General features: G+C 47.4%; 1 long non-coding RNA gene across 1 annotated transcript; it reads right to left on the minus strand.

The window, feature by feature from the left end:
• Positions 1-17,202: 17,202 nt before the first annotated feature.
• Positions 17,203-41,092, minus strand: LOC147672124 (uncharacterized). Its single transcript, XR_015303566.1, has 3 exons — positions 40,989-41,092; positions 28,958-29,053; positions 17,203-17,447 (listed from the first exon to the last, which is right to left on the minus strand). It is a non-coding gene; the product is annotated as an uncharacterized LOC147672124 (long non-coding RNA).
• Positions 41,093-72,089: the final 30,997 nt, after the last annotated feature.

Raw genomic sequence — 72,089 nt, forward strand, 5'->3', positions numbered from 1 at the left:
ACTACATTCTCTGTTATAGACTTGAAGAATGCTTTCTTTTCGATCCTTATTCATCCTGATAGCCGATATCTGTTCAGTTTCACTTTGAATAATCGATCGTATAGATTTTGTAGAATTCCTCAAGGCTATACTGAGAGTCCTAGTATTTACAGCCAAGCTTTGAAAACACAACTTGATTCTTTTGTTCTACCCGAAGATGTGGTGCTCATACAATATGTTGATGACATCTTGTTGGCAGCTGATAGCCCTGAACAATGTGAGAAGTGTACTGTGTCTTTGCTTTCTTTTCTTGCTTTACATCACCACAAGGTATCGTGAAAGAAACTGCAGTATTGTAGAAAAAAGGTAACCTATTTAGGTCACTTTTTGTCTAAGGAGGGACGTGCACTCACATCAGATCGTATTCAGGCAAGTTTAGACACAACAGTACCTTCCACACAGAAAGAGGTTCGAGCATTTTTAGGTCTTACTTCTTTTTGTAGGCAATGGATATTGGGATTTTCATACATTGTTAAACCTTTGTTAGCACTTTTGACAAAAGACACTCCAATACCCCTTCCATGGACAGATGAATGTGAGAATGCTTTTCGACAGTTACAACAAGCCCTTTGTTCAGCACCAGTGTTAGGTACTCCAGATTACACGAAGCTCTTTACATTGTACGTTCACGAGAGGGATGGATGTGCATTGTCAGTTTTAGTACAGACACATGGTGATAAGCAACGCCCTTGTGCATATTTTTTAGCAGTACTTGATCCTATTGCTCGAGCGTAGCCTGGTTGTTTTCGCTCGGTTGCAGCAACAGCTGTGTCAATACGCCAGAGTGAAGGGATAGTCTTATCACTTAAGCTGTTTCTACTGGTACCCCATGCTGTTGATGCCCTTTTGAATCAAACAAAGACGCAGCACTTAACTAGCGCTCGTCTGACAGGATACGAGTTGACGCTGTTAGCTCCTCACATTACACTGAAGAGATGTGCAACACTAAACCCAGCCACGTTGTTGCCATTTCCGGTGACTCAGCCTGAGGCGCAGGAAACACATGACTGTATATTCTTGACTGAGGAACGTACAAAGGGTCGTATTGATTTGCAAGATACGCCCCTTCCAGATGTGGATGGAGAATTGTGGGTTGATGGGTCTTGTCTGAAGTTACTGGATGGTACAACTTCAGCCGCATATGCAATTACTACTTTTCACACAATAGTGGAGACAGCTCTCATACCACAGAAGTCAGCTCAAGCAGCGGAACTAATAGCTTTGACACGAGCGTGTGAGCTTAGTACAGGATTGTGTGTGAACATTTATACAGATAGCCGCTATCCTTTTGAAGTGGCGCATGATTTTGGCCTGCTCTGGAAGGAAAGAGGCTTTCTGACATCACACGGTATGCAGATAATGCACGGAGAACTAGTGCATAATCTTCTGACTGCATAAACATATCCAAAGAAAATAGCTATAGTGAAATGTAGTGCGCATAAGAAAGTGACTGATAAGGTGGGACAAGGAAATGCTTTTGTAGACCGAGTGGCATGTGAGACTGCGATGCAGCCTGACACTACTCCTATTCCCTAGAGGGAATGGTGATCATAAGAGTGCCGCGTGCAGGGCTGCCTTTGCACATGTTAAAAAAAATTGTTCTAACCTCTGACTCACTCAATCCAATGCATAATTTATAAATGCAATTTCATTAATATCCAGGCTCAGCATTTTCAACTCACATCAGTCAGTCTGATCAGATTGTGTGTGCGTCGGATTTTGTGGCACGTAACAACTAACTATTGTAGTGTGGGAATGTATGTTAATTGTGTGATAGGACCTGTTTTTCTGACCATATTTTAAAAAAAGAGCACCTATTTTTACTGCGTCACACCACTCACACAAGTTACAAAATGGCGGCACAGTCAGCTAGGCCAGCTGGGTGAACTGAAAGCTGGGAATGCAGTCCTAGCAGATTGAGTTTAAACAGCTCGGGGTAACACGTAAAACAGCTGAAGAGAAAGAAATCCTTTGATGAGCCGCTGCCATTCATCCTAACATTACGTTCAGTCTGTCTGAACCCTCCCTACCCATCCATTTAGTCATGAACTATAAGCCAGGCATTTTAAGAAGCTGCATGACCCCTTGACTGCCACTGTCTGCAACTTGATGGGTCCCCTGCTGAATGCGATGAGGCATCCCTTAGGCTCCCAGTCCCATATCTCACATATAATAGCTGAGTGGAATTTGGACCACTGAAGTGTTAGGGGCAACCATATTTGTCAGGACATAAAAACGGGCCTCGTATCAGACAGCAGGACATATGACCTCAGGCTGTAGTCTGCTCTGCTGTAGTGTAAACAATATGGCATGAAGATTATCAGCTTTCCGAACCACAGGCAATGCAGAGACAACCCTGTGTGCAGGTAAGATAATTGAAACCCTTGCTTTTTTTTATTTTTTTTTTAAATATTTTTATTGAAAGTTCATGACAGTAGCATATCAAATACATAAGAGAAAACACGCGTTGACATAACAATACCATATAAATATACATACAGGAATATAAATATGCATAATAAAGTTTCAACTTATAATAAGGATGTTCAAACAAATTAGGACCATTAATATAAGAGAAGATACAAGAAATATGTTAAGAACGAGAGGGAAATATCTATATGGATGTTAAAAAGCTATAAGCCCAGGGTTTTTGACCGCCTCCATGAAGCCACAGGCGACCAGAGCCTTAGTCCCATATCCCTGGATTTCGCTTCTTCAGTGCATACAGCTCCGACTCTATGTTATGGATCCCAAGTAACCTACAGATCCACATCTGAAAGGTTGGAGCCTCGGTGTCCTTCCATGCAGCAGCGATTAATATTCTAAAGACTGCTGTTGCTATAAAAACAAGTGCCTCCGACTCTATGCTCAAACCCAATTTGGCGTCAAACCCAATTATTAAAAGTGTAGGGGATAGGTCAATCCTGACATCTAGCAGCCCCTCTAAAAACTTTACAATTTCGTTTTTAATTGGCCCTAGTTTCTCGCAGCCACAAAACATGTGAAGCAGATCAGCAGGGCCCTTACCACATCTAGGGCAGTTGTTATCCGCTCTCTTTCCCCAATCAAACAGTTTTGCCGGTGTGTGATATAAGTTAAATAGAGTTTTAAAATGCTGCGCTCTTAGGTTTGAAGATCGTAGGAACCTTTTATCCATAAGAATGGCTCTGTCTAGATCGATATCGGGGTCACTCAGTTTCCCAACCCAGGTAGCCTCTGTCTTAAGCATATCATCTGGCAGTGTCCCCAAGAATAATGCATATATTTTCCTTATGCGACGGCCGCCTCCCTTCATATAATCCAAGAGTGTGCATTCTTTTGATACATCTATGGTGGGTCTCTTGGATTTAATTGTGTTGGTCAATTGTATGTGTTTAAACTCTTGGGAGCCTTGAAGTGCATACCGTGACTTCAGGAGATCGAGGGGCCTCAGGGCATCCTTTACCATCACTTGGCCCAGTGTGGTGATTCCCTGTCTTTCCCAATGTCTCCAGGAACCATCTCTACTTAAGTGAGGGAATAGCCCTGAATTCCAAAGTGGAGTATGCTTGTTAAACTTCGGAATGCTCTGGTTCTTCTGTATTGCCAACCATACCGCCCGGGTATCTTCCAATATTTTATACCCTGGGGACTTGAAGAAACGTTTATCATAGTTCCTTAGCAATACCCCATAAACTATATGGATGGAATACCGCATTGGCAATGTATCATATCAGCAGGGAAGAAAAGTATAGCCATATCTGTAAGGAGACAAGACCAGTGGTAAAATTTTAGATTAGGTATACCCAATCCGCCCTGTTCCTGGGGTAGAGACATACATTTAATTGATCTCCTCACCTTACCATATTGCCAGACAAAGTTCATAAAAATTGCCTCCATTTCCCTAATCAAAATATCATCTATTTTAAATGGGATAGACCTAAATTTATATAAGATTTTTGGAAACATTGTCATTTTGATGACATTGGCCCTGCCTATAATTGATAAATGAAGAGTATCGATATGCTTTAGATCCTGTTTCATTTTCATCAGTAATGGTGAGAAATTATCTTTAATAATTTCCTGTGTCTGGGCATTAATTGTGATTCCCAAATAGACAACTGAGTCCACATATCTATCGTCCAGTTTGACTATTTTACTTGAACATAATACCTGTGTTTTTGCCACATTTAGTCTATATCCAGAAGCACTCCCAAAATCAGAGGTGATTTTAATTAATTCCCTCATGGCACTGGCAGGATCCACCGTGGTGATAGCTATATCATCCGCGTATGAAAGGATTTTGGTTTCAAGTCCGTTGGTGATAATTGGTTTTATATTGATATTGCCCATAATGTGGCAAATCAGGGGGTCGATATACAGTGCAAATAGGATAGGCGAGCACGGGCACCCTTGTCTTGTCCCTCTTGAAATATGGATCGGGTTGGAGCCCTCGCCCATTAACTGGATGCTAGCTATTGGATTGTAGTACATGGCCTTAATTGCCTGCCGAAATCGGGGGCCGAATCCTTTGCCCACCATCACTTTCCAAAGAATGCTCCACCTAACCCGGTCAAACGCCTTCTCGGCATCAAGGAGGATCATCGCGACCCCCCCCCCCCCCCTCCCCAGCATGCATATCGAACAGAGTTATGGCTCTTTTTATATGGTCGGTGGTACCCCTTCCGGGAATAAAACCATGCTGCCAGGGAGAGACGAGGCCCGCGATAATCCTCCCCATCCGTGAGGCCAGTATTTTAGCGTAGAGTTTGTTATCGCTATTTATTAGTGATATAGGCCGATAAGAACCTGGGCTCTCCTTGGGTTTGCCTTTTTTGTGAAAGACCACAATATTGGTTTTGGTCCAGGATTCTGGTATAGTGCCTGTATTAATAACCCCGTTAAATAAATCTAGTAGGAGAGGGGCCGTTTCTTCCCTCAGGCATTTATAGACTTCCAGGGGTATAAGATCAGGCCCTGCTGCCTTTCCTGCTGACAGATCTTTCAGTGCCTGCAGGAGCTCCTCCATAGTGATATCCTGTTCTAAGGATTCCCTCTCATTGGGTGTCAAATTAATACCTGTATCCTGCCAATTCGTACCCGGGTAGGTTGTATCTGCCTCCTCCTTCTAGAGAACCTGATAGAATCGCCTAAAAACCTCTAAAATTTCTGTTGGCTTTTTATAGGTCTGCTCACCATCTTTGATTTCAGTAATGATATTTTTTGAGGTGGCTTGTCTTATCCGAAGCGCTAGGGCCCTGCCTGCATTCTCACCTGTTTCATACATACCCAGTCTGCGGGTCTGATATTCTGCAGCAGCTTTCTTTGCTAATTGCTGCTGGATATCTGCTTTTATAGTATTTAAGCTATCTAGGCTCTGAGACCCCTGGATCCCGCTGCATACATCTCTCCTATGTTGTTCCTCCGCCTTCGCCAGCCTAGCCAAAAGACGCTCCCTATCTTCCTTCATATTTTTCCACAACCGTGCAGAAAAGCTAATTGTCTCCCCTCTTAAACCAGCCTTGAAGCTATCCCAAACCATGCCACGGGAAGCACTATATCTATTAGCGTCAAAGAAAGATTGGGACCACCCCTTTATGTGTGCTATATAATTACTATCCACTAGAAGTTTTCTATCAAAAGACCACGGTCTCATTTTTTCCCTTGGTTTAGTGATAGACATATTCAAAACAAGTGGATTGTGATCCGAAATAAGCTTTGGGAGCATTGAAATTTCGACATTGCTAAGTTGTGTGGCTGATACTAAAAAATAGTCCAATTTTGTATATTTATTAAATGGATGTGAAAAGTATGTAAACCCAGGTTCATCTTCCTTTAGGTTACCCCAGACATCCTTCAGGCCATAAGAATGAATTATAGAGGAGACCGCCCTGAATACCCGGGGCTTTCGACCATTATATAGGGTGTTACCTGTAAAATCTGCTGAAATATTGAGGTCACCGCAAAATACCAAAGGTGATGGCCAGTTAGTAAGCTCCCTTTCGATGTAATCCATCACCCCTGGATCGTCCAGATTGGAACCATACACTGAACAGAAAGTGATACCTAATTTCAATTCACATATAGCCCATCTTACCAACGGGTCAGCTTTTGATTTTTTAACCCCCCCCCAGTCCAACCCGGCCTATGATGGCCTATGATGGCTACCCCCCTTACAGTTGAGGTCTGTGAGGAACAAGACAATATTTCGTACCCCCTTATGTTTAACCAATGTTTCTTTTTCGAACTTTTCCCTCTTTTTCCAATCGCTCAGTCCTCCTATATTGAGGCTGATTATCTTAATCCTTGACATAGCCCTGGAGAGAAACCAGCCAACAAACTAACCAGTCACATTTTATCCTGTATCTAGCAATGACAAGTGTAACCACTTTTGACATCTCCGCTCTATCAAAAAACATATTTATTGCATGAACTTTCTTTTTGCTTCTTTTTCCCCCTTCCCCCCCTCCCACAAGAGACCCCCCCCTCCCCACCCCCCTGACCCCAACTCACTCCCCGGTGAGGCGCGCAGACTAAGTCTGTGCGTGTGATGGGTGCGGCAATGGACACAGTGCAATCAATAAATCCAACTTCAACCTCGACTTTATGTGTACCCACAATTTTCCCACGAATCTCCCACAAATCTCCCCACAAATCTCCCTAACGTGACATGCTTTCCTATGTGAGATTCAAACTTAACCTTAAGCTAAGCTAACCCTAAGACTTCATCCAGTAACAAGAATTGGGACCTTTGCCTTTGTTGGGTTATATGAATAATGAACATGTTATAGGGAGTCTAGAAACTCCTGAGCCTTGATTTCCGAGGAGAAGTATATGGTCTTGCCTAGGTGAATAATCTTTAACTGGGCAGGATTGATGAGGTAGACCTGTACTCTTTTGTCCTGGAAAGGTTTAATTAATTGCCTTAATCTCCATCTTCGTTCCACGGTGGAATGACAGAAATCCGGCCTAACAAAGAAGGACCCTCCTTCAAAGGTTCTTTTAGAGTCAGGCCGGGCTTTCTCTGAAATGGACTGACGAAGAAGAAAATTGCCTATATAGATTAAAATTGCTCTAGGCTTATCACCTTCTCTGGCATTTTTTCTCAATCTGAAGGGTGTCCTATGTGCTCTCTGTATTTCAGTGGCCCAGTTCCAACCGGCGATGTCTGGGAAGGCTTTCTCAAATGTTTTGACGATAAGCATTTTAGCATCCTGACCCTCAGCCCCTTCCGGAATGCCCAGGACCCTGAGGTTGTTCCTTCTTTGCCTGTTCTCAAGGTCCTCCAGCTTCCACTGGACGTCAATTGCTTGGGCTCCCAGAGTTTCCACTTTATTTGTGGCTGCAGCCGCCTCAGCTTCGGTGGCGACTACCCTCTCTTCTAGATTTGAGACCCTATCTCCCACACTTGCCCAGGCTTTAGAGAGCTTCCTGACCACTGCTTTCATCTTTCTTATCGCAGCCTGGGATTTGAGACTGTCTGCCCGGGTTTCTTCTCTGTGAGCAGTTATTCCTTGGTGGATTGATTCCATCATCGTCATCATTGACAACTGTGAAGACTCATTGTGCCTTACATTGCCCGTCGCCGGGTTAGGGTTCCCTTGAAGGGATGTTGTAGGAGAGTGGTCCCAAGTCAGTGCTGAGTGGTCTCTTTGAGGGGGCACATTTTTTATAATAGATGATGGTAACTCTGCCTCACTATCGCTCTCTGTTTCCGGATTGCTGCCATCAATATCTGAACTATGTAGCTCGTCATCCTCCTCTGACCAGTTGGCCTCCTCTGTGACAGAGAAGAAGCACTCGCTGGGGGTCTTTTCCTTTTCCTTTTCCCTCTCACCATGAGTGGCCCCGGAGTAGATTGTATTAGCTTTAGAATTGGCAAGTAGGCCCCTATGGCTCTCTGGGGCCGTGGTAAGAATGATACTCTCTTTGAGTATTTCAGCTGTAGATAAGCCTTCTTGATCACCCTCATTGTTAGTTGGTAGGACTACTGTCCCTTCAGTTGGTGAAATCAGCACATCTTGTAAGGGTAATGACAAGGGTAATGACCAGGGTAGTGAGGTGGTGCACTCATTGTTGTTGGAAGCACAGATATCACCAGATCCCAATCCAACAGCTAGAGACTCTGAATGTATCATTGAAGACGTGCCCCAACCTGCGATGTCATCGCTGGCTTCCTCCACCTGACATGACTGAGGGATCTGTGTCTGCGGGCAAGACTGCTATGACTTCTGTAGATTTGAAACTGATAGTGCTGCTATTTGCAGTGCCGGGTCTATGCCAGGGTTCTCAGCTGGAGTAGTGGCCGGTAATGGTGGAGCGAGTAACTCAGAAGGTACAGGTGGCACAGGTAGTACAGGCAACCCCGGTAACCCAGAATTCGCGGCTGCTGAGGCTTGTTCAAAATCCTTCAATTTTCTTTTCTTTTCATTCCTATTCAGCATTTCCACCACACTAACAGTCGCGGTGGCTGTAGCTTGTCGGGTTCTGACCTTAGGGGAGTTCTGCCCTGTGGGCGGTTGCAGCTTTGCCCGCCCTGACAACGCTTCTGATGCTGAACCCTCCATCCCGTTGTTTGTCACAGAGTCTACGCTCAGGGTGTTGTCCGTGATACCAGATACAGAGATGCCATCAGTCGTGCCTTTTTTTTTTGTCTTTCCCCCAGTGTTGATTTTAGGGGCCATAGATAATGCAAATACTATTAGCAGAGAAATCCCCTGCCTCGCCTTGACTAAACCGCTGCAGCACCGTACCTCTCCGCCTCCTTGTGCCGGCCTGTCGGGTCTGTCAGGTCTAGCGGGTCTGCCGGGTCTGCTGGAGTTACTGCCGTTTCCGCTCTGCTTCGCAGGTCCCGCCGGCTTTGCGTGGCTCCGCCTCCAGGCTCCGCGAACTCTGTGAGCTCCGACTCTAGACAAAGCAGTAGCTGCAGCTGTTGCCAGGAGCCTCCGCAGACCCGTGCGGAACAGCCTACTGCCAGAGACACCGAAAAGCATCAGAACACCATCAAGGTTCGGTGAGGTAACCATCCGTCGCTGTGGCCGCCGCTGTGCCTCTACGGCGTTTTTGTTCTGTCAATGCGCTGGCTGCATATCACCGCCGCAATCTGCTGTTGTGAAGCCCCGTGTGTCTTAGAAGGTCATGTAGCCACGGGGTCTTCGTAGCCTTACTCTCTTTTGTGATCCAACGTTGCTGGCATGAAGAGAGAAAGCCTGGGTGTCGAGGTTGCATCAAGGTGCATCACTTCATCCCTGCGCTGTGTCCAGTGCTGCCGCTCAGCCGCTTGTCACGGCCGCCATCTTGCCTCCCGAAGTTGTCGAAACCCTTGCTTTCAACACAAAACAATTTTAATTCAAAGAGATATGGAGCATTTTGTATGTGTATATTTTCTTTAAATATTCCAAGGCTGTACTTTCACCATTGCTTTATAACCCTTCTTGCTTCTTCAAAATAGCACAATTTTCCCACTCTATTTTCAAAAGATTTCCCGTGGGTAGAACCCCAATCAACTCACCTTATTTATGACTGTTAGATTTACTTGCTTTGCTCGCAGTAATGCACTCACCCCAAAATTTTACGCCCCACCACTTTCAAAAGTCACTATCCACCACTGGTGATGCTAGTATCTTGGCTAGCCTGTTTTCAGATGGACCGTCAGAAGGTTTGGGGCAAAAGGAATTCAACAATCCCACATCTCATGTTGCCTCAGTGCTGCAAGTGTCTTCAGGACTATGGTGAGGGTGAGTAATCATTGTAATGATATCCCCTATGCTCAAATACTGCATCATAGGCCTGTATTTATGGATTTATATTTTATGTGATGCCTGCATGAAGGAGGCATCACTACAGTGCATGTTAAAACAGAAACTAAGCTACCTTATGGACCAAAGAAATCTTTAACCAAATGGACATTGTTGATCTAGTATTTACATGATGATAGCCCTTGCCGTCCTATCTGCTGCCATGCTTCCTAATAGGACTCCTCCTCATGAAAAGTTGCATGGGCTAAGACCCTGCCATGGGAGGGGAGTTCTTGGATGGTTTTAGGAGGCTTAAGGTGAGTGTTTGTTGAAAAATCTATCTAGAGGGTGAGGTTACACTTGTATTGTGCATACAGAGAGAAGACCTGCCAAAATATCTCATGGTGGACTGACAACATCTTTATTATAGTCCCCATGTGGGTATAATTAAATATAAAAGATGAATAATTCAACCCTTCGATTCATCAACATGTGTCAGCCTGTAAGTAAGCCTCCAATAAAGAAGTGTGGGTGGGCTTTCTTCAGTACCATGTAAAAGTGCTTTCTTTATATAATAAGCCTCAGTGGGTGTAATAGTATGAAAATCTTGCCTAATACTTCACTCAAAGATCCTACTACTCTCACGAAATGTAATAATGAGTAATCTGTAAACAAAGATAATTAGAGAGATATATGATTTTCCAAATATTTCTCAATAATACTTTTGATTTGCATGTGAACAACAGGTGAGACTGTTCAGAGCAATGTGTACATGGAAGAAAAACCATAGAAAAATTACATGTATGTTCCATAATGTGCTCATGCATAATTGAGCGATGTGTTTTCAAATAAAATTAATGTCTTACCACGACCGAGTTCAATTTGGGCTTGTGCTCTAAGTATATGAACTAGTCATTCACATTTATCAAGAACTATCATCTACTGTGGAAAGCTGCTTTGAATACATCCTGGGATTCCTGCCTCCTTTCCACATGCCTATGTCTCTTAGGGCCAAATGTATGAAAGTTAGGAATAGCAATTTCCTATTTGTGATTTTTGTGAGTCGCAATTAGAAAATCGCTTTCCCTAATGTATGAAACTCTTTTAAGTTTCATTAGCGAGTCTTAATGGGTTGCAAATAGACCCACCTCATGAATATCAATTAGGTAGGTTGTAATTTGGGACCCACTTTGATTCGCCGCAATCACAGGGATGGTGGCCTGTTGGGGTCAGCAGATCACCTTGTCTGTGATTGCTTTTAAATAAACCAACCTTTTTTTTTTTTTTTTTTTAAATGGATCCCGTTTTCCTTAAAGAAGAACAGAATATTTTACAACAAAAAAAATGAAACTCGGAAGATTCCGAGCAACTTCTTGCAAAAATGACTTTAAATACCTAGTAAAGAGAGGGACATGTAAGGGGGAAAAATTATATAAGACAGAGAGATGGGAGCAGGGGAGGTTGAGAGGCGGAAAGAGAGACTTACGCCCAACTATAACAGCTTAGTGCAATTTAACAGGGCATTAGGACTTATATTTTGAAGAAAAAAAAAAAAAAAGAGAGATAAAAGAATTTTTTTTTCTTTTCTCGTATGATAACAATACAGAGTGTGGGGGATCACGGGGAGACCTCTCTGATAGACTGCCCTTAGAGCGGCAGCAGAAGATAGAGGTAGGCCTCTGGGTAGGTACCGGGGGGAGGTGTCACGGGGGGTGGGCTGGGTGGGAAGGGCATGTGGTCACTGGGGAGGGGTTAAAAGGGGAAAAATTGCATTGCAGGAAAAAAATGATGAATAGACTTAGAGACAAAGCTTTTGTGTTCTTATACATTAAACGATATATAATACAGAGGATTATGAAGAATGTAGTTTCAATTAATGTTTTTCTTTAGATGTCTATCGTGGAATGTTGGTGGCCTCAATAGTAAGGATAAAAGGAGATTGGTGCAAGAAGAAATGAATTTGTATAGACCACACATGGCACTTATCTCCGAAACCCATATTGGGTTTCAAGATCGTAAACTTTTATCTCAAATGGGCTACGATCTTGTCGTTTGTTCAACACTAGGGGCATCAATCCGGGGAGTAGCCATTTTGAAACAGAAGCATATAAGAATGGTTATTACTAAAACCGCTGCTGACGATAGGGGAAGGTGGGTAATTGCTCAGGTGCAAATTGCAGAAAAATATTATATATTTTGCTTGGTTTATGGCCCTAATGTTGACGAACCCAAACTATATGAGAAACTAAGCATCCAATAACTTGAGTGGGAGGGGGGAACTACTTATAATGGGAGATTTCAACTGCGTTATGAATTATAAGAAGGATTCCACAAGTAAAATTAACACGATAAGGATGCGCAGAGTTAGAGCAGCTATAGTGGAATTGGGTAGGCTACATAATTTGAAAGATGTCTGGCGCATTAAACATCCTACCATAGCAGGATATACATATTACTCGGCCCCCCACAGAGTTTGTTCCAGAATCGATATGGTATGGGCAACAGATAGAATTGTGGATAATTGCAATATAGAACTCTGCCCGAGAGTCACATCAGACCATAATCCCATACTATTCGAATTCAAAACCCTTACCAAAGAGCAATCCCCCCGACAGTTTACATTCCCTAGGTATCTATATGCAGACGCCGAATTTATCATGGGTATCAAAGGACATATAAATGAATTTATAACACTTAATGTTCACTCAACCTCAGTTAATTTCGTGTGGGACGCATGTAAATGCAGCATCAGAGGCTATGTGCAACAATACATTCTAAGGAAAAATGCTGAAAGACGGAGGGCAGATAAGCTAACTTTATCTAATATTCTTTTAGCTGAACAACAATTGATCGATGCTGCTACAGAAGGGAGGACAAATATAGAAGAACTGAGATTAGGATTGGTTTCATTGAGGTCGGCATTAAAAAAGACTCTGGGAGAAATTTAGTTCTAAAATTCATAGATACAAACTAGCCCAATATGAAGGGGGCGATAGAATCGGTAAAATTTTGGCCTATAAGGTAGCTGATAAAAAAGCTAAAACAATTATAAAATCAATAAAAGGGTCAGACTCAATTGAATATAATAAACCAGAGCAAATCTTAGAGCAATTTGCTAAATATTATAGTCACTTATATACTCCAGATCATCTACCCTCTCAAGAAGAAATTATAAACTATTTAAGTACATTTTTGCCCAATCGATTTCCAATGGAAACAATCGAGCAACTTGGTGATAAGATCTCCATTACTGAAATAAAAGCTGCCATTCAAGCACTGCCTTCAGGCAAGGCGGCGGGAGAAGACTGTTTGCCTATAGAACTATACAAAATATGCGAGAAAGATCTTATACCGCTTTTTCACTTGGTGATAGATTCTGTAGGTCAAACAGGAAGTGCTCCTATATCTTGGAGAACTGCTAAAATAATTTTTTTTCTATAAAAAGGTAAACCACCAGATGGCCGAGGTTCATACAGGCCCATCTCATTAATAAACACCGATGCCAAGATTTTTGCCAAAATTCTCGCTAATCGTCTAGCCCCTATTATGCCTGATTTAGTGAACTGCCAACAACATGGGTTTGTGGTGGGGAGAGACACCACTATTCACATTAACACTGCTGTGACTGCATTTGATGTAGCCTCGACTGCCCCCCCCCCACTCGGAATGGTTATGCTAGACGCGGAGAAAGCGTTCGACCGAGTGGGGTGGGAATACCTGTGGGCGGTGTTGAACGCATTCGGCATTCAGGGTCAATTTTTTAGATGGGTCCGATCATTGTATGAACCACCATTAGCAATAGTTAGCTATGCTGGAGCCAATTCAGTCAACTTCGCAGTTAAAAGGGGGACAAGGCAGGGGTGCCCTCTATCACCCCTGCTCTTCGCTCTAGCCTTAGAACCATTCTTAAATGCACTATCTGCTCAAGATAATATAATACCAATACATCATGGTGGCAAGACTTTGAAAATAACCGCCTTCGCTGATGATATAGCGATATTTACAACAGATTTAGTTTCGGCACTCCCGGAGATAATTAAAGAAGCTAGTAAATTTGAAGAGATATCCGGCTACAAATTAAATGCTGACAAAACTCAAGTTATTGCCAACTACAAACCTGCTCAACCAATAACAGGACTTTGTACTCATGCTACTTATTTGGGAGTCAAGCTAGCAGCAGATACAGATAAAATTGTAGCATTGAACTATGACCCCTTACTTAAGGAAATAACTGCATCTTTAAAAAACTGGCATAAAATACCTTTGAGCCTGGTAGGACGAATAAACTTGATAAAGATGAAGATCCTACCAAAACTACTTTACTTATTTAGATCTATACCCCTCCAAATTAGCAACTTATATTTTAAAAAAATAGAGAGTATTTGCAGCAGATTTATTTGGAGCTATAAAAAAGCTCGTAGATCAATAGCTTATTTGAAACTCCCAATTGAAAAAGGGGGTTTAAACTTCCCGGATTTTAAAATATACTCCTTTGCAACTTTCTTTCAACGTATACGTAGCCTAATAATCAACGACTCCTCCCTATTTTTCCACCAATTTATGCTGGGAGCAGATAGTAACCAGTTCTTGTACCGCGTGCACGACCCCAACTACTTTAAGAGAGTCAAGTTTAAGACCGCAAGACACATCAAAAGAATTTGGGACCAAATAATGATTTTTGGTAAGATTCCTTTCTTTAATGCAGAGCTATTGATTTGGGGGAACCCAGGGCTACCAGACTTCTTCTCCGATGGTGCAGCAGCTTTTTGGCTGGAGCACGGTATAAGCACTCTAGGTGACTTATTTGGTTCGGATGGTTTTTTGAGTTTCAATGCACTAAAATTAAGTTACCAAATTAGAGATACTATGTATTTTAAATACATTCAGATGAAATATTTCTTTGTTAATAAAATGAAAATTGGAAAAATAGAAAGTTCAGATACTTTAAAATTCATCCATTCGAAAGACACTAAATCACTTATTAGTAAAAGCTATACCTACTTAAATAACTGTAAGCAAGGAGACTGTGAAAACATGGCGGCCAAATGGACTAACCGATTAGGTCTGAACATCAACCCAAGCCAGATTGCTGGCTCGCTTAGACAGATCAATCTGGTGGTACAATCATCAAATCTAAGGCTTCAATTTTATAGAACGGTGACTCAAATATATTATACACCACAAAGAATTGCTAGCTGGACCATGGGAAATGGTTCTAGCGAGCGAACTAAATGTCCCAAATGCAATCTAGAAGCCGCCGGCATTGAACACATGTTATATCAATGCCCGGAACTTACAACATTCTGGAAAGGATTAACAGCGGTCCTAAACAGCAGACAAATTATATTTCCTACACTTTCTGCACATTTAGTACTGCTAGATATACAAGATACTAATCATAAACATAAAGACCTGATTTCTATTGCTTTTGCTTGCGCTAGGTTGGTTATTGCACGGACTTGGATCTCGGAGGAACCACCCAATATTATGGAGTGGTGGAATCTTATTAATGAAATACACACAATGGAACTATCGTTGGCTAAGTTAAGGGGTACTAAGGCATTGAAAGCAAGGCAAAGGATTTGGGGTACTTTTATTTGATTCATTTGACTTATATGTACCAGCAGCAAGTAAAACGATCTATTTTTATTATTTATTTATTTAATTATTGCTTTATCAAAGAATGTACATTATCATCCTCTGTATGTATTTGATGGTTACATTTATTTTTGGATATTTTTGTTTCCAAAATCTGTATGTAATCTAATGATGCTTTCTTTTTCCTGCAAGAAAAAAAAAAAACTCGGAAGATTCATTTTTAAGAGTAGGCACTGGTGGCTTAGACCACTGCCTATTATTAAATAATATTTTTCCCACCATTCTCAAAGGGGCCACCAATTGGCAGTAAATTGTGAGTGTTCTGCGACCGCATTGCGGTTGCAAAACATTCGTACATATTATTCCAATTTGCTATTAGGAAGAGATGCTCTCAACACCACCCTTCCTAATGCTGTAGCATTTAATGTCAGTCTTTAAGTTCTCCCTAGACATTGTTTATCCATGTACCATGTATGCAAATGTAAAAAAAAAATTGTATCAGCTTATTTGTAAAGTGCCCTAATGTCCATTGGACTATATTTTAATATATTATATAAACAAACAACTGCACTAATACAAATCGCACTACTAAAACCTAATACAAACACATGTAATGTAATGTAATGTATAGGCATTTATATAGCGCACTACTTACCCGGAGGGTCCCAAGGCGCTTCGACCGCTGCGAAACCCTTCCTGGCTTCCCTGAGAGATGGTCCCTTAATGGGTATCTCCAGGGTGAGACCAGGCATCCCCGGCGGTCTGGTGGGGCCGTTAGTGAAGATGAGGCAAGCTAATGCCCAGAGTTGCCGAGTGTGATCGCTGATCAGAGTGGGCACCGAGGCGAGAGAATTATCGAGTCCGCTGACCCTGGTCCAGAAACCTGCCGCGCCAGGAATTGAACCCTGGTCCCGGGCCGTCCTCTGCTCTCGGGTCTGCCGCCTCTAACCAGTGAGCCACACTACTTCACGCATGCAGCACATTACACAACATGCATACACACATATACCTCGTGGGCATGGAAGACACAACTGCTTGGATGTATGTCCTTGGCTGTCCTTGTTACCATATTTTTTAGAGCTAGCAGGTTCGCATTTTAATCTTGTTCTATTCAGAAGAACCCACATAAAAGACACTTTAGTGGTCGAGATATGCACAAACAAGTATTTGTTCATGATTTTAAATTTTTACCAGAACAGATCACTTTCTTTCTTAGACAAGCCGTGGCCATCTTAAAACCAAATATGACTACCAGAGGTTTACCTTATTGTGATTGTTCCTCAGTGAAAGTCAGGTAGATCACTTTCCCGGTCCCCTGAGGTAGTTTGAGCTAATGACCAGGAAACTACATCTTGTCTACATTTACATTTAGATGATTTGAGTCCACACATTCTTGTATTGGCCCAAATACCTATTCCACAATAATTTCCTTGGATGTCCTCATCACACTGGTGAAATTTCATTTTCGAGCCTATTGGCACGCCATGTGAAACTTTTTACAGAAATGTTAAAAACTTTTGGTGATAGGAGCAAATCAGTGTCACTCCGACAGTAACCTTTTCAGTGAGAGGAAAGACCTTGCTCGCCTACGACTCAGAAAAGACTGTAACCATAGTGCCCACACCGCCAGCGCTCGCTCCACCTTGCGCCCCATGCACTTTCATACCAAGGAGACTCCTGAGACATAATTGTGGAAAACGGTGGTGCAGGTTTATTTTGCATAACAAGTAGCAGCTAAGGTGGGTCATCTAACAGGCGATCCAATGCGGCAGCCCCTCGCTGACCCGCATGCCTAATTAGCCATCTTGCACGGTAAGTCGATGCTCTTGACGGTGCAATACGTTAATACTTTAGTTCGTTTTACTCCCGCCCCCCCCTGTCAGGGCGGAGCGATGAGGCACACCCCCGGTCGGTTCAGGCCCCCCGACCGCCCGAAGGACTAACGGGGCGCCGACGCTGTTTCCTGGAACCCCCTCGGCTCCAGGTTCTTGGCTCAGGCACCCCTACCGTGCCAGGCAGAGGTATTGACTGTCTCCTTCTGCCGCAGAGGTACCCTTACTGTCCATCTGCTTCCAGATCGCCCTGTGACTCCGCCTGCAACACAAAACAGACCATTAGTTGTTCACACCCGCCTGCTGCTCTGCTGCTGGGTCAGGGCCAGGGTGGGAACAGCGCAGAGCAGTCAGGAAGCGCGGCGAGAAAGAGACCGAGCAAAGCCACGCTGTTCCAGATAAAGGCCCGTGGGTCCGCCTCCCGCACCTCAAATCACCCTTCATTGGCCATTCATAAAGGGGGCGGCACCCGGGCCGGCGCGCTAACGTTCTACTCGCGCGGCATGTGGCACTAAGACGCTGTCTCGCGTTATCTCCCCTTCGCGTCGCGCGGCCAGCGGCATAGTGCCCACACCGCCAGCGCTCGCTCCACCTTGCGCCCCATGCACTTTCATACCAAGGAGACTCCTGAGACATAATTGTGGAAAACGGTGGTGCAGGTTTACTTTGCATAACAAGTAGCAGCTAAGGTGGGTCATCTTACAGGCGATCCAATGCGGCAGCCCCTCGCTGACCCGCATGCCTAATTAGCCATCTTGCACGGTAAGTCGATGCTCTTGACGGTGCAATACGTTAATACTTTAGTTCGTTTTACTCCCGCCCCCCCCTGTCAGGGCGGAGCGATGAGGCACACCCCCGGTCGGTTCAGGCCCCCCGTCCGCCCGAAGGACTAACGGGGCGCCAACGCTGTTTCCTGGAACCCCCTCGGCTCCAGGTTCTTGGCTCAGGCACCCCTACCGTGCCAGGCAGAGGTATTGACTGTCTCCTTCTGCCGCAGAGGTACCCTTACTGTCCGTCTGCTTCCAGATCGCCCTGTACTCCGCCACAGCTCTGGAGGAGGCCCCCGTCGATGACAGAGCCCCCCCACCGCCTAGCCACCTTTATACCTAGCACCCTCAGATCATAGGCACCCTGCTGCTGCCAGAGCTTCCTGTAAGTCACGGAGGAAAACATCCATCCCAATCCCATACAAGTGAACCCCATCTCTTTCATAGTAGCCCACTGTTCTGTCCTGTATCAGCGCGTGCCTAATAAACCCCAGGCCCCTCTTCTCCATGAATTTTTGCATGGCCCTGTTCACCCTCCTCCTGCCTTGCTCGATGGCAAGGGGTGACCGCGCTCCCCTCCAGGTCCTGCGGGGGACAATCTCTGACCATACCAATTCAGTAACCCCCAGTTCGTTGGTTATCATGGTGACATCCCGCTGCATGGCATCCACTAATGCTCGCCTCCCCATTGTCACCAGATCATTCCCACCCAGGTGTATCACGAGGACGTTGGGAGGCCCACCCCGAGCTGCCACACATTGGTCCAGTCTGCGCCTCAGCTGACCCCATCTCATTCCCGGGGAGCCCATCCATACTATTCGTGTCCTTGCAAAGGCCAACTCCCACTTCCTGAATGACGCCCACTGTTCGAGTCTGGTAACATACGAATGGCCCATCACCCACACGCAACAGTCAACTGCAAGAAAAGACACCGTTGGCATTATTGTTTTATTCAAAACACACTGCACAGCAAACGAAAATTCAAACTAAAATTCAACACGGTAAAAGCGATCCTGAATTGGCATTGCATAGAACACGCAAATGGCTCATCCCCTTTATTCAGAACACCCTGCACAGCAAACGAAAATTAAACGGTAAATAGCCATACCAATGTGGCGTTACATAAACACGCAAATAGCTCATCTCCATTGTGCCATATTATATTCACGGGCGGACATATCTCAGATAACAGGAGGACGACCATCTCCCCACTCTTTTGACCCCTTCTTCGCCCAACCCCGCCCTATAAGCTGCAGTGGCTGCCCCTATTCTAAAAGAATGACTGGAAAATTTCTTGCCTTCCCCAGTAAACGACAGGCCCGCCTTTGCCAACACCCTCTCCATTACCCGCTCAAATTGAAATTTCGTCAATGCCATGCCGTCCTCGTGGATCAAGAAGGGGCCTGCCAGCAGGGGTCTGATTTTCAGGTATTCCCTTACCAAAGTTACCGGGCAGTATCTGGAGTCCTCGAACGCATGCAATGTTATGGCCACTCCCTTCCGGGCCTGATCAGTTTTAGATTTGCGCAGCCATAGAACCAGTGAATCCTTGGCGCACACGTCTAACATGTCCAGTGCTCTCCCAGACCTATCCGTTCTGGACCTTACCACCAACTCGCTGGTCCGAAATGCTCCGAAGAAGGCCAGGCAGAAGGCTGTTGCAAAGAGTTGAGCCTCGAATGCCGAATTAGCCACAGCAGGCACTGTGTCCACCATGCACTTCAGGGCGGGGAACTCTATTCCAGCTCTCTTATCAGGGCTCCTGACCTCATCCCGTGCCCACCCTTTCAGTGCTGCCCTAATCCTGAACGCCCCCGTTGGGTCGTCCTCGCCATTCAGCCTGGTTTCGTGCTTGAGAGCAGCCAGGTGGCTGCACACCCAAGAATGGGACTTGCCTGATTCATTTGCCCAAACAACAAAACCCTCCACTTGCTCCTTCAAGCTTAAAGTTGCTGCACCAAGGGACTTTGTCACTGCTCGAAAAGTGTCCAGCTGAGACGCATATCTTCTCCTGGTCGACTGTGCCAGGGAACGTTGTCCCAACCTTTTCAATCGCTCCCCCACCGAAGGAGTCGCCAAAGTGCTGCCGGGAACGGTGTCATCTCCTCCCCTGCCTGCGGCCATGCCTCCCGGAATCGCGACAGCTGAAAGCGAGAGAGAGCGTCAGCTGCCACATTCTTGACACCCTCTACATGCCTAGCCCTGAACTCAATGTTATGACGTAAACCCGCCCTTGCTAGCTCTCTCAGCAGACTAAGAACTAACGGGCAGCTTGCGCTCAGGCCGTTAATCGCCTGGACCACAGCAAGTTTGTCAGACCAGAACACCACCTTTTTGTTGCCCAGCCCCTCAGGCCATAGGTGCAGTGCCACTACGATGGGGAACAGTTCCAGGACTGTGATGTTAGCCGTCACCCCTTTTTTGCGCCACGCATCAGGCCATTTCATGGCACACCACTTCTCTCTAAATATTACCCCGAAACCTACTCTCCCGGATGCATCAGAAAATAAACACATGCCTTGGCTGCTCTCCCAGGGGGCCCTCCATATCACTGTACCATTGAAATTTTGTAGGAACTCATCCCACATACTCTGGTCTGCTTTCAAACCCGGTCCCAGACGCACCAGGTGATGCTTCTTCACCATCCCCGCCGTAGCCTTAGCCAACCTGCGGGAGAACACTTTGCCAGCTGGTATGACTCTTGCGGCGAAGTTCAGCTTGCCTAACAAGCTCTGCACTAGCTCCAGGGTTGCGCTGCCCTTTCCCAACATTGCGCTAATCACTTGTCTCAATTCACGCACCTTCTCCGCCGGGAGTCTGGATTGCCCTTTGACCGTATCTAGCTCAATACCCAGGAATGTCAGCCACTGCGCGGGACCTTCCGTCTTCCCTGGTGCCAGGGGAACCCCCAGATGGTCCGACAAGACCTCAAAGGCCCGCAAGGCTTCTGCGCACTCCTGAGAACCGTCCCTGCCAAAAAAGAGGAAGTCGTCCAGATAATGGGTGACTTGTGAGATGCCATGCCTGTACATGAGGGCCCACTGCAGGAAAGAGCTGAAAGCCTCACAAAAGGTGCACGAAACTGCGCAGCCCATAGGCATGCAGCGGTCAAAAAAGAATGCCCCCTCCCACCTGAATCCCAGCAAGTGCTGACTGTCAGGGTGAACCGGCAGGAGGCGGAACGCTGCCTCGATGTCCGCTTTCGTCAACCACGCACCCCTGCCTGTTCTCCTGATCAGATCGATGGCCATGTCTAGGGAGCAGTAAGAGACCGAACACGCCCCCTCCTCCAACCAGTGGTTGACCGAATTGCCCTCTGGGTATGACAGGTGATGGATTAGTCTGTAGGAACCCTGCTGCTTTTTTTTTGGGACCACGCCTAGCGGGGAAACGAAGAAATTCGGAAGCGGGGGAGAAGGATATGGCCCTGCCACCCTCCCCAAGTCAACCGCTTTCTTTATTTTCTCGCTGACCACTTGAGGTAACTCCCTAGCTGATTTCAAATTCAGGGCATCCCTGTGGCCCAGGGGCCCCTTGTACGGAATCTTGAAACCATCCACAAAACCTTCAATCAATAGCTCACACTCCCTCCTGAGCGGGTATACCCTGAGCAATGGCAGGATGCTTTGCAGCACTAAAGGGGAAGGACCCTTGGAATGCACCATCCCACCACCCAGCTGGGGGAATCCAATATCATGTTCACTTGCCTCGTCGCCATGCTCTACCCGTCCTGTCTGCCCTTTGATCATCTCATTGTCTGGCACCTTCTGATCCCTGTGTTGAAGTGGTGGGTGGGTTCTGGACATTAGTGCAAGAGATTGCTGCGTGTTGTGAACCACACTAACTGCACTTGTGGGCAAACTTGCACGCCCTCCCCCATGTGCACGCCCCATTGTTAAAAAGCCTACAGGTCCCTGAGTTGAAGCGCCTTGGTCCTGCACCGAAGCCCCTCCCCCGTCCTCCCCGAAAGGGCTGCTGGAAGGACCGCCTCGGGTACTGCTCCCACTTCCGATCCTGTTCCCACCTCTTGGCTTCATAACCCTCGCTCTGTGACCTGTGCGAAGTGTCCCTTTTGCCATTCCCCGTCCTGCACATGTGCTTAAACCAAAGCTGGATGTCAGTGTGATCCCACCCTATTTCTGGGCAACTGGCCATGGTCTTTCTGAACTCCTGATCGTATGAAAACCAGCCCATCCCCCCAGACTCTCTTGCCCCTTGCTGGATGGAATTGGCATACTCCATCAAGGCCTCGCTCTGATCTGGGTCCTTCTGCACAATTATAGCTGCCAGAATGTTGAAAGCCTCAGTCCAATTCTCAATGGTCTTCTCGGGCCACCGCTGAAACCTAACCTTGTCGTCCTCCTTCTTTCCCATCCTCCTCATGTCAGCCCCCGCATTGTCGTGCATAAGTAAGGTCAGGATGTCTATATACTCCCTTCTCCATATACCCTCCTTTGCAGCTTGCAGTACTTGCCTGGCCAATGAACAGCCACCTTTTGATTTAAAACCTGGTTTCCCTGCGCCCGTTGGCTGACCCCCCCCCGCAGGAACCGCAGCAGTCCTGATCACTGACCCACCTGTGTTCAACCCTGAGCCTGATGCACCTTCCGAGGCCGGTGCCCTGCCTGCAGCTTGTGCACCCGAGGTGGCGCCAGGCTGGGGCACGACCGGGGGGGTACCCACGGGTGTAATGTGAGGTCCGCTCTGTGGGACAATGGGGGCCACACCTGGGTGACCGACTGCTGACACACTCTGTGAGTTAAGGGCATTAACAATCTGCGGAGCTACAGTCAGGGGAAACCCGTGGGTCATGCTCTGCTGAACCGCAGGAGCACTAATCTGCTGAGCGACTGCCGATACACTCTGGGAATTGATGGCATTCACAATCTGCGGTGTGACCGTGAGAGTTGTAGACACAGCTTGTGAAACATTGTTGACAGCACCTAGTTGACTGGCCAGAGAGACACTCTGTGCCGCCTGAGAGTTGGCACCCAAGTTGGCAGGTATCAACGTTGCTGGACCGGGCATCGGTGCTGGCCCTGCTATCGATGGCGGCCCTGATTGAGCCCATACCTGACTCACTGGATCAGAAGCTGCTGCCCCAAACAATGGGACCAACTTCTCTTGTGCAGCCGCCATGGAGTCTAAACGTTTCTGAAACATAGCCATCAAACCCAACATGTCGTCCATTGTCTTACCCATTTGGGCCAAGTCAGTTATCTACGCCACCGGTACTACTGTGGGTACTACCGCTGTGTTGGCCGGCACCTCGACGGGAAGGGTTGGTGTCACTGCCTCATTCCTGCGTGGTGGTGTGGCTGGGAATTCCTTCCGGGTGCCCTTCCTCTTGCGGGTGGACCGACGCGTCCCCTCTCCTGAAGTGCCCTGTGAGTCATCGCGTGTCCCAGGTCTGCCCGCCTCTTCCAGCCGGCGTGCTTCAATAAAGCCTTGAGCCCAGGCTGGCCCTTTCGACTGTGCGACAGCCAGGAATTCCGCCCACAGCCCATCCTGTGGCAACGCATCCCCGCGGGAGCTCATTGCGAATGCTCCTACCCTCGGAGTCCCTACGAGTGAGAAAGTAAACGTCAATGCACTACACCTGCCCAAATCAATTCAATGCAAGCGCCCATTGGACCCTCTGTTACCCTCCCGCAGGTACTTTCCCACTTTCTATTTCAAGTTAAAATGACGCCACTCGGGACTCTACCACGGTGCCATGTAATCGAAGCGAGTGTTACCTGCTGCTCTTTAAAATCGTCCGCTGTCACACCCTTCCGAGATCCGAACACGCAAGACGCGACCTGTAAAACAACACGTGTTACTTAACCTGTAAAAACTTCCTGCCCGCAAACCTGCAAGGAAACCCGCGTCACCCGCTGGCCCGTACTACGACGTATGTAACACCAATATTACCTGTCGCTCTTTAGACGGCCGCAACTGGTCGCTGCTCGCGATTCTGGACCTATCTGTAAAATAAATTGTATTATCCGACTGCACACGAATCCTTGTCCACACCCGTAGAGAGAACCGTGGTTTGCCCTACACCCCGCTCGTAATTGACGTACGCAACCCTGTTTTACCTGCAAGTCTTGTGAAGTAGCCGCTGCCGATCCCTGCCCGCGCGCTCGTACCGTGGTCCACGTGGCGTCTGAAAGAACAATATGTTGTTACAACCTGGCCAACTTTTTTTTTTTTTTTTTTTTTTTGCATGTTCTTGAAGCCACACATTCAACCTTGAAACTCATCAGAGCCCGCGGAGGAAAGCATGCGAGCGGCCCGTTATTCTTCCACTCCTGTGCCTAAGCAGCAGAACTGGACTTCCAACCTACAATACCCGTAAGCAATGCTCTTAACGAAAACCCAGCGTGTAACTATTGTGCCCTGTTACACCTGTTAATTCACCTCACTTCGGTCACACTATACCACAGCTGGGTGTGAGCTTTAGCATCACTGCTTTAGCTCTAGGTTCAACGGACTCAAAGACCTTAGTACCTTATACCAGAGGCCAAAAACCCCACAGCAGGGGTGTTCTAAGGCTGCCAGTGCGGGACGAGAGCAGACGTCTAGTTCCGCCATATTGGATAGTGACTACATCGGATCCCTATCTCGGGCGGGGCGCAGCGCGAGTGGAGAGCTCAACCCGAGTGCCTGATTCAGCGATCTACCTCCGGACCATCGCACACGCCGTGCGGACATTTTCAAGGCGCTTCTCACCCCCATGGAGATACTGACCACGAATCGTTTGAAACTACAAGTGCTCCGGTAGACCTCGTTGTTACTTCTTAAATACAAACCTGCACGAAGGCATAACTATTTAACTATTGCGAGCCTGTTTCCCTATAATCCGTTTTAGTCGAGCAGACGTCGGTCTGTTGGCCGACCTAGCAGGCATGGTCATTCTTAGGCAATTAAAATTGAATTTTACTCTACTTTGATGACAGGAATGTATTGCCCGATTCACAGAATAATTTCCAAATGCAGGAGCAAATGCGCTAAGTTAAAGGACCCCTTCGACTTAAAGCAAAACACCCGGGTGGATAAGGAATACGCATTCACAATGAAAATAGGTCTGGTATTCTTTAGGTCTGGCTTACTCGTTGTAGATTGGCCTTCCTCTATATCCATTTCAGTACACACACATTGCCCCAGCCATTCTTTCAATGATCGCAATCATACAACTACCAACCATCACGCTCCTACTGCACTTTAGGGGACGTCCCTCCTAGAAACTCTGAAGTGAGGTTACTTTGATGACAGGATTGTATTGCCCGATTCACAGAGTAATTTCCAACTGCAGGAGCAAATGCGCTAAGTTAAAAGGACCCCTTCGACTTAAAGCAAAACACACGGGTGGATAAGGAATACGCATTCACAATGAAAATAGGTCTGGTATTCTTTAGGTCTGGCTTACTCGTTGTAGATTGGCCTTCCTCTATATCCAATTCAGTACACACACATTGCCCCATCCATGCTTTCAATGATCGCAATCATACAACTACGAACCATCACGCTCCTACTGCACTTTAGGGGACGTCCCTCCTAGAAACGCTGAAGTGAGGTGCCGGAAATACTAGCATTTGTGCAGCGCTGCCCCCGGAGAGGTGTCCCGGCGCCGGGGGTCGTCTGGGAGATTAAGCGAGCTGTTATTGCCCCGAGTCACACTGGACATGACGCCTCCCCACCGAAGGCTTCCCCAGATAAGAATGGAGCTCATTGCTAGATCAGGCCATTGCTCCTTCAGACTAAAATTCTCCACTTAACTGTGCGCACCCTTCGTGGCAAGCCGTAGGACCATGAGTCTGCAGATTCCCAGATGCCCCGCCAACACACACACACACACCCCTTACCAAAGGCCTAAATATGCAACCATTGTAAGCCTGCAACACGATAATCCATTATGAACATGGGGGTTATGCCGAGACTAGGCCACTTTACCGACCGAACGCGGAAGTGCATGCCGTTCGCGTGTTTTGAGAAACGAGGTAGAGCAGCAGGGGCTCGATAACGAGTCTCGGTTAAGTACAGTAGGGGGCATAAATATGTAACTACTGTTAGCTTGAATCCCGATAATTCATTACGAACATGGAGGCTCTGCCGTGACTGGGCCTCGTTACAGACTGACCGCGGAAATGCCTGCCATTCGCGTGTGGGGAAACAAAGGGGTAACGGCAGGAGCTCGAAAACGAGTCTTGCTGACGTACGGTAACTGAATTACCAACGTGCACGGAGGCATAAATATTTAACTATCGTGCGCCCATCTCACAGTAATTCATTTTACAACATGGAGGCTATGCCGTGATACGACTACAAATCACTTTCTTGTAGTAATCCGTGTGTCTTGCGGAACCCTAGCCCCCGTTGCCCCTTGATCCGTGACCTCCCCCGTCTATACTCTCCCGGCGCCAAAGTGCGGTCGGCCTCTGCCCGAGTTACTGAATTCCCGCCACCGTAACTCAAGTAGCCTCGTCCCCAGTTTGGAGCAACACTTCTTCCAACGGGCCAGAAACCCGCAATGCCCGTGAAACCATCCCGGTGCAATCACCCCGCCCGCCGCCATCTTCCTACGCTGCCCGCCCTACAGATACTAGTCGATTCGGCCTAACCCCGCCGATCGCCAAACGTCGGTCCAGCTACTCCAAACCCCCCCCGTGGACGGACCACTGGGCCCTGTCAACCTGGTCATGCCCAGGGACGAGGCCGGGGGGAGGCCTGGAAGTAACCCATACCTGTGATCGACGACGAGTCCACCGACGCAAACAGCGCAGAGCAGTCAGGAAGCGCGGTGAGAAAGAGACCGAGCAAAGCCACGCTGTTCCAGATAAAGGCCCGTGGGTCCGCCTCCCGCACCTCAAATCACCCTTCATTGGCCATTCGTAAAGGGGGCGGCACCCGGGCCGGCGCGCTAACGTTCTACTCGTGCGGCATGTGGCACTAAGACGCTGTCTCGCGTTATCTCCCCTTCGCGTCGCGCGGCCAGCCGCATTTCTAGGCTACGTCTAATACATGCCAACTCGACAGTCTTTGAATCAGAATATCCTGTGTGAGGGGATCAAAAACAGCCAATGGGTCTAATATTTGGTTTTCAATTTCAACTGATAACAATTGAGAAAACAACACTGACTGCACTAATTGTATTTGGTTGTAACCTAAAACACTAGCATGCTCTTGTGCCTAAACAGTATGAGTGCCCCCTGGAATGAAGACAGTTGTGAAGCAATTTCCAGCCCACCTCGAGTCTTTAATTAGCTGCTGTCTAGATTCTGCAGTCACACATGTCAGTCGTGGCTGCCTACAGGACATCTCTGCGACAAGTCCTGAATCTCTGTTGGCACTTGATCTGTGGAAAATGTGTTTGTGGGTCTCTGAGATGTTACCAGTGGCAGGGAGCTGATGGACACTGCGAACTGACAGACTAGGTCTAGGAACTAGTCGAGTGTGTCTGTGGAATCAGCTACAGGAAGAGGGCAGAGGCTCTGAGAAAGAGAGACACTGTGAGAGAGAAACTGTGAAAGAGGTACTGGAAGAAAGGACATGCCAATGGGGGCTCCCCGATGAGGTATGGGCGCAAGAGAGGCTTTGAAAGAGGCCATGCAATTAAGACAACATTAGTTGTAAAATGAAAATGTTATTTGTAAATGCATTTTGTAACCAAGGGATAAACACAGTCACTGGCCACTTTTGCATGGACAAAAATGTAGTAAACACTGGTAACCAAGGATTTACAGAATTTTTGAAGACATTCACAGTAATGCTCAAATATGAACTATGAAAATGAGAAATCACAAGCGTAAGGGAGCTGTATCTTCCCCATCCTGAATATTCACAATGAATGCTTGCACTTCCAGGAACAATAGTTCCACCCCTCTTTGGGGCTGAAAACTTGACTACCATCCTCTGCAACAATGCTTTACCTCAATGAAAGTTTGGAGCAATTTTTTCCATATTCTCAGCTTGTGAAGGAAGGGAAAGTTTATCAGGCGGAAGAGTCCTTGTCTAACAAACATGCAGAATACTGATGTGACTATTGGGTAATGTTCAAAGAAGTTCCACCCAATGAATCCCACCCGATGCCTTATCATCCCTGACACACAGGATGTTGTCATTCTTACAACCTAACACAGAACTCAGTGCCTGGGTAATGCTAGCATGATATTTATTGCCTTCTGTGGTCCGTTGATAGCCTCAGTGAATCCTACCGCTCGTGCCTCAAAGTGAGCACGCAGGCAGTCCAGACTTTGTATTCCTGGGGTCTGGTATTCCTTTCAGGGTGAGCCCCTTCCCTGTAGACACTCGTCCCAAAGGTAGATCATTGCATGCCACGTCCACCCCAATACCAGTGTGGAAGGAACACTGCCACTCAGAGAAGCCTTGTGGGCAGTTCGCTTGCAAGATTCTTTCTCTCACTCTCTCAACTGCAGACTGCCTTTGGAAAATCCCTGAGCACTCAAACTCACACTCAGGAACCACTACCCAGCATCTCATCTAAAGCGCGGCCTCTCCTTCTCTAGAAGGTCCAGGTGTAAACATGATTACATCATCCTTCCTTTCGTATACGAAATATATTGTTTGATCTTTTTCTGGTGCTCGTGAATGGTGGATCTCCAGAAGTCCTCAGAAACTGAGCACATGCTGAAAACTCTCTTAAGACACGTGGCACACTTGGCGGCAAAGACAATACTATATTTAAAGGAATGGCTCCACAAGAAATGTAATTGTACATGTGCAGGTGGCATCCCTCATGGCTGATATTGGTCACATGGACTTTGGAGGCTTCGCGGAGAGCACCTTCTTCAGTAAAACTTTATGGTACATAAATGTAGATTGATGAAAAAAGGAAACTGGTGCATTCTTGTACAGTTACAAGTCTTAAAAATCCTATTGTGGAACATACAAAAAACATTTGCAAGGCCATGTCCTATGCATTCTATAACATAGATCCGAGCCTGGGGAACAACTGATGACATTAATGCATATTTACAACTGTTCATGGAATAATTACTAGTACCTTTTTCCTGGGAAAGCAGTGGTGGTTCAGGCTTCTGCTTCTCTATTGTTATAGGTGTCATCAATGGTCCCTCCTGATTAATTTTCATTGACTCGTCTGGTGAGGGATAAGTTATTTTACTTTTAGACATTTTAAAAATTTGGAAATATCAAAGCATCTCTACTCTCTGGAAAATGACGGAAATGGATCAGGTTAAATGGTGAGTTAAAGGAAAATCAATGAACACCTTGTTTTTTTGGTCTTACCTACAGACAGATTTTGGTGCCTGGCATGAGCTTGTGTTGTCACACAACACACAACAAACACAAACATACACAGCAAGGGGCTTTTGGACAGCCCCTTTCAAGAATCCGCTACTGTGGTTCAGCTGGCTTTAGGCACTTCCTATAGTGGCAGTCCATCAGTTTTCGTAACAACCTGAAGCAATTTATGGATGTGAATAACTTAAAATAGCAGATGTATATATTTCAAATAATTTCATTGCATTGCCTACTTTTATTTTTTTAGATGTGGAGGTGCTGCACACCCTTTTTGTTGGTGGACTTAATCGACCCAACCGACTTGCCGCTTACCCTTCCAAAATATCTGTCAGCCATGTTGAATTGATAAAATAAAAAAAAAGCCATAATGGAAGCGTATGGCAGCCATCTAGGAATAGTATCTTTCAATAATTGCAGCTATGTACTTGCATACGTGCTGTATCCAAGTTATCAGTACCAACTCTTACTTACTTTTTGCAAAATATAATATTTTTTTTAAAACAGCGGTGCTTCCTTTGGGAAACTTGAACTACTCAAAATACATCCATCTTGAAATCCATTTACAGGTATGGTGGTGGTCTGCTATTCCCTGCCAGCTAACATCCATGTGTGGCAGCCAATAGGAGGAAGTTGGAATTTGCTACCTACCTAATAAATATTCATTAGGCAGGTCATTCTGCGACCATCTCTGAATCATTTTTTTTACAAACCAACCTAATAGTACAAAGGCCAGTTTGCAAAATAATTGACTTATCACAAAAATTTGGTCAGCAATTTGCAACTGTTTTTTGCGACCAATACATTTGTCCTTCTGGCCCCCAGGTCTCTCGTTGGATAAAGTACATACTTCAGATCAATTGAGTCCTATCTACAAAATTTGGAAACATTTCATGGGTATAACATCACAATAATAGATTATGGGTTTAGAAAAGATTTCTTTTCATGCAATAAAATCCGTCATTTATGAAATAAAACATTAATTCACACCATGGGGGGTGGAGGGGGGAGCTGGTAAACCCGGCAGCAAGATGGTGAGGCTCTGCGGGCAGGATAGAAAATCTGTCTAAAATCTAACACCTGCAGCTGCTACTGACGCTCGTAACTGAACCGGGAACACCTGATGGCATTGAAGACCTGAATGGCACCACTTGAAGTCCAGGTGACTCCTGTGCGGTGATGCGGCCCCGCCGAGATTTGAAAAGCAGTAACTCATCTGTAGAGAGCCACTCGGGCTATCCACTACATTGTGTCTTTCCCCCACGCACGCACGCACAACCCCGGGGCGGGCTCGCGCCGGGGTATAAATAAAGATGCGGAAGACCGCTCGGGGTCTTTCCGGCTGACCTGCACTAAGAGTCTGTGTCCATTATTGCTACCACATATTGCCAAGTGCTAGGCCCTACCTGAAACCACTACACTGGCGACGAGAGTGGTTATCTCCCCACATGTGCCTGCCGCCGCCTGCTCGCGGTGTTGCCGGTCTCCTGCTGCGGTGCCCACCCGCTCTGGTGTGCCGACTCATCCTCCACCCGAGACCCGCCCACGTGTCTCCCGTGAGGGAGCGCCTTCAGCTGGCGGGACTCGTGTTGCCGGTGCACAGCGCGGTCGTCCTGCGGGTGAGTGTTCTTCGGCCCCGCCTGCGCGATCCCCGCGCTTCTTCAATTCGCCGGCCGGCGGAGGGGAGGTGCGCCTGATTCCTACGAGGCCCCGCTGCTGCACCACGTGGCCAAGGCATTCAGCGGACCCGCCCCCCTTCTGGAGTCTGCACGCGAGCGGCGCCTCTGCCCGTGTACTCGCGAGGCCCCGCACTCGGCCCTGCTAGCGTTAAGCCTGCCCGCGCTACTCAAACGTCTCCATCAAGCATTGGCAGAGGCAGATCAGAATCGGCAGTTGGACACCCTGAACAGCGCATCCACGCGCGCACTGCCACCTGTACACAGTCATCGGCTGCACACAAGTGAAAAAAAAAAAATTAACACAGACCCATTCAATTTAAGAAAATACTGCAGGCCCACAAACAAGCCTTGGCAAAGCAAACCTGAAAGGAAAACACCGCAGGCCCACAAACGAGCCGAAGCAAAGCCAACCTGCCTACACCTGCAGCCCTAGGCGCCCCGCCTGCATCTCGGCCCTCACACTCTGGGGCACGTCTTCACAGCGCTCCATCACGTGGCGCCCCAGCGCCATTTTGTTTCCGGAAAGCACCTGTAAACCACGCACAGAGCCTCACAATGAGCCAAAACGCGACAGGAGCCCCCCAAGACGGGGCTGTTCAGCCCCCACCGCCGGCAGTCCAGCCACCACCAGTAGTGCCCGCAGTCCTCCCACAGGCACAAGCACAAGGGGGCGCCCAAGCCCCAGCGGGACCCCCTGCACCTCTACCTCCTGCCCACCTGCATGCAGGCGCAGCGCCCATCCCGCCCTTCAGCGAGACTTCAGACCTGGCGACAGCTGCGCTCCGATGGAGAGCGTGGATCAGGCGCCTCAATCTGTACTTCAAGGGCACCAGAGAAACAGATGGGACTGTAAAGAGGTCACTTCTCATCCTCTAGGGGGGGCAGGAAATCTACGACCTGTTCGAATCGCTTCCCAATACCGGACCTGAGCATGACTACGATGCCGCCGTCGCGGCCCTCAACGCCCATTTCGACCCACAGCTGAACAATGACTTTGAAAAGTTCAAGTTCAAGCGCGCCTGGCAAACTGAGTCTGAATCCGTCGACATGTACTATGCTCGACTCCGTCGGCTTGCGAGCACGTGCCCATTCGCCGACCCCAGGGAAGAGATACGGGATCAAATAATAGTCGGATGCAAGTCAAAGTTACTGAGAAAACTAATCCTCAGGCAACCAGGGATATCGCTAGATGAGATACTCATCCTGGCCCGCTCACATGAACTGTCCGATGCCAGAGCGGAAGAGATGGAGGTGGCGCTGCGCACCCCGGTCATCGCTCCAACAATGGCGCGAACCCCGACCATCAAAGAAGAGAGGGTAGACGCCATCCACAGGCGATTCCCGCCAGTACGGCAAAGACAAGGCCCGCCACGGAGCAACCGCTGCGGATACTGCGGGGAGGATCACCCTGCCACCGCCACGTGCGGCGCAAAAGGCAAAACGTGCCTAAAATGCGGTCGCCTAAATCATTTTGCCGCCGTCTGCCGAGGGGGTAAATTCAGATCAGCAGGCCCACGTGCCCGAGCGGTGACCCAGCGAATCCAACAGTTATCACTTGATCAGGAGCGACCGCCACCTGACACCGAGGCACAAGATAGACGGCCCAGATACGAGGACGACGAAGATGACGAGGTGTAAGTTGTCTCTTATGTCAGCCGAGCATCGACGAAAAGAAGACCGCCACCCATGTGCTCCATTACCGTTGATGGGACGAGCGTCAACGCGCTGATTGATACCGGAGCGTCCGTCAACGTCATGGACTCAGATCAATATGAAAAGATGTCCCCGAAACCGACACTGGCACCATCTATGGCAAAAATATACACCTATGGAGGGACGGAACCGCTACCTCTTCGAGGGGTAATCCAAACCACCGTAGTCAATGGAGAATACTCTACGGAGACCAAGTTCCATATCACGGAGGGCAAGAAAGGCACTCTCCTGAGCTGCCACACCGCGGAAGATCTCGGCCTGGTTTTCTTTGCCAACCAGGTGCACCAGGCACACGCGGACTTCATGCTAAAGGACTTCCCCGAGCTGTTCAAAGGCTTAGGCAAACTCAAGGGACGGAGATTCAAACTTCATATAGACACGACAGTCAGACCCGTCGCACTCAGGCACAGGCCGGTGCCCTTCAATCTCCGGCCACAAGTAGAAGAGGAGCTGCGGAAGCTCGAAGATCTGGGGGTAATCGAGAAAGTGTCGGGACCGACACCGTGGGTCTCCCCATTGGTCGTCGCCCCCAAACCAAAGCAGCCAGGGGGCATTCGCTTATGCGTGGACATGAGACTTCCGAACACAGCTGTCAAGCGTGAGAGGCATATCACCCCCACCATTTATGATATCATAGCGGACCTCAACGGGGCGAAGTGGTTTTCGAAGCTGGACCTCAACTCAGGTTACCACCAGCTGGAGTTGGAGCCGGCCAGCAGATACATCACCACCTTTTCGACGCACGTAGGGCTGCGTCGCTACACCCGGCTCAGCTTCGGCGTATCATCGGCGGCCGAGGTCTTTCAAAACGCTATTCGCGAGGTGCTGTCAGGACTAACGGGTGTAATTAACCTGAGCGATGACATTCTTGTGTACTCCTCGACCCTCGAAGAACATCACACCAACCTGAGAGCGACCCTGCAGAGGCTTGCTGACAGCGGGCTGACCTTGCACCGAGCCAAATGCGCCTTCTACCAAGAATCGGTAGACTTCTTCGGATATACATTCACCAGGGAAGGCCTCAAAGTGGACCCAAAGAAAGCGGAGGCGATCAAGGCGGCCAGCACGCCTCGAAACCCAACTGAAGTGCGCAGTTTCTTGGGCATGGCCACGTACTGCGGCCGGTTCATTCCGAACCTGGCTGCCATCGCGGAACCCCTCAGGGCCCTCACCAGAGCTGATCAGAAATGGGACTGGACCGCGGCCGCAAACAAAGCATTCCAGAACGTCAAGGCCGGTCTTCTGGACAACACCACTATGGCCTACTTCCAGCCAAGGAGAAGGACCGAACTGATTGTGGACGCCAGTCCCGTGGGGCTAGGAGCCGTTCTCCTGCAAGAGTATGGTCCGGAAGAATGGAGACCAGTCGCCTATGCCAGCAAGGCCCTGACGGACACGGAGACCAGGTACGCACAGATAAAGAGGGAGGCCCTGGCCATCAAGTGGGCATGCCAGCATTTCCATCTCTACCTCTGTGGACAGGAATTCACGGTGGTCACGGACCACAAGCCTCTCCTACCCCTCTTTGCTGGGACCTCAAGGTTGGCTCCCCCACGGATCGAACGGTGGGCCGTCCAGCTGCAGGGCTACCGATTCAAGGTTGTGTTCCGGCCCGGGGCTCACAACCCCGCTGACTACCTGTCACGGCACCCGGACGTCACCTCACCACAGCCGCCCACCGAAGACGGAGAAGAAGTGGAAGAGATCGTGCACATGGTCACGCAGGCCGCGTGTCCAGACAACATGACTCTCAAGGAGATTGGAGACGCCACTGCAGAAGATGAGACCCTCATGAAAGTCCGCCGAGCCCTCGAAGAAAACCGATGGGCCCACTTCCTCGATGGCGCTGCTAGCCTCCGCCCTGACGTCAGCCATGCTAGACAGCAGCTATGGCACATACGCAGCAAACTCAGTGTGGGAGAGGAGGGAGTGATCCTGCGAGGGCACCTCCTTGTCATGCCAGAAAGCCTCCAACAACGAGCGCTAAGCCTAGCCCACGTGGGACACCAAGGCATGGCTAAAACGAAAGCGCGCCTACGGAGCAAGGTGTGGTTTCCAGCGATGGACAGCCAAGTAGAAGCCATGATACGGTCCTGCACGATCACCGGGAGCGAACCCGTTCCAGCACCTGTAATCACCGAAGATGCACCTCGGGCTCCCTGGACCCAACTCAGTATTGACTTTGGCAGCTTCCCGGACGGAAGGCACATGTTGGTGCTGGTAGACTCCTTCTCGAAATTCCCAATCGTGGAAGTTATCGCATCCACAGCATTCCCGCACGTTAAGAAGGTACTAAACCGTGTGTTCGCCACGATGGGACTCCCAGAGGAAATCAAGCCCGACAACGGACCCCCCTTTCAAGGGAGAGAGTTCCAGTCATACTTGGAAGCCCTCCGAATCAAACATAGAAAGATCACCCCGCTGTGGTCTCAAGCCAACGGAGAAGTGGAAAGGCTGATGCGGACGATAAACAGAGCCCTGCGGATTGCGGTGGACAATGGTGAAGATCTGGAGATGGCCCTGGACCAGTTTCTAGGGGCCTACCGACAAACCCCACACTCGACGACCAAGTGCGCCCCAGCTCACGTGCTGTTCAAGCGGGCCCCCAGAGACGGCATACCCACAGTGAGTGTGTGGGTGCCGGCAGAGAGAGACGCTGATGCCACTCAGGCAAGGAGGCAGGCCACCAACGCGAAAGCAAGCCTGCATCGCCGCGCCAAAGAACCAGATATCAAAGAAGGGGATGCAGTGGTCATCAAGGATCGCCATCCTGGATGGAAGTTTCGAACGCCATTTGAACCTGAAGTATGGAGGGTGGATAAGATTCAAGGGACAATGTTCACTGCCAAGAGAAACGGACAGACCGTGACACGAAACATCTCCTGCTTCAGGAAGGCAACGGAAGCAGCCGCTGGCCGTCAGCGGGCGGAAGACACGGAAGCGGAAGAGCTGGTGTTAGAAGACGCAAACTATCCCAGGTCCCCGAGTCCTCCGCCAGGACCGCCACGAGGAGAGAGTCAACCGAGGCCAAGGTCAACTGGCCTCGGCGTCGAGCCGAGTCAACCAAGGGCATCAGAAGCGAGCGCCGATCCGAGGGCAGCCTGGGGTTGTCGAACCATCAGGAACCCGGAATCACCGCTACAGCCTGAGGCCCAATCCAATGCCCAGCCAACGGCTCAGAGACTTTGCATGGACATCTCCTTGAACTGTGGTCCGAGTGTCGGGGAGCTGAAAGAACTAAAACAAAGGAGGGATGTAGAGAGCCACTCGGGCTCTCCACTACATTGTGTCTTTCCCCCACGCACGCACGCACAACCCCGGGGCGGGCTCGCGCCGGGGTATAAATAAAGATGCGGAAGACCGCTCAGGGTCTTTCCGGCTGACCTGCACTAAGAGTCTGTGTCCATTATTGCTACCACATATTGCCACGTGCTAGGCCCTACCTGAAACCACTACATCATCCTGCAAGGGAAGGAACCGTTGTGCAGCACTCGCTATGAACTAAACCTAGAGGGCAGCCCCCTTTGCTGAAGGCGTGACGAGCTGTGTTGGGGTTGCCGCCTGGCAGCACCACTGGAGCTGAGCCGCGAGCGGCATAGAGGAGCACCCGTGGCCGCCGTTGGGGACAGACCAAGTGTCCAGCAAGAGAGGCCCGCCCGAATTGTTTAATATCCGATGCAACTGCAGCAGAGGATAAGAGTGCTGCAAGGGCTGCTGTTGGGAAGCCCGCAGATCCGGTGCAGCATAGGCTGAGCCGTGGCTCAGGGGAAACAGCCTGGAGTTGGAGACTGACTGCGGCGGCGGAGCAGGGCTGCAGCCTCGCTGAGATCTGAAAGACCAATGTACATTTCGAGAGGGAAGGCACCGGAGGCCCTCACTCTCACAGTGAGCACGATCTGGATGGCGGCCCCCCCTTTACTTTCTTCTGAGGAGTGGAGAGCTGCCCTCGGGCTGTGGAATTGCAGCCCTGCCGAGACTTGCATTGAGTCACGGGGTGCCCAGGGCTGCCATTGAATGCTGCCCGTACAAAAGGGGGTGGTGATGGACGGAGCATCTGAATCAATCAAACACTCACACCCAGTCAAAAGATCTGGGTTTAATCCATCACCGTTCTTTAGCCCACTCTGCCACCCCAGTTCAGACATGGCTATATGCAAATCAGTCTGACCCTGTGCCTCATGGGAACAGTCCAGCCCGAACTGCCAAGCCATGTCTTCCCTAGACCGGAAACAAGCTTCCGAGGACTGGTTTCTGGCATGCCAGCCGTCTTCAGCCCGGCTTGCTTGAATCCAGTGGCAAAGTGAGCAAGGGACTCACGTCTGAGCATATCCTGCCACACTTATGGCGGCCAAAAGCAGTACAAAAGGGGGTGGTGATGGACGGAGCATCTGAATCAATCAAACACTCACACCCAGTCAAAAGATCTGGGTTTAATCCATCACCGTTCTTTAGCCCACTCTGCCATCCCAGTTCAGACATGGCTATATGCAAATCAGTCTGACCCTGTGCCTCATGGGAACAGTCCAGCCCATTCGGGCGCCACACTGGAAAGATCTCCCTGAACTTCCCGACAACCGTCTTGGACCACTGCGGAAGTTAGGAGTGCTGGGGGAGGGGCGGGGGGGGGGGGGCTGCCGCTGGGCCGGGATCATAGACACTAAACAGCCAACATAACTTATATCTCCTGCATGCAGCGTGATGGGGACGGCTACACATAGAGGGCAAATGCGGGAGTCGCCTGGTCGGGTCCTCCGGCACACACATTGGTCAGGCCCCAGAGGCAACAAGGCAGTGCTCACTCGCTGCCCTGTCAGGAAACTGCTGGGGACTATTCCTCCATAGAGGGGGTGGGAGTCGCAGTGAACAGAGCGGCGGTCTCAGGGCATGTGCCTCACGTGTATACCTAGGAGCCAAGGAGGACGCAGACCAGACCTGTGGATGGCTCTTCTGCTTGGAGCGCCTGTGTGACTATCTTGCAAATCCACCCCAAATCCAGAAGCCTCCGAAAAGTCGGGAACACAACCCCACTGAAGTCAGGAGCAAACCAGTATAATGGGAAAAGCTGACACCAGACAATCAAAACTGGTCTTTGAACAATGCAAGCCCCCACAAGGTCCCCCAGCTATGGAGTACAATCAGCAAGACTCAGAACCAGGAGGCGCGAACACCCCTGAACGAGACATTTGAGAAATGTTTAGGGACCACGAACAATCCCTCACCGCCAGTGATAAAATCAACTCACTCGCAGACAGTGCCTTAAAGAGTAAGTGAAGAACCATGAGGAAAGTATTCAACAGGTTGAACAACACACCTCCACACTGGAGGATAAAAGTGGGGCTCAGGTTAGCGAAGAACCAGCAGAATGCCGTGTGTAAGGGGACACCGGTGTCCTTCTACCCAGACTTCACTCTAGCAGTACAAACAGCCTGAAGAGAATTCCTAGCGGTTAAATATACCCTGCAGCAAATGGATGTCAAATATTCCCTATTATACCCGGAAATGTTGTGGGGTTCCATGCTCGAAGGACCACGTATTTCACAGATCCGAAGAGTGCAGCCAGGTTCGTGAAGGACCTCCACTCGGCCAAGAAGGCATCATGGTCAGGAAATGACTCGGAGGAGGGAGGCCGCACCAGCGACAATGATTAACCACAAATAGTGCTGCTGATTTCTGAGTAGCTGCAGACATTGACTCCTCCAGGGCAGCAGGAGTTGCCCTACAGGACAGTGACTCTCCCCGTGTATCCTTACATTTTAATAACTGTTGATGCTTGCTGAAGCCGCTTGGTCTGCTTAGAGGCATGCTGCTGTGCAGTCTGTCCTGCCACCCAGCTCTCACCGGCTGGGATGCCCCGGGTTGCTAGAAAGCTCTCCCCCAGGGATGATTCCCAATGTTTGTGTAGTTGAGGAACTATGCTGGTTCTGTGGGGTATTTGGGTATAATCGTTAGGCTTTTTGGGGGCTAGAGTGGGCGGGGCGTGTTCCTTGGGAGGTGTTTTTGTTGAATTTTAAAAGTGTCGCCCCTTCTCTCCTTCTCTTTTCTTTTCCCCTACCAGACTCTAACCCATTCATTACACTGTGGGGGGCTCATAAGGCAGCAGGGAAGCACTTAAAGCTGCAAGAGCAATTGCAAGGTAGAACGACATGACTAGAGTGAAGTGTATTACCTGGAATGTCCGTGGCTTGAATGATATGCGCAAGGCGAGAATGGTCGCTGAGCAGGGGCAGACATGCTACTCCAATTATACTCTTTAGGAAGGGATTACACTGGGGCACTCACACAGCCAAATGCGACAAACTAGGACGATATGTGATGCTAGCAGGTAGAGAATAGATATAGAGACTTGCAGACTCCCTCCACCAGGCGCAATCCTGGAGGAGACTGTACTGTGGTGCTCAATTCTAGAAAAAATAGATCCGGCGACTCTTGTCACCTCCACCTTAGGACCGCAGCACAACTGCAGACCATAACAACTAATGGGGATCTGTTAGATGTATGGCGGTGCAGACATCCAAACGTGACATACGTTACTTGTGTGTCTTTTGCCGGACCCTCCAGGTCGAGGATTGACAACTGGCTAGCTTCCCACGATGCAGGAGCCTGGGCCGCTGAGGCAATGCATATGCCCACACCCTTTCCAATCACACCCCAGTGATGTTCACACTGGATTTACCTGAGTTCAGCTGGAGGCTTCTGCAGAGAGCATTGTGTGATCAGGTGTTCCAGGGAACCATCAGGCAGGCAATATCCGAGTACTTTGCACTCAACAAGGGTACAGTTGACTCACCTCGACCCTATGGGAGGTGTTCAAAACTGTCATAAAGCGAGAATGCTTCACCAAACCAGCTGGGGTTCTCCGCTCGCTCCTGGAGAACCTTAAGCAACTAGAAAAAGAAAATCTAGGTTTTAGAACAAGCTTATATCGTACTCAACAAGAGACGGCAAATCCCAAGCTGGCGTAGTTCTTTGACTCTATCCAACTGCTGAGGCTGGGGTGGGACTCAAAGCATATCTGGATGAATCGTTCACAGAGGAGAAGGTGGTCAGAACCATTCAGTCCTTGCAAGGAGATAAAACCCCTGGCCTTATTGGCTTATCAGACGCATTTTACAAGGAATATGCCACATTACTTGCCCCACACCTCATCGATATGTATGAGGAATCCATGGAGTGTGAGGTGCTACCCAGTCACTTCAAGAGGCACTCATTATCACAATTCTGACACAAGATAAAGATCCCTTGAGATAGGACTCCTACTGACCGCTGTCCGTGATCAATGTGGACGATAAAATACTTTCCAAGCTCATTGCAGTATGACGTCTTCCATTGCCAAAGGGATGGCATACCGTTCAGCTAATTTCTACGCATTAGGAGGAATTGCTCCGACATAAAGGACTTCCTTTTCCAAGCGGATATCCTCAAAGAAAAACTCAAACATCGAGGTTATCCGCAAAAATTGATCAAAGGCTCCTTCAAACGAGCTAGATATTTCAATAGAGAGTCAATGTTTCAATCCAAAGATAAAAAAACTCTGGACAAAATAGTCTGTGTAACCAGACATTCTAATTTGAATTACAAGCTCAGGCAGGCCATCAATTCCTGTTGGTACCTTCTCAATTTGATTCAAAAAGACAAGGTGGGCAATGCACTGCGTAGTTCCGCGAAAGTTTTTAAATTTTCTCAAAGTGCTTGTATTTTAAAGGTGCTCCAACTGGTGGCGTAACCGTCCGTTTACGCCAAAATATAAGCTATAAGTACGTGTGAACAAATCAATGCGCACATCCCAGTATTTGGGCACACCCTCTGGTTCAAGGATATAGACTCCAATGAATTTCAAAAATTTATTTGAATTAAATTGATTTTCTCATGTTTTCATAAATCTTTCATTAATGGATTATTTGCATCCAATTAATTAGGCTTTACACAAAATCAACGTTGCTCCACGTTGCTCCAATGCATTTCGGGTCGATAACCCTTTTTCAAGGAGCTCTGTAAGAAATGAGAACGATCTGCATTTGTATCATTGTGGTATTAACACATCATAATGTAAAAAACTAACATTTCCCCAACGTGAATGTAAACAAGCAGAAGTCTGTGCGTAAAAGATGCAAAGGTAACCACAACAAGTGAAAATATATGACCAAAAAGGGGCGGAATTGTGAAAGAATGGTAGGCACACTCAGAAGGATGACACCGGGTTTATGGGTGGGTGGCGGGTAATAGAGAATAAGAAAAACAGGTTAAGGATTGCTCACGTGTATGTCGGGCTGAAATACGATGCTGGAGGGATTAAAAAATAAACAAGGCGAGGGTTAGGACAACGCTCGAAGAGCGGGTATAAATGAGGATTGAGGCTCACTGCCAAACGCTGTCGTCGCTTACCAAAGCGGGATTCTGTGGGGGGACTGGTAAAGTCTCCGGGTTCGTGAGATGCAGCGTGAAGTGCCGGGTTGAGGGGAAGAGCCTCTAGTGAAGCTGACTCTATGTTAGCGCGGAGCGCGGACAGTGGACAGAAAATCAAGAAAGGACTAACGTGAGGTGTCTATGGGCGCCATGTTGGAATGGGTGATAGAGCGCTAAAGTGAAGTGAAAAGGGAACCTATGGGAAGGGCTGGCTAGCTCTTCAAGGGGAAGAATAAAAAATATATAAAAAATATAATGTCAAGAGGGTGAAATGAAACATAATAAGGAACAGGTGAAATTACAAAGTAAACATTAGATGCCTGAACATCTCAGTAAACTCGCACAATTATAAATGTGTCCTAAATACCCGGCTGGGTATATAAGGACACATTTATAATTGTGCGAGTTTACTGAGATGTTCAGGCATCTAATGTTTACTTTGTAATTTCACCTGTTCCTTATTATGTTTCATTTCACCCTCTTGACATTATATTTTTTATATATTTTTTATTCCTCCCCTTGAAGAGCTAGCCAGCCCTTCCCATAGGTTCCCTTTTCACTTCACTTTAGCGCTCTATCACCCATTCCAACATGGCGCCCATAGACACCTCACGTTAGTCCTTTCTTGATTTTCTGTCCACTGTCCGCGCTCCGCGCTAACATAGAGTCAGCTTCACTAGAGGCTCTTCCCCTCAACCCGGCACTTCACGCTGCATCTCACGAACCCGGAGACTTTACCAGTCCCCCCACAGAATCCCGCTTTGGTAAGCGACGACAGCGTTTGGCAGTGAGCCTCAATCCTCATTTATACCCGCTCTTCGAGCGTTGTCCTAACCCTCGCCTTGTTTATTTTTTAATCCCTCCAGCATCGTATTTCAGCCCGACATACACGTGAGCAATCCTTAACCTGTTTTTCTTATTCTCTATTACCCGCCACCCACCCATAAACCCGGTGTCATCCTTCTGAGTGTGCCTACCATTCTTTCACAATTCTGCCCCTTTTTGGTCATATATTTTCACTTGTTGTGGTTACCTTTGCATCTTTTACGCACAGACTTCTGCTTGTTTACATTCACGTTGGGGAAATGTTAGTTTTTTACATTATGATGTGTTAATACCACAATGATACAAATGCAGATCGTTCTCATTTCTTACAGAGCTCCTTGAAAAGGGGTTATCGACCCGAAATGCATTGGAGCAACGTGGAGCAACGTTGATTTTGTGTAAAGCCTAATTAATTGGATGCAAATAATCCATTAATGAAAGATTTATGAAAACATGAGAAAATCAATTTAATTCAAATAAATTTTTGAAATTCATTGGAGTCTATATCCTTGAACCAGAGGGTGTGCCCAAATACTGGGATGTGCGCATTGATTTGTTCACACGTACTTATACCTTCTCAATTTGGACAATGAGAAGGAACATCTCCCCAATCCTATCTTCGCTTTCAGGAGAAACAAGAATTTAAAGAACTTTCTAGTGAGAGGGAAACTGCAGGAATCTCAAGGATCCACTCAAACCTCCGAATGTGGCCTTGGCTTAGTCAGTGGCAACCACCGATGTGGAAACTGTCAAGCATGCCCCAATGCACTTATTGGGGATGTGATTAAGATCCCTACCCGCACTATTTCATTGACTAAAATGACGAACTGCTGCGCGACTAATGTGGTCTACATTATTGTGTGCCCATGCGATCTTCCCTATATTTGTGAAACTGGACGGGAGGTCCGCTTTAGAATAGGGGAACAGAGATCCAACATACGAACTCAGAGATCTGGTGCCCCCCTAGTGACCCATTGGCATGAGATGAACCATTCTGATAAAGAATTGAGGTGGTCCATACTCGAGAAAATCTTAGTGCCTCCTGGTGTGAACCCCACCACTGTACGCAAAAAAAGAAAGGTGTTCTGGATCTTCTTTTTAGATTCGGTTAAAAGAGGCATCAATGAGGAATGCCCATGGGCGAATGCCAATCTGTAATTGGGACCCCCGGCCAGGGAAACTTTCCCTTAATGCATCTCATGCCCTCGGCCCCGGCAACCCCTGTGCTGCTCGCAGGCATCTTTATGCCAAGGGCTTCCAATTACTTCTCTTATCAGATTCCTGCTAAAAGAAAATCTTTTCCTGTACTTTGGCTTTAAATTTGCTGTCCAACCCATTTCTGGTCACCCGCAGTCGTCCTTTGCTTTAAAACTGTTGTTACCCTTCCGCTGCGATGTATTAGGAGAAAAAAATATATATACATATTATGCCTTTCTACTATATATCTTTTTTATTTTGCTTCATTGTACATAGTATTTGTGATCGATCCTTTAATTCTGAAGAGTGTTTGCTCTCCATATTCTCTGTCGGGACTCATGGCTGTTTACTCTATCAGTGGCCTCGGTGAACATAGAATTAGTAATTAATAGGCCCTCCCCTCCCCGTGTATATATCCTATTGCAATTGTATCCTTTGAGCCTCTATAGTATTATAAGATGGCTGCTAGGATTTACTCTGGTAGTCCGCTTTCTATGGAGACTACCACAATGTTGTGAGGCACGCCGGCGTGTGATCCCGCGTGTACGTCTGCAATATTTAAATGGCGCCCTGACCGGATTCGTTTTTCTCTCGCTTTACTATCGAGAAGAACGCGGCAACGGTGCAGGACAGCCTCACGATCTTTCCCATGAGGACGACGACTTTGGATATCACGCATGATGAGTGTTAGGGGTCCCTTATGACTTCTTTGGGGATGTATGACGTTAAAACGCATACTTTTACATCGCATACCATTACAACTCGATTTTTACAACGCAGGATCCTTTACAACGAATGCCTTTACAACCATGTCATTACATAGCAGATGCTATTACAACGCATGCCATTACAACGTAAGTATAGGTAAGTATATAATTTTTTAAATAATGTAAGTAATAAATATTTAATTAATTTAATTTAATTTAGTTAATATAATTTAATTAAAGTAGTTTAATAAAAACTGAACCCTTAAAATACCCCTGTACCCCAAAACCCAAACCTAGCCCTGAAACCTAAAAATACCTCTGTACCCCATAACCCAAACCTAGCCCTGAAACCTAAAAATACCCCTGTACCTCAAAACCCAAACCTAGCCCTGAAACCTAAAAATACCCCTGTACCCCAAAACCCAAACCTAGCCCTGAAACCTAAAAATACCCCTGTACCCCAAAACCCAAACCTAGCCCTGAAACCTAAAAATACCCCTCTACCCCAAAACCCAAACCTAGCCCTGAAACCTAAAAATACCCCTGTACCCCAAAACCCAAACCTAGCCCTGAAACCTAAAAATACCCCTGTACCCCAAAACCCAAACCTAGCCCTGAAACCTAAAAATACCCCTGTACCCCATAACCCAAACCTAGCCCTGAAACCTAAAAATACCCCTGTACCCCAAAACCCAAACCTAGCCCTGAAACCTAAAAATACCCCTGTACCCCATAACCCAAGCCTAGCCCTGAAACCTAAAAATACCCCTGTACCCCAAAACCCAAACCTAGCCCTGAAACCTAAAAATACCCCTGTACCCCAAAACCCAAACCTAGCCCTGAAACCTAAAAATACCCCTGTACCCCATAACCCAAACCTAGCCCTGAAACCTAAAAATACCCCTGTACCCCATAACCCAAATCTAGCCCCGAAACCTAAAAATACCCCTATAACCAAAAACCCAAACCTAGCCCTGAAACCTAGAAATACCCCTGTACCCCAAAACCCAAACCTAGCCCTGAAACCTAAAAATACCCCTGTACCCCATAACCCAAACCTAGCCCTGAAACCTAAAAATACCCCTGTACCCCAAAACCCAAACCTAGCCCTGAAACCTAAAAATACCCCTGTACCCCATAACCCAAACCTAGCCCTGAAACCTAAAAATACCCCTGTACCCCATAACCCAAACCTAGCCCTGAAACCTAAAAATACCCCTGTACCCCAAAACCCAAACCTAGCCCTTAAACCTAAAAATACCCCTGTACCCCATAACCCAAACCTAGCCCTGAAACCTAAAAATACCCCTGTACCCCAAAACCCAAACCTAGCCCTGAACCCTAAAAATACCCCTGTACCCATAACCCAAATTAAATAAATGTATTAAAAAAGATAAACTTACCTATACTTACATTGTAATGGCATGCGTTGTAATAGCATCTGCTATGTAATGACATGCGTTGTAAAGGCATGCGTTGTAAAGGATCCTGCGTTGTAATGGTTGCGTTGTAAAAGTAGTCCGTTGTAACAGTTGCGTTGTAACTGTTGTTTCCGCTTCTTTGGGGTTGTAACTAGTAGGCTATGTTTCCTTAGGTAGGATTATCTGTCACCGGGCCCATGGGGGGTTTCTTACTAGTATATCTGTGACGCAATTAAGGGGCTATGCGTTCACCTGTGGATTGCCCGTTACCGGGTCAACCGCTGCAATTAATCGGTACTAGCTCTTGTGTTTCCCCCACGTGGCCTTCCAATCATCCAGCCACCTTTGTGTTCGGGATTGGTTAGACCAGCGGCGAGGCTCTGATTACAATCTAGGCATTAGTATACCCTAAACTTATATTCACCATACATCGCATGGACGCCCGGTCTTCTTTATTGATTATGGTGCTAGCCTAGACCCTTACACTTCCTTACTTGTTGGCCTCTTTTAAGACGAATACCGTTTGCCCCCTGACTTTATTATTCTCTGGCTTTGCAGCGTTGTCTGCCTTATGTCGGTTTGGATGCATCTAAGTCATAGTTCTTTTCCTTTTAGAATTTTGAACCTCCACCTTTGGACCAAATTCAAGGTTGGCTCGTGCTAGGGGGCGCTAGAGGGCGCACAACAGAATGGCCGCCCTTGGGTGAGGCGCCTATTGCCTAGACCGGAATCCTTCATTTATCCTGACGATCCGGATCGTGTGCTAGCTGAAAATCCACAGTATTATAAACAAAGGTGATCCCCGACCTCGGTGAAAGTTTGAACAAAATCGGAGGTCCCATTCCTGAGATATGCGAGGCTGAACTGCTCCCCGGAGCTGGCGCTGGAACTCGGAGGTGAGAGGAGAGCGGCGCCCATGGCTAGGAAAGGCCGCAGCTATACACGTGGAGAGGAGGCCGCAGCACCCGGTGACGAATTTGCCCGCAATAAATACCGATTACGACAAGAAGGTGAGGCCGCCCCCCCCCCGGTACCGGGCTGACCGCTGAAGCACTGCATACACCCCCCCCCCCCCTGGAGGAAACCGGGTGGGGGGCCCAACGGAAGAGTGAGGAAGGGGAGCGCAGCAGAGACACGCTTGAAGCAGCTGCGGGCCCATGATTGCGACCGGACTGGGAACAAACGCGAGAGAAGGCATGAAGAGTAGTGCGCTGGGAGGCAAGCTTTGAGGTAATTCACACGGAAGGCAGAGGTAGCACATCCCTTGAGCGTTAAGCGCCAACCAGCAGCAGTGGCGATAAGGGCCCTATTGGAGGCAGTTACCTGTCAGCAGCAGGAACACCAAGCAGTGCTGTCACCTGGATGCAAGAGTGTTATGGCGGAGATGCCTGACTAGCGATGCCCTAGGCAGGGCAATGGATCTCAGTAAAGCGCATGATGTACTAGGGGGCTGTGAAGGGAACGGAACCTGCAGAGCAGGACGCTGCGACTCGGAGGCACTCACTGCAACGGCAAAAATTGAGTAAAGTCATCACAAGCATTTTAAAGTGGCAGACCACCTGTGAAGTGGCAAATTTGCGGATCTGAGAGGTGTTTTCAGCTGTGCGTGGGCATACCCAGTTACTTCCTACCAAGGTTAGAACTGTTAACTGAGTGAGCCCTGGGAAGCGTATGCCTAAAACGCCCCAGACACTTGCTTCTCACTTCTATAACGACCATTGGAGCGGGAGACTGTGGTGAATTGCACTGGCGCTGCCCACTGGAGGTGGTTTACACAGAGCAGGCATAAGGTAACAGCGCTATGGGGAAGCAGGATAACCGTCAGCCCAAACTTAGTTTTGATGCAGCCAAAAAAGGACCAAAACCCAACTCAGAGGATGGTGAGCCAAGTGGGACGGATCGGGCAAGTGGCAGGGCTACCCCTATGGACGTTGAGATACAGCAGATACTAGAAGAAATGAGGCAAGGATTCGGCACAGTGGTCGATAAAGTGGATAGGATGTCATCAAGGATGGACGCGATTGTGCACAAGATGGACGAGCATGAGGAAAGGATTACAGAGACGAAGCGGCGCATCTCAGAAAATGACGACACCACGGCTAGTCACACAGTGCAACTTACAAGAATGGATAAACTGCTACGGGTTATCGCAGCAAAGAATGAGGACTTGGAATCCCGTAGTAGGGGCAACAACATCCGCATAACTGGGATCCCAGAATCCACTAACACGGGGCGCATGGAGGACAATATTGAAAAACTACTCCTGGCCGCCATTGGCGCAGACGCCTTCTCCACGCAGTTCATAGTGGAACGAGCTCAAAGATCTCTTGGACCGAAGCCAAAGCCCGGATATCCGCCTAGACCCATAATAGCGAGACTATTAAATCATCACGATCGAGATGTGGCCTTGCGTGCAGCACGTACAAAGCAAAATCTGACATATGAGGGAGTGGCCTTCTCGATCTACCCAGACTTCACCCCGCTAGTACAGGAGGAACGACGTAAATTCATTGAGGTGAAAAAGAAACGCTGCACAGCACAAATTGACTATGCGTTGCTGTATCCTGCTCGGCTCCGGGTGACGCACCAGGGGAAGCAGCGTTTCTTTACAAATCCTCAGCAAGTGGAAGACTATTTGTGAACACTGAAGAAAGCGCAGCGCAGTACAAATGGGCGGGGCGCAAGGCGCCCAGACAACGCTCAGGAGACGGACGAAGAATCCTGAGATGCAGATAATATGAATAACCTTCGGTGTGAAAGACTTCGACATATGATGTTGGCGAGATGCAGTACAGTTACGGGGCTGGGGACACTTGATGGAAGAACATCTGAACAGTTAGCGACTATTCCGGTGGTAATGTATTCCAGGTCCCACCGCCCCTCCTTGGACTAAGCCTAGAGGTTGCACAGGTCGTGGGGCTTGAGGAGGAGCAGTGGCTGTGTGACCACCTAGAGATGCCCCCCAACGGGTGTTCCCCTATGCTAAGCAGTTTTAACTGGATAGCTATGTTACTGTTGTTGAGGGCAGGGGGGGCGGGCTGTGCCTACTGGAAAGATGGGGCTTCCTCAGTGGGAGGAGGGAGGATCAGAGGGCATGAAGGCTGTTGTTTTCACATTACCTGGTAGGGATGTTTCCACCGGTGACTCGGGAGGAGGTGGGGGGATGTGGGGTGGTCTGGGAGGCAAGTTGTTGTAGTGAGTTACACCTAGGAGATTCACATTGGACAGGTACATATCACAGAACTCAGACTCATGGTCGGCATGGCAAAATGTAAAGCATGGTACGTCAGTAGATACTAGCAATATGCTACAGGATGGTGGGGATCAGGTACGCGATGCCTAAACATGCAATAAGATTTCCCTTTGGGACATGCACATTTAATGGCAGTAAGTGATCTGAATCTCCTCACATGGAATGTGAGAGGGATGGGAGACACGCGTAAGAGAAGGCAAGTACTGTCATATTTAGATAGGCATGCTGTACACATTGCGTTCCTCCAAGAAACGCATTTCAATCCGCAATCAAACAACACCTTTGCTAGTAGGTGGGCAAAATACAGGTTATTTTCCTCGTACTCAACATATGCGAGAGGCACTGCAATTCTGGTAAAAAAAAGGCACACCATTCATTTTGGCAGGGAAGAAACAAGACACACAAGGGAGATACTGTATGGTTTGGGGGAGGTTGGGATATGCATCAATCACATTAACATGTTGTTATGGTCCCAACACGGATGACCCCCTTTTTTTTACAGAGCTTTGGGGCAATGTTGTAGGCACTGGGACTGATTACATAATGTGGGGAGGAGACTTTAACGTGGCAAGTGACCCCGCGTCGGACAGATCACACCCGAGCTCCCATCACTATACAAAAGCACGAGCTGAGCTACATAACATACTCACGGAGTACGGCCTGGTAGACACCTGGAGGCATCTTCACCCAGCCATGCGGGAGGGCACACACTTTACTGCGCATGCGGCATCTTGGGCGCGCTTAGACTACATATTCTTATCTCAAGGACTGTGCCCGGTGATCACAAACGTGAAACATCTAGCTAGGACCTATTCAGACCATGCACCAGTGAGGCTCACATTGAGTGCGGTGGACTTGGGCCCGCCGAGAGCTAGCTGGCGCTTGCAACCCACTATGTTACTTGACACTGCCTATCTAAACAACTCGTAAGAGAGGGTCTGAGGGAGGTGTTTAACGACCAAACAGGCTAATACCCCCTGTGTAACTACTTAAATAACAACAAAGCCTGTAAGTCAAATGGTGCTGAGGTATAATGGTTGACACTGGTAATTTTGCACAAGAGTGAAACCAACAAGAGACTATCAACTGTAGCTGATTAAGTCCTATCAGCCCACCAGATGGCGGAGCCTCATCATGTAGGACTCCAGTACCAAGGTAAGTGTGCAGTCGCCCGGTTGTAGTTTAGCGACGCAACACTAAACCCAGGTATGGTACCACAGTTGTTAGATCAGAGGGTGAGGCTGATATGTGCAGTGCAAGAAAATAAAGTGGTACTTGGTACTGGAGTCCTACATGATGAGGCTCCGCCATCTGGTGGGCTGATAGGACTTAATCAGCTACAGTTGATAGTCTTTTGTTGGTTTCACTCTTGTGCAAAATTACCAGTGTCAATCATTATACCTCAGCACCATTTGACTTACAGGCTTTGTTGTTATTTAACTTGACACTGCCTTTCAGGAGGAACTTAGAGAGGAAGCTTTAGACTTCTTTGTGCGTAATATGGGCACCCTAGGCAATGTCGAAACTATATGGGAGGCTTTTAAATTTACCTTGAGAGGGATATGCATTGCGAAAGGATCAGGGGTGCTCAAAAGTATAGTACATAAACTAAGCACACTCGAGAACGAGCTCAAATTGCTGTAGGGTTCGTTGGCAGTACTCCCAGATGGGGCGACCCAATCGCAACTAAGGGGGAAGCTTTCAGAATACGCTGAGGAAGCTCATAGAGAATCTAAATTTCGGGGGCGTTATTGGACGACGCGCCGTTACGGTGAAGGAGAGAGACCGGGTAGGGCGTTGGCTGCGACAATTAGACTGGCACGGCAAGCGACAGTAGTGCTGGAAATAGAGGGACTAGACGGAATAGTCTATAGAGATACTGCAAACATATTAAATACCTTCACAGCACACTACACAAAGCTATACACTACTATGAGGACAGGCATGCTAAATTTAAATGAATACTTGGACGATGTATCTTTGGGATGGCTGAGTGATGTGCAGCAAAGGTTCCTGAGCGCCCCGTTCGAGTTAGATGAAGTGCGGGATGCTATAATGCATATGCAATCGGGCAAAGCCACGGGCCTAGACTGCATCCCAATTGAATTTTATAAAACCTACATAGACTTTATGGCCCCAATACTGCGGGAAGTGGTACACCTGCCCCCCTCCATGAGAGTGGCTCTTTTCACATCGTTGCTAAAACCGGGTAAGTCGCCCAACAGTTGCGACTCCTATCGAACCCTGTCGCTACTCAACTGTGATATTAAAATCCTAGCGAAACTTATTGCTACGCGTCTTAATCTTCTAATGGAGGGGTTGATTTTGCCTGATCAGTCGGGCTTTGTTCCTGGTAGGGCAACGTCTCATAACCTGAGAACCTTCTTTTCAGTTATGAATACTATTTCGGAAGAACTGCCAATGGCGGCGATTTTTTTAGGCGCCACTAAGGCGTTTGACTCAATAGAATGGGATTATGTATTTGGAGTAATGAGTCGTATGGGATTCCCGCCCATTTTTTTAATCCTGGATTAGACTACTATATGACTCGCCCACGGCTAAAGTAGTTATTAATGGAAGGGTGTCGCAGGAAATACCTATTACGAGAGGCACGAGGCAGGGGTGTCCGGTGTCGCCCCTACTCTTTGCGATTGCAGTAGAACCCTTAGCAGCGAAGCTGCGACAACATCATAATGATGAGGCACTACTGTGTAATAAGCGACACATCTTGATATCCCTCTAACGCAGACGATATCACGCTTTATATCTGAAACCCCCAACACAATATGAATCCCGTCCTTAGAGAGTTCATTGTCTGTGGTAGGTTATCCGGCATTTCAATAAACTGGAGCAAATCATATTTCTTTCCACTTACGGCTGCCCAATAACCTGGTGTGAGGATGAATTTAAATATTTAGGGATACATATATCAAAGGACAGAGAGGAGCTAATGAGGATTAATTATGAACCATTTATGGTCCGCCTCTCAGACATGGAAGCATGCTGGATCACTCTGCCGCTATCATTAGCAGGTAGAGCATCCTTGATAAAGATGGTGATCCTTCCACAATTGCTTTATTTATTCCTGAATATCCCCTTTTACCCTGGGAGATTTTTTTTCAACATCTGAGGTCGGAACTCACCCGTCTGGTGTATGGAAGGAAAAACCCAAGACTAACCTGGAAGACTCTGAATAGGCATTATGAGCAAGGGGGCTTTGGAATTCTCGACTTTGAATTGTATTATTATAGCGCACACTACGCTTTTTTCTGGGTGCACCAACCCCGGTATATGCCACAGGTAGCGGCGGAACACTGGCTGGCTTCACCGGTTCCGATTGAAGGCACAGTCTATATTCCACCCCCTGGCAGAGACAAGACACTGACAACGGTGTTGGCCACGACCAACGCTTGGCTTCAGCTGGGCAAAATGCTTGATATCCCCTTGATATACTCACCACTTTTGCCACTCGCGTATTATCCTGACATGCAACTGTTGCAGAAAACTGCATTCCGCAAACTAGCTGAATGTATCCGGGTGACATCATGGGGGGACCTGTATCATGACGGCACATTCCGCACACAGGAACATATGTTTTAGGGTGCTCCTTGCTCACCTCTCGACACCTTTCTGTACATTCGCCTTCGGCAAGGACTTAGGTCTCTCACACCTGACTTTCCTAATGAACCCCCGGTCCTGGCACCGCTACAAAGGATGCTCCAAGGAGAAACGGCCAAGAAATTGGTATCGACGATCTATCAGACAGTACATATGCTGAGGGAACTACCTGTCCCGATAGCTAAAACAAAGTGCGGTCAAGAGTTGGGTATGGAACTGACGGAGAGGCAGTGGGACTTCTGCTCACAGCAGACTGAACGGGTTTCAGCAAGCAGCAAATTTAGGATAATCCATTATAAATACCTACATAGACTATACTACACACCTGCTCTCATGCATAGATACGGACTACGCAATTCGGATGAGTGTGACAGATGCCATGCTCAAGGGGCAGACTTTTTGCATCTGGCGTGGGCTTGTGAGGGAGTGCAACTGTATTGGCAGCAGGTTTTTACAGCCCTGACCAAAATGATAAATGTTACGCTGGAACCATCCCCGGTTTTGGCGCTATTGGGCTATGTCGAACCACTACAGGCAGCGCATCGCAAGTTTGTGGCTCTGGCTAAACGAAGGGTAGCATGCCGATGGGGCAGAGTAAGGGCGCCGAAATTCAAGGACTGGATAGGTGACCTTACATATTGCCAAGAACAATTGGCAACATATGCAGAATTATTACCTGTGTCTTCCAGACCAAATGATATCTGGGCCCCATTACAATGCTACTTACTGGCGCAGGGCAACCCCGACCACCAGGGTACACCAGACACTGACCACACTGCCTAGTATTGCTCCCCATATGTTACAGAGGTAGGGCACTTTGTTTCCAAGGCTACCGTTGATCATTGATGAATGTAAGTGAACACCATGTACGGTGCGCATGTGGGCTATGGCATTAATGAGCAATATGGTTGCCACATTGGTTGAAAAATGTTGTTATGACTGACTACCGTAAGATATGTAATTGCACAAGTTTGGATATAGCATGCACTGCCTCATGATGACCAATGTTTTTCTTTATAAGATACATTTGCAATAACTGTAAATTTATGTGTGCCTTCTGTTATGCAATGACCAAAAACTCCAATAAATAAAGTTAAAAAAAAAAAAAAAGGTTGGCTCGTGCTACGCTTCCTCCAGTTTTTCATCACCCTATGGTATCCACTTCTTGGATAGGACTTTAAATGAACCCAATACATGGCTGCCTACTTTGAAGATTCATGGTAGGTATTGGTGTTTGGGTTCATTGATAATCAGCTTGGGGGTACAACATTAGTGTATAGTTTCCGAGATGGAGCCCTGTTGTTTAACATTCATTATTCCTTTTCAGACACCGCCTGTTGAAGTACCTGTGGTGGGGCCTGGTAGTTATCTGGCCCTGCAAAGATTATTCTACATCCTTCGAATACCCAGGGGTCCTACCTTTTTGACTGGTATGGTGCCCCTGAGGCTACTATATTCATAGCTGATCCCTTGTCACCCCGTACCATCCTGCCAGACAGTTGCGCTCAGCCTTTGCCACTCTGGCCATGGTACCTAAAATAAAGAGAATTGGAATGGGTGGCCGCTCTTTCTCCTATAACGGGGCCAAGATGTGGAATGCTCTCCCCCAATATCTAAGGTCTAATCCAGAACTCACCTCTTTTCGCAAGCAATTAAAAACCTTTCTGTTCAATAAGTAGAACTTTCACTGGGTCATCATTTTCCTCTAACTGCACCTCTGTATTAGTCTCAGCGCTTGGACGCCCCAGGGCAGCTACATGCGCTTTACAAAACTCATTTTCATTTAATTTCATTTAATTTCAATTATGTGGCATGAGGGAATGTGGGTCTCACGTTAGTTCTTGAATGATGAGTCCTTTATCATGTGGGCTTTGGAACTGTGTGATCACACATTCTTGTTTCTGTTGATTCTTTTTCTTTTTCATCTTGAATTTTATTTTTCTTTACAAATCACTTGGGTGTTTTGGACCTATTCTTCTTATTTTATTAAACCCTGGATATATTTCACTAGTGGATTTCTTAATGACCTGATGCAGTGCCCTATTGCAGCATATCCTTGGCATATATTTTTGAAATGTTTATATCCTTACATTGATCTGCTCCTTGGACAGTTATATGTTTCTTTGATTATCTATGTATCAGGATGTGTTTTTGCTGAAATATTTATATGTTTTCATTTCAGAGTATTATGTCCCACATTAATCTGTACATCCCAACCCGGATGAAGGTGTAGCCCCGGCTGGGGCCACACACCGAAACGCGCGTCAGCGTTTTCTCTCTAGGGGATACTTTAACTGATCTTTGTTCCATCTCCCCGAGAATTTATGTCCATTCTGTACTATATAGATCAGCCAGTTGCTGTCATGTACTCTGATATGTTGTATGTATGTGGTATGGAATGTATGTTATTATGGAATGTATGTTGAAATGGAAGGTATGTTTGAGACTGATATGTGGGACTATTATGATGAATTATGTTTTGAATTTTAAGAAAAGTTCGTACTTTGTCTAATATTTATATTGACTGAAGAATTATATCATGTAATAAAATCTGTAAATTCTTATCAATTTTCTTCCTTTTTCTGTCGTAAGGAGCAGTTTTTGTAATTATCTAATGACCGCTTCTTGAGGCCTTGATTGAAATTGACGGGCAGGCCCTTCTTTGATTGTGTGTCTTCCATTGCTTCCCCTGGTGTTACGACCAGACCAGTGCGGTTTTGTCCTGGGTAGAGCCACTGCCCAAAACATATGTACACTTTTTGCCAAAATGCAGGACGTGGACCCGAAGCTGAAAGCAGAGGCGACTTTTCTAGATGCCACCAATGCATTTGATTAGCTCGAGCGGCCTTGCTTCTTTGCACTATTTGCCCGTATATGGCGAAGCGCAAAATTTATTAAACTCATTGCACTCTTGTACTCCTTCCCTTCTGTGTGGATCCGAGTTAATGGCGTGATGTCACCTCCATTCCCAGTCTCCTGTAGCACGCGGCAGGGGTGCCCTCTGTCGTCCTTACTCTGACATAGCCATGGAGCTCCTCGAGGCCCGCCTACAACAACACCATTCACACAGAGGCTTGGCGTTCATCCCTCAGGTAATACTTTTCTCTCTAGATGCGGACACTGTCACACTATATGTAAAACGCACCCATGACAGCCTGGATCCTCTTATCAGGGAGTTCCTTAGCTTTGGTTGGCTCTCGGGGATACTGATAAACTGGGCAAAGTCAATGATTTTCCCACTGATGGAGGTCACAACTAAATTCCATTCAGAGTTCCCATTGCAGTGGGCTGAGGTCCCAGTGAAGTACTTGGGTATCTGGATAACTCGCAACACTGAGGAACTACGGCACTCCAACTATGAACGACTGATGGATTGGCTTGAGAGTCTTTCGCTATCTATGACCAGGTGGGTGGCCATTGCAAAAATGGTGGTCCTGTCTAAATTCCTCTACCTTTTCACCAATCTTCCCCTCTCACTTACAAACAGATTCAGGAGAAGATTATGCTCCAATAAGGTTACGCTGGTGTGGGCTGGTAAACAGCCTAGAATCACTAGGGAATCTTACAATACCATTTGAGCAGGGTGGCCTGGGTGCGCCTGACTTTGACCTATATTATTGCTGCACCCTGGTGCAGTTTGGCCTCCAGTGGGTGTACCCCACACAATTCATGACGCACACTGTCCCCAAACACAACCAAGTAGCACTGCTCCACCTACACATGGCTATATAAATGATCAAACACCAATCTAACAAACTGAATAAAACTTCCAAAAAAAACTAAAAAATCCCTAATAACCTGTGAGATGTTCTCCTCCTTCTTTACTACCAAAATTACCTCCCTAGGAAACAACCTTATTTCTGCTACCTACTTCTGACCCCCTCCTGATGGGTCCTAGCTCTCCTCTCGTCCCCCCACCCCATAGAAAACACCCAAAAACCAAGCGCACTGGTCCAACTTCAACTTACATGACAACCATTCCACCTTGAAAATTTGATCCTCCTTAAATCCGAAAACCACTTTGATGACCCACCTCCCAATTTATCATTCTTATTTCGACTGCAATAATCAACACCTCCCTACTACAAGGTCGATACCTGACTCTCTAAAAGCCGGTCAAGTCATCCCCATCTTTAAAAAATACAACGTTGAATCATGCCACACCAGACAACTTTAGTCCATTATCCAATATCCCACTTCTAGTGAAAGTTCTGGAGAAATGTGTGCAACTTAAATTGAGCCAACATATCACTAACTTCAATCTACTAGACAGTTTCCAATCTGGGTTCAAGCCGGAGCACAGCGCGGAAACTACTATTCTTCATATTGTGGATGATGCTCTCCAAGCCTTGACCAGTGCAGAACTTGTCTCCTAATTCTATTAGATCTATCCTCTGCATTCGACACAGCCAACCACAAGAAGTTTCTTGAAGGCTTCAAACTCAGGATGGGACTAGGGGGATCCGTGCTTGAATAGTTTAGATTCTTTCTCCGGAATTGCTCCCGGACATTCTTAGCCAACAGTAATCTATCTGCTCCTTCCCCAATTACGATGGGAGTCTCCCAAGGATCAACTCTTTCCCCTATCATCTTCAATCTCTACTTCAAATCGTTAGCAGAATACCGCCAATATCTCCTTCTACACGTATGCCGATGACAGACAGTACATCAAAATCTCATCTCCAGAGGAGACCTATTCCCTGAATGAGGCCCTGAAGTTGACTGTCCAATGGCTTTGTTTGCCCTAAGTTGGCAGGGTATGCCCAGACGTGGGTCCCTTTCTCACTTTGCCACTGGATTCAAGCTAGCCTGGCTGATGACGGCTGATTAGCCAGAAACCGGTCCCAGGATGCTTATTTCTGGTCCAGAGAAGACATGGCTTGGCCGTTCGGGCTGGACTGTTCTCATGAGGCACAGGGTCATACTGATTGCATATGGCCATGTCTGAACTGGGGTGGCAGAGTGAGCTAAAGAATGATGATGGATTAAACCCAGATCAGTTGACTGGGGGGTGAGTTGTGCATTGTTCAACACTCTGTCCATCATCCCCTTTGGTTTTGCTTTGCCTTCAATCAGCTCAAACTAAATGCTCCAAAAATTGAGTTCCTTCTAATCTCCCCTCCCAAAAGCAACTCTGACATTTAGAAGTGGACTACGTTGATCACAGCACTAAACTGCACACCGACCTTAGTGGACTCTGCCAAATCTCTCGGAATAATCCTAGACAGCAACCTGAATATGCTAGACCACATCGATGACTAAAACTGCCAGGTTTCACCTGAGCTATCTGAGAAAACTAAACACCTCTGACATAAACATGGCAATTCAGGCATTAGTTATCACCAGAATCAAATATGGATGCTTTACCCTTTGTGGCCTACCCAAGATCTCCAAAGCTCTCCTAAAAACTTGCCTCAATGCCGCCGCCAGACACTTGACAGGCTCAAAAAAATTCAACTACATTTCACCGCATATGAAGGCACTGAACTGACTTCCTCTTGAAGCCAGAATCCAACTCATACTGGCATGTATCACCCACAAGGTCCTACACACTAAATTCCCTGCATATCTTGATTTACTTTTGCTGCTGCTACACCTTGGACTGACTGGCTGCTATCCACTTTGTACTTACCCTGTACTCCCACATATGTAATTGTTGGATTTTTCTATATTTCGAACTGAAAATTGTATACATCATGTTTTTCCCCAAGTGTTTCTCTTCCTTTCATCCCTACTTATGTTCTTTTTGTCTATGTCATATGTGTATACAACTTGTTATCCCTGTGCAGCGTTCTGGTGTGGATACGGTTGGATGCACGGTGTGGGCGTGGCATGAGCAGCGCCGCAGAATACAGCTGGAGAAGTACGCCGCTTCTGTCCCCAGCCTCTGAAGAAAGCAGGCCGTTGAGCTCCATTGAGGAAACTCCAGCTTACCAAAATGGGATACATATTCCCAGAGGGGAACTTTATAGAGCTGCAACAGGTGCGGCAGGGAGGGGACCTGATTACACTGGAACAGATGACATACTATCAGCTGCGTTCTTATCTCTCCTTCCCAGCTGCGCCAGCCACGTTCTACACACTTGAGCAATTCTTTAAAAAACCCTCTCCACATAAGGTGATCACACGATTATACTCTGATATGCAGCGCTCAGCGCCCCATGAACCCTGCGGGCTCAACAGGAGTGGGAAGCCTCGCTCGGCATCTCAATCATGCAGGAGCAGTGGACATTTTGCTGCACGCAGGCGCAAATTACTGGCTCCATCTCATCCATTTCAAATTTCTGCATAGATTGTACAGAACACTCTTGAGGCTCCACAAAATAGGCCTGACAGATGAGGCACGCTGCCAGCGATGCTGCTCCCCCGCAGCGTCCTTCTTCCATCTCGTCTGGGACTGCCCCAGTACTCAACCCTATTGGGAGACTATTTTTGAGGCAATGGAGTAGATGCTTGACCTGTGAATCGAATGATTCTCCCATGACTGTGCTGCTTGGGTATGTGAAGGACCTGCCAACGGAAGGTAAAAAACTAGCAGCCATGCTTCAGCTGCTTGCAAATAGATGCATAGCGAATAACTGGGGTAGAAGCTGGGTCCCACACAGAGGGGAGTGGTTCAGGGATGCAGTGTTCTTCCAGGAGCAACTTTCAACCTATTGGGGCCTTATGACCCCTTAGGCCTGACCTAGAGATATATGGGAATTGCTGGAACTATAACCGCGATCACACGCAGAGTGTGAGGGGCCACCACAATCCCATACCACGGGCGATAAGGAGTAGCGCAGAGATTACTGACTGGACAACGGTCTAGCTGGTCGTACCCTTTCTCCTGGCTCAATAGCTAGAGGCTGGTCACTGGTCCCCCTTTCCACCCCTGTGTTCCCACGCTCTCCATTTCCTGTTATGCTTTGACATGTATTATGATTCAGATGAGCACCTTGCAATCTCGCACACCATTATCCTGTAGTGTAGTTCCTGTATGCCCAATAGGCTCTGCGCATTGGAATAACATATCCTATAGATGTGACGTAGGACTTATGTCTACTAGGTCTCTATCGAATATATTAGACTTAATTGTGAGTGCCAGCTAGCTCAGAGGTCACTAGAAACTGTCTCGAGTTCACAAGAAGGGATTAGTTTCTGACAACCTTATAAACATGACAACTTTGTTTCCCAAGATAAAACGTATCTTCAGAGTTGTGGAAACAATAGATAGATATTTTACTCAGTCATTTGTGCATGCTTCGTTTCACCAGAGGTGCAGAGAAATAGAGAGACGGGTGTTTTCAATAAAAAGTCTGCTGGAGGGTCGGCTTCCTTTGGCACTTGCTGTAGCAGGATGCTTCGGGCAAGTAGATAGTCAAACTGCTCCAAACCACCGTGTGTTTGCTTGGGCAAGTGTGGGCATATTTATACCTTGAAGGTGCCGAGTTTGACGTAAAGGTGGACATAATAACATCATCAAAGAGTCTCAGTTCTTTGCAAATTCCATGAGTTCTTGGACAAATCAATATTCAAGCAAGGGGAAGTCCCTAACTGCTGAAGCCGAGTTTTCCAAGAAATCGTTGTGGATTTTCGGAACTAGTGGAAGTAGCCATGCCATATTTGGATTGCATGAGCTATGTCTAAATATGGCAATGATTTCTATGCCTAATAAGGACAAGGTGATTTATACCTATATATGGGCATGAATCAGGAAAATTACACTATGGTCCTAAAATGCTACACAGCACTCCGTTGGCACTATAAGACCTATGGGCTCAGGAGTGGGATGGACAAAGTATGCATGACATATGGCCTTTCCACAAGATCCCTGTTTCACTCTCTGGTAACCTGGTGAACAAAGAAAATGTGCATGAGTTGTTTGCTCATTAAAATGTATGCATGAAAATGCTCAATAAATAGTTTTGTTTTTTTTAAACATTCATTGACACCATAACCACATTAACACATGTTATTAACTATGCTTGTGAGAAAAGTTATTTTTCTAGAGAAGTCCACTAATTGCTAGTAAAGAACAATACAGATCAGTACTATTTTGTCTTCTCATGACCAGTTTGTGAGGTTCAACGAAAATCACTTTAGTTCTTGTAAACCAGCTTAATTCAAAGCACATAGAAACCAGATAACAAGCATTGATAATGCCAGAAATATCATTATCATTTCATTTTTATGGTAACACCCACAAATCAAATTGACCCTAGTCTTCTGTTAGTTACTAAACAAACAATTGTAATAGAGCACAAATGGGTACACACATATATGGGACCACTAAAAATAATTTTGTGAACAGAAAGGTCTGAAAGGACTTCGATAAAGTCATTAACATGCTTTATCTTTCTTGTGGCACATCTTTCCAGACCGTTAAAGCTGATCTCTGCTTTCCATTGTTGATATATGTTACATGGAAGTTAATTAGGGTTCAACCGGTTTCCAGGTGCAACCTTAGGCTTGCCTCTGGTGACCCCTGGCACTGCCTATGCAACCCCTGATCTCAGATATCTCAAAATCAATGGCAAGAACACAGGGGCAAAGCAAAACCAAACGCGGCCTCCCTTCTGGGCGCCTTGTTTTCTGACTATTTTTTACCCTACTAACAGTGTATAATAATAGTCTATTGTGCTCTGTTAGCATGATAATAAAATGGGGCACATGGAGGTGGAACTAAACGTTGGCTGGCAACATGAGGAATTGTTAGAGCGTGTGATTACGAGTGTGAGTGAGAGAGAGTGACAGTGAGGGTTACTCTGTGTGAGAATGAGTGATTCCGAAAGAGAATAAATGAATGAGTGAATGAGAGTAGGAGTGAGTGCAAATGAGTAAGTGAAAAATCATGATTAAATCTGAGTGAAAGGGATTACAAATGAGCGAGACTGAGTGAGTGAAGGTAAGAATGAATGCAAGATACGGAGTGTGAAAGAGTGCGAATGAATGTGAGTGAGGGAGAGTGAGTGTGAGTGAGAGCATGCAACTGAGCATCAGCTATAAAATGGCTTTCTACGTGAGAGTCTGCAGTTGACTGTGGCATACTAAAAGTAATTCTTGGCTTACAAAGGCTCCCATGGCAAAATGCTGCTATTGGCATACTAGAGCTAATACTTGAAAAATGGGACATCCATGACAAAATGCTGACGCTGTCAAACTGCAATTGGGATCTGTGTCATGGGGGCACCCATGGTAAAATGCTGGCACTGGGATACTGGAGGAAATACTTGGGAAGAGAAAACCAATAGCAAGCCACTTGTGCTGGAAATTTTGAGGTAATTCTTGGCATCAGGAAAAATAAACTTGGCATGCAGGACGCAGGTGACCATGTTGAAATGCTTATCCTGACATAATAGAGGTGCTTTTAAACATAAAGGTCAGCCAGGGTAAATGGCACTGGGATATGGTATATAATAGATGGCATGATTGGGCAGATTCTGTGCAGTATGGAGTGCACCCAAGATCAAATGCTGTCTATTTTATTATTGAAATATGTTTTTAAATATGGAGGTACTCATATCACGTTTTGAAAAAAAAGGACCTACTCCTGGGGAGCATAAGGTTTCATTGGGGGATTTAGACAATGGAAACATTTGAATTTTGATTCCCATGGATATGTGTGGCTTCTTAACACAAAGATAACATGATTTGATAACAAATCAAAATAAATGAATTTTGCGATACAATTTGCGACTACTTGTCGTTTGAAAATACACTACCAAAAAGCAATTATTGAAAGGAGTCTAAAGTGGCGACGCGGATTGCTCAGGAGACAATGCATCTCATAATTTGTTTTATTGGCTAGTGATACCATAATAGGACTGTAATATTTATTGAGTGCCATTTCAGGGTCTATGGTTAATGTACAAATTATGCTTTTGAATGTTTGACCCTATTTTGTTAAAAAATGTTCTTGTCGGAGAATCACCTAGAATCCTCTGCTTAACAGACCCGGGTCACTCACTTCACTCACTTGCAATAATTAAGGGCAAGTACTATGACCACCATTTTCAAAGATCACCAGCCACAACTGTACGAGCAGAAGGTAAAGTGTGCATTGATAAGCACCAATTACTTTCTGCAGCTTACACCTTGGGCCCGACATCATTGTAGGAAGCTGGAACTGTATATTCTATATCAAAGTAAGGTATAGTGTGCACAGAGTCCAGGTAGTCCCCAGAGGTATAGCAGAGGCTAAATTAGGAAAGTACTAACAGCTCTCAATGTGGTACTGTGAGCGAGATGTTAGGCTTATCCAGAGGGTGTGTTAAGCATTTATTGTACTCACTCTCTCAAGGACTGATTACACACACACAGAAACAGAGTCAAGACCAATTGGGTAAGTATAAAAAAAAGGCATAGTTGTATTTTAATTCTAGAACCAAGCAGGACTTGGTACAGGTAGATAAAATATACTTTCAATGGTAATTAAATCAAATGGATTTGCAATTGTTACAGGTTAGTATCACTTTAAAAAGCAGTTTGAATTACACAGTAGTTCATTTTAGGATGCTTTTTAATTACTTTCAGATTACATTGAGTCCTGGGGGTGATATGCCTAGATACCACACCTAAGGATCTTACAATGCACAGTAGGTAATACTTTTTGCACTTTGTAGTTTAGCTATCTCTTCTCCATACAAACATCACTTCAACACAGTACATTTTAGGCCCTAAATCTCATAACATTGGTTCCAATTGGGAGTAAAAGTGTTAACGGTTTTTCAGGTAAGTGCACAATTTATGAGTGGTAGTTTTGGGGATTAGGACCAAGGTTCCCCAGGGTCTTGAATCTGCACTCGAGTTGCACCACCAGCGGCACTGGGGTGGCTGGGTGCAGATGCAGGGGCCCAATGTTAGCCAAAGGGGCTAAGGGGGCCTTCTGTTAGGGACTGCTCAGGAGCAGGCAGCCCACTTGGGTGTGGAAGCAAATCTTCTGGGGTTAAGGTCAGCATTGCAGGGGCCAACAATTATCACAGGAGCTTCACCACCAGGGGCACTGGGGCAGCCGGGTGCAGCTTGCCAAGAAGATGTCAGGGACCCTGTGCTTCCTAACGGAGACCTTTGGATCGGCAAAGTTGCTGCAGGTTCGGGCAGGGAGACTTCCTGAAGGTGACCACCAGCTGGAGAGGTAAGTTGGGATCTTGGGGGATGCCTGGACAGCATTGGTTTGGCCACCCAAGGCCAAGGGACATCGGTTGCAAGGGTGTCATTTGGGGTCAGGTTCTTCTCACCAGCTCTGGTCACCGTCGGGGGCCCCTTCAGGTTGAGGCTGCAGGTATTCTCTTGAGGCTTGAGGGAGGTCAGGGGTCACCAGATCCCAGGTCTGGATCACTTGGGAGACCTCCTTGTGGCGTTGGGCCACTTGAACTCAGGCCATGTGCGTCGGTTGCAGAGTGGTGCAGAATTGCAAAGTCGCTGGAATCCGGATTCTGGCTGTCTTTGTTCGAGCAAATACGGTGCTCACAGTAGACAGAATCTGTAAGCTGCTTGCAGGGCAGGTTGTCCGGGCTCCGGGGGTAGCTGGCTGCTGCACTTGCCAGTGTTCTTGCTCTAGGCAAGTAGTAGATGGGACAGGCAGATAGGACTGGGGCCAAAGTTGGTGTCCTCTTCTCCTTCCTGGGTCAACACTGCTCTTCGGTCTTCATTCTTTTTTCCTCCAATCTGTGGAGGCAAGGTTCAGAGTTTTCTCTAATACTAGTATTAAGGGTGTTTAAAGGGGTGTGCAGGTTGGGACCAATGGGCCACTTCCTTGGGGTGAGCACTCCCGCTATTATGCCATCCTTCAGTGCGAGGGGACATGAGCTTCCCCCTAATTGTCTGAGCCCCCTCATCCCCAAAATGGAAGAGACCGAGATGTGTGATTCACCTTGCCTCCCCACCTGAGGAGTGGGGTTGACAAAGGTGGGCACACATTTCTTCCTAGCTTGGGTTTCCCATTTATTCTCCTGTTCAAAGTGGGGGCAGAACCAATGGGAGTCAGTAGCTGGGAGCTTCAAAAGGAAGGGATAGTCCCCAGAGGCGGCAGGCCTTTGAAGCTTCCCCTTCATGGACACAGCCCATCCTAGGGAGCGGGGGAATGACACCTCTGAGCAAGATAGGCTGAGTTTCTGGACCCAGAGAGTTGAGGTCTCCACCCAGGGGTCCATACAACTGTCTAGTGGTCGCAAATGGCAGGCAGCCATTCTGGAACCAAACCAGGGCTGGATGTTTTTCACGGGGGATCTCTATGATACCCTCTGAGAGCATTTTACATTCAATCCCACAGTGGCATCAATGTGGGTTTAATGTGCTGAGATGTTTGCTACAAAACCTCCCAGTTTTTAGTAAAGCCATTATGGAGCTGTGGAGTTCGTAATGGCCAACTCCCAGTCCATATACTCTTTATGGCTTTACTACACAATGTGTAAGAATGGACCTAGTCATTGTAGGGGTACAGGTTTCATGCCACTGTACCCTTTCCTGAAGGCTAGTGCACCCTGCTAGAGTGGTGACTTAGCTAGGCTTCAGGCAGTGGGTTGCAGGCATGGCACACAGAGATATGTGCCATGTCAACTCTTCATTTTGCTCTGCACCAAAACATGCCGCCTACAATGTCAGTGTGGGGGTGTTAAGGTACAGGGCCTCAAGGGTGGCACAATAAGTGCTGCAGCCCTTAGAGGCATTCCTTGGTCACGGTGCCCTTGGTTCCCATGGTGCCCTTGGTACCCATGGTACCTTTTACCAGGGGCATATCTGCACTATTGATGTAGTGCAATCAGCACTGGTTGTCAGTGCAAGTGAAAAGCTGGTGGGTTGTGTGAGAAGCAAACACTGTTTGGTAGCTGTGGAACCTGTACTGATGGGCAGTGTGAGATGCTATACCACTGTACAAGAAGATACTAAACTGGTCTGATATCTGGATGAATAAGACTCAATGTGTGAAACAAACACAAAGATGAATCCCTTTTGATGTAGTCTCTGAGACCCCCTTTAGGAGGGCAAACTAAAAAATGAGGCACAAAGATACCTCTAAAATTCCCATGAAGGACATCTTAATTAGTAGGGGATGAGTGGATATTGGAGGCGTTTCAAGAAACTGCATCATCCTTGGCCCCTCAAAAAACTGAATGGTAGGTTTGTCGAAAGAAGAAACACAAACAGAAGCTCTGCGACAGGGCTGAGAATCTTTGGACTCACCTATCAAACACAGAGAAAATCTGTTAGTGCCACATTCTGCAAACAGAAGAAAAACACAATGTTTTATGTTATATTTCCTTGTCTGTCAACAGGATGGTTGATGCACTTTTTAAAGGCCCAAAATTACTTACCCATGGAGTTGTCCTTAGAAAACAGCCACTCTGAGGGATCCAGTGGCTCGGTAGCGGCAGGAGTCATCAACAATTTTTCCTGGTCTATTTTGGAAGGACCCCCTAGTGAGCAATAATAAATATAGTGTTACAAAGATCCACAATAGTCTAGTCTTCTATGAATGCTACACAAAAAAGAATGGTGCAACCTCTTCCTTTGATCACTTTTGCCGGCTGCTCTGTAGCCCACACAAACAGTACACCCGCTGCAAGTATTCACTGTGCACTGCACACACTTGGTAGTGATGACTCCAAAGATGACATTGCAGCCCTACCTTTGCCCAGTATCCTGCTTGATGGAGGAGCGTTAGATTTCATAGTCTTCACAGGAAACAGCTTCTTCTGTGGCTCATTGTGATACATAAGAGCAGGTTGATGAATAGAGGAAATGGATATTTTCTGGCAAAGCTTCAAGTCGTGAGACTCGTCTGTGAAACAGGTATACAATGTTACATTTGTGAGGTAACATCAAGCAAACAGAAGAACATTAAGGGCCCGGATCATAATGATAACTTACACTTACATGTGAGTGTACTACTTTTCCAGGTTCACAAAGGTAAACTTACTAACTTTTCGGTATTTACAAAGGTAAGTTACTACTAGTAAAGCTAGACTTTTGGTCTTGGTTTACCTTTGGGAACACCAAAAAGTAGTATAGTTAGAGTTTTAGTCTAAGTTTACATTTGTGAATACCGAAAAGTAGTAAACTTACACTAAAGTGTAAGTTCACCTTTGTAAATCAGGCAGTAAGAATTTTACAACTTAAGATATGTATATGAGAAACAGCCAATGAGAAATTGATTTAGCTTGGTAAAGGTTCTGGGATCACTTACCAGTGACTTTGTCTTGGACAGGAAGTGGCTGCGTGGGATTTAGTGGCGGTGTTGAATCAGTTGTCATCAGTGGCTCCTGTTGATCTTTTATGGCTGCTTTCTCTGGGGAAGTCATAAAATTAATTATCCAAAGATCAAAAGAAAACTGCCCTTTTCAGATTGGTACAGAGAAAAATACATGGTTAGGTGATAGGTAAACATGAACATAAATTCTTAAAGATATGCGTTTTGATTAATATGCATAGCCCACACCTTCCCTTTCAACTATGCAAGGATATAGTGATGTGTGTGGAATAACAAGTTTGAAACCTATAGCTTGCCGAAGATAAGTCGAACCGAGATCTTTGATATCCTAGCACGGAGCGCTTAACTTGTGCAAAAAAGAAGTGCCAGGGCCCTTGTATAAAGGCCACTGGAGCTTGCACCACCCATTGCTCTCACTAGCGCGGCCAAATGATAGCACTATCACGACTAACAATCACACTCATACAAGCATGTTGGGTGTTAGGCTGAAGCTGGGGGCAGACTGTATGATTATCCTTCTAGTTTATCGCCCCCCATGGGCATCGCTGGACTTCTCTGATCTGTTCCTGAGACTGGTCCAGGATATACACTCAAGATATGACAAAGTGGTCATCATGGGTGATTTTAACTATCATTGGGAGAAAGTCCTGAAAGAAGGACAAGCTCTCCAGATTGATGAGGCATTGACATCACTGGAGTTTGTCCAACAAGTGAGGGGCCCGACACATGTCAAGGGCCATACCCTTGACTTGGTCTGGATGACATCTCCAGCGCAGGGTGCGGGGTTGTCCAGCCGTGCGTCTGGTCCGATCACCATTTGGTGAGGGGCGAGATCCTGTTGGATGAACAAAAAATGAAGTCTCTGGAAGGGTGGAAGGCGGTTAGAAAGTGGAAAAACATCAATATAGATAAAATGTTAGATTATCTCCGAACTTATCCATCTCCTAACAACCGGAAAGAGAATTCAGATGTCCTCTGTAAGGAATTATTGGACAAACTTAGGAAGGCTGTGGACTGTGTGGCACCAATACGTAGGATGAATATAGTGAACAGAGGATCCGGGCCCCCTTGGTACAAAATATCACTTAGGGAGAAGAAACGGGGGTTACGGAAACTGGAAAGAGCATGGCGGAAGGATTATGACTCCAACTCTCGGAGTTGGTATACACAGGCATTCGCTAGCTATAAGCAGGCGATTATAGCTAGGAAAGCCGAGTTCTTTGAGGAGAGGATTGTTACTGCTAGGAACCCCCAGAAAGAAATCTTCAGAGTCCTTACGGAACTTAGGAAAAACAAGGAGCAGACCACGGAGTTCTTGCAGGAGGACTGCCAAAAATTTCAAGACTTCTTTGTTAACAAGATTTCGGATCTTGTATCCAAAATTGTTGCGACCCCCAAGATTGACTGCCGCAGACTATGCCTGCTGGAATGTCAGTGACTACCCCATTACCTGCCTTACCCTTGATTACGAAGGAGAGGTTTACAGTTCTCATGGGGCGGGTCAAATCGGGCTCCCAGGCAGACCTTTTCCACCAGAAGTGTTCAAACTGGCACTGCCGGGTATAGAGGAACGCGTGTTGAGCCTTTTGAATACATCTTTACAAACAGGACAAGTACCGTCTTCCTTTAAGGAGGCCCGGCTGATTCCCCTGCTGAAAAAAACGGGGGCGGACGTGAAATGTCTGAAAAATTTCAGGCCTATATCTCAGTTACCATTCTTGGCGAAGGTGGTGTAGCAACATGTACTCACCATCTTGTCGGAACATCTGGAAAGTAACGTCCTGCTTGAGCCGAACCAGGCTGGGTTCCATGCGAATCACAGCACGGAGCTCGTTATGCTGCCTATTCTGGACGAATTGAGGAACAGGGCAGATAAGAAAACTCCAGGTGCCCTGGTGCTGTTGGACCTCTCCGCGGCATTTGACACCGTTTGTCATAAACAACTATTGTCGCGGTTGATGGACTTCGGCATTCAGAGCACAGCACATGCCTGGCTTCCTCTTTCCTCCAAGGGAGGTCACAGAGAGTGCAACTTGGTGACCTTCTTTCCACCACTACATCGATCACCCGCGGAGTGCCGCAAGGGTCTGCCCTGTCGCCCCTCCTATTTAATATCTACCTACAGCCTTTGAATAGACTGCTTAACCAGATGGACTGCCATGTGTACAATTATGCGGATGACACCCAGATCGTCATCCAACTGGATGAATGGTCCGGGTGCTTTCGCAAGATTGCAAAACATCTTGAAGTACACAGCCAATTGGATGTCCATGAACTCACTAAAGATCAACCCGGACAAGACCGAGGTGTTGCTTATTACCATCGCGGGCAACCCATGGAACGATCAATTCTGGCCAAGAGAACTAGGGTCACCTCCGGAACCTGCGGCCGTGGTTAAAAGCTTGGGCATCCATGTGGATGGCAAGCTGTCCATGCAGAAACAAGTTATGGCTGTTGTGGGGACCTGTGTCGGCCTCCTTCGACAACTTAGGAAAGTTTCCCCGCTGTTGTCCTTTTCTACTCTGAGGCGTGCGGTCTCTGCCACGATCTTAGCCAGGCTGGACTACGGTAATTTGTTATACATAGGGCTGCCGCAAAAACTCTTCAACAAGATGCAGGTTGTCATGAATGACGCTGCTAGGCTCATTTTAAAAAGTCGAGGATTACGCATGCCTCCCCCCTCATGTGTGAACTGCATTGGCTGCCAGTTAAGCAGAGGGTGATGTTTAAAGGGCTGTGCATTGTGCACAAAGCCCTTTATGGTAAGACACCAAGATATTGGAAAGGGGCGACCAATCGGTCCCCCCGAACGTATGGCAGAGTACCACGATCCCCCCGGGAAGCCATCTTGGGCGGGAGGCGAGTCTCGGCTGGTATGCCCGAAGCGGCGTAGCCGGGGCGCGCCTTTTCCCGCCCTCGAGTGGGTTGGCCTAGACACTAACGCGGCTGGCCACGCCCTTGGGGCAGGCAGGGGCGGGTTTACGCCCGCCCTGAAGACGGATAAAAGGAGAAACAAGACCAGAAGGCATCCTCTTGTTCCTGTGCTCTGAAGCTGCACCTCCTCGCTGCACGTGAGCTCGAGACGGAACGAAGAGCCAATTTTGAGCGTTGTAATCCTCTTGTTTGTTTTCTAGATACTCTGCTGGAGAATGCCGAAGAAGGCGGGAAAGCGAATGACTACCGACCAGATGCTGCGTGTTCTCATGAAAGAGGTGACCGACCTGAAGAAGCGAATGGATAAAAATGAGGAAGGGGGCCCGAAACGTCCTTTGGAGGGAACGGCCCCGGGAGGAAAAGGCAAGAGGCCCAGGAGGGGAGCAGCTGGGGGAGATATCCCGGGTCCCTGTGTCCCGCTCGAAGCACCCACTCCTGTGCCGGAGGAAGGGAATCCGATTCCCGTGGTGGTCACCCCCGTGTCCGGGGAAGATATGCCGCCCGAGCTGGCAGCACAATTAGCAGCGTGGTTGGGTAAAGGTGGCGAGGGCGCCACGGCTGTCGATGCGCAGGTGTTAATGAAGCAACTGCGGGAAACTCGAGAAGCAGCGAGGGTGTCCACGCCGGTCACGGCCGTAGAGAAGCCACAGGGGACGGTTTTAGTCGCAGAGACAGCGTCCGGTTCAGGTAAGCGGCCATTGCCGATTGCGAGGGAAGAGTCGGCACCCTCTCGAAGGGAGAGGTTGGGTCAGCATGTCCCTTTAGCTATTAAAGAAAAGATATGGGCAGGGGAATATGTAAACATCTTCTCCTTGCTTACTGATCATTATGAGATGGAGCATGTTAAAAGTCAGAAGGACCTCATGCATCCGAGTGTTTGGCGCGCAAAGATGGCCGCCTTTAAGGTTAATGAAAACATTGGCAATTGGGGCAAGGCGTGGGGGATTTTCACATCGATCTTGGGAGAACGGAGGCCCGAATTGCTACCCGAATTGCCGAGTTATCAGTCACGGATCATGGGGTACTCGGTATCACACGAGGGTAATCATTGGTTTTGCTATGATAATCTTTTCAGAAAAGCGAAAGAACATGATAAAAACTTAACGTGGGATTGTTATGATTCTGTGTCCTGGTCAAAAATGAAGGATACTGGTATGTTGAAAGTACCATTAGTAGGGAGTAACGTGGGCGAATCCTCCCGTCAGTATGCGGGGACGCCCTTTCGAACAAGTACGGGTACCGACAATCACTCGAGGCCTACCGGTAATGCAGGTAAAAAAGGGGTTTGTTGGAACTTTAACAGGGGTAAATGTACGAGGCCCCAGGGATCGTGCAAATTTAGACACGAATGTAGTGGGTGTGGGCAATCATCCCATCCTGAGTCCACGTGCAGAGCCAAAACGGGTGATAACGGGGGTAGAGGAGGTGCCAAACAGGTCTAACATAGTCCGAGGGGCGCCTTTACCTACCCCGATTGATACCTTGGCAATGATTCCCTGGCTCAGTGAATACCCGGATCGTACTTCTGCTGGGGTGTTGCGGAACGGGTTTTCATATGGTTTCCGCATCCCAGTAGGGGACTTTCAGGGTGTGGAAAAATGCAAAAATCAGATATCGGTCTTGCAGCATACGACCGTGGTACAGGACAAGATCCGGAAGGAGGTTACTCGAGGTCGGGTCGCCGGTCCGTTTAGTGTACCCCCGGTGGCTAACTTTGTTTGTTCGCCGTTAGGAGTGGTCCCCAAGAAGGACCCGGGTGAGTTTCGGCTGATACATAATTTGTCAGCCCCACGTGGTCTTTCCGTAAACGAAGCGATAGACCCGGAAATGTGTTCGGTACGGTACGCATCTTTCGATGAGGCCGTGGCCATTTTGAATCGCCTGGGGCCCGGGGCGCTGATGGCAAAATCTGATATCGAGTCAGCGTTCCGGTTGCTCCCGGTACATCCAGACGATCAGCGTCTACTGGGTTTCATGTTTCAGGGTCAGTTTTACATGGATAGGTGTATGCCGATGGGATGCTCTATTTCTTGTGCCTATTTCGAGAAATTCAGTAGTTTCCTACAATGGGTCTTTACTAAAAAGACGGGTTTCCAACATGTGATGCATTATCTCGATGATTTTTTGTTCCTGGGGGCAGCCGGGGATCCGGAATGTGGGCAAGCTTTGGCTGCATTTTGTGTTTTAATGAATCATTTTGGCGTGCCATTGGCACCAGGTAAGACGGTGGGTCCTTCGACTTGCCTCGAGTTTCTGGGGATCGAGTTAGACACCGGAGAAGGTTGTTTCCGTTTACCAGGTGATAAAGTGTTAAAGTTCAGGGCATCCCTGCAAATGTGTATGAGTGAAGCTAAGGTTAAGCTGCATCAATTACAGCAGTTAGTGGGGCAGTTGAATTTTGCCCTAAGAGTTATACCAATGGCCCGCCCCTTTTCCCGTTCGATCGCTCAAGCCATGGTCGGACTGAAGGAGGGCCATCATCGCACAAGGCTCTCGGCCGAGGTCCGCCAGGACATGCGCATTTGGTTGGCATTCCTGGCGGATTTCAATGGTCGAGTCGTCTGGAACAAACCGGCCGTGTCCTCTGAGGAACTGGGGCTATGGACAGATTCGGCAGGGAGTATAGGTTTTGGTGCCATTTTCGGTACTCGATGGTCTGCACAAAAATGGCCGGCATGGTGGCGAGACAGTGGGCTGACAAGTAACATTGCCTTCCTGGAACTCTTCCCCATTTTGGTGGCCCTGAGAACGTGGCCTGAAGGGTTCAGAGATCACTCTGTAGTGTTCTGGTCTGACAATATGACCGTGGTTGAGTGTATCAATAGCCAGGCAGCACGATGCAAATGGATTTTGAGACTGCTCAAGGAAATTGTATTATTATGTATGCAATTGAATGTGCTTTTCAAAGCAAGACACGTCCCGGGGATAATGAAC

This window comes from Lissotriton vulgaris, unplaced genomic scaffold (genome assembly GCF_964263255.1).
Source record: "Lissotriton vulgaris unplaced genomic scaffold, aLisVul1.2 SCAFFOLD_3813, whole genome shotgun sequence".
Lineage (NCBI taxonomy): Eukaryota > Metazoa > Chordata > Amphibia > Caudata > Salamandridae > Lissotriton > Lissotriton vulgaris.